The following is a 68,513-nucleotide window of genomic DNA, read 5'->3' as shown; positions in this document are numbered from 1 at the left end:
GCTTATTGTGAATATTTGTACAAAAGAGAAACACTCTAGGATTTCTTGACCAGATGTCAGCAATTGCATGAGAGAACTGAGGGCTCTCCNACAAAAGAGAAACACTCTAGGATTTCTTGACCAGATGTCAGCAATTGCATGAGAGAACTGAGGGCTCTCCTTCACTAATCATCAGCTTACAGGGCCTACAGTAGTTAGAGTGTTATGGAATTACATCACCCCATCGTGTGAGGGAACTTGGATCCCTTCTACGCCTCACATTTGTGTTTTCGTCTGCGTCTGTGTTGTCGTTGGGGACACAAGACGCAGAGTTGTTGGACGGGACTAGTGTATCTACCGACGTGAGTGGGATCAGGTTCCGAGGGCCACATGATGCCTATGGCCTCCAACACCCTTTAGACTGGCGTTTCTAAAAGAAAGTTCCTCACAATGCTATTGTTCCGCGTCGTTAACAGCGTTACAGCATTTCTCCTTGCCTACGACAAATAGTCGGAAAGCCGATTGCTGTCAGCGCGAGCACGTTCCGGGTTGCTGTGTTGCTCTTGACAGAGCTCCCAAATTTTCGCAGGACCCTGAAAAAACCTGCAAATATCTGAGACAAACGTGATGCAGAGGCTGGAAAATTGCGTTTGTGGAACGCTCGAAAAGCTACAGGCTATTGTGTCGAAGTCACTTTGGCCGAACGCTGGATTAATTCGGATGCGCAAAAGTCTCTGAGACAAGCCCCCCGCGGCATGTTTACTGCTGGAACGGCAATTCGATTCAGGAATATATATGACAGTGATGTGGAAGATGAGCAGCGCGGTTGTTTGCAGCATTTACACTGCATCGAGAATTAGGAGTCGGCAAACTAAGTCTGGAAACACTCGGGAACCTTCCGTCGCAGTGAACTCCGGTAGATGTATTGCAGCGTTACTAGCCTTGCTCAAGCATACATTTTTTAGGGTCAATATCGCCTTGCAGTAGAGCAAGATGTTGTCAGTCTGAACACATGCAACAAGCAACCTCGGGCACGGGTACATCGAAATTATGTAGCTGGAAATAATTTAGGATCCCCCTGGTGGATATTCAAACATATGAATGGTCGTATTATTCAGGGATGTCAATATCCTTTTCGTCGCTTTATACAGGTAACCCTGGAATTGAGCCTAGTAGTACAGACTACGGAATTAGCTGAAAAAACTGTGAGCCAAACTGCTAGTGCACAAAAAGGAGCAACAACCTCACATATTGGCATTGCTAATGCAGATTATATTTTGATTCCATTCTCCTCATCGGACACACATACCGATAATCGCCGGCTGTTGCTCGCTCTTGGAAGTGGCTCATCACTGAAAGTATATCGAGGGATGTAAGGGTTTAGGGTTTAAGGTTTAGTTTTTGGGATTGGCGCTTTCATAGACTCTTGTGCAATCGGGAGATCGGGGCCTGTCGCTGGGTGTTGGCAGCCGGCTATTCGCTAAAATGCTTAATTGTTTTCACTTCCGAAAGCTGCCAGCGCTTTTGTCGACCTGACAGTGCAAAACTGAAACACGAGACATTTACCTAGCTTTTGATCTTCTTGTGCCCACAATTCCAGACCCGATTTGTGGACTGGGAAGAGCAGCATAGATTTGCTTCTCCCAAGAGGGCTAGCAAAACCCAACAATATGCCGGGATTTGCTGGCACTGTTGGATCAGCTTTCCAGAACTTTGCGACGTGCAATCAGATGCTCGGCATCATCGGTCGCAGCTAATCCAAAACCAAACTGCAGATATTTTGAATTTCCTCCGGCGGGGTAGAGGGAAGGATATGGCTCCGAGGAAACTATGCATTGTCTGCAAGTGATTGGCTCCAAAACACTTCGACTGAGTCCTAGTCTAGAGGCTATCTGCATATTATAGATTGCTTTTGCTACCTTCTGGGATGCAGAAACTAGCTGTTTGTACTGCAGCTGTGTTAACCTGCATATCACCACGCCTGCACCTGAATATGAGGGCAATTCACGATGAATTTTCAAACGTGTGCAACATGTATATGCATAGCTTGCAGAACATTCCTCGTGTTAATTGGATTTGAATGTATTTTTTCACACTGCATTATGCTACGTCCGTAGAGATTATCGACCTCACCCGTCACTACAACGATTTGCCTCAAAGGTGTCTACTACTATACAGATGGACGCTATATTATGATAGGTCCATAAATAGAAAAGATGGCTCATGGGATATCCGGCTGCTTAGCTGTTGGTAGACATCTAGTTTTTTTTACCTGTGTATTATAATATATCCATGACATTATTTCTCCTTTTACAATCAGATCTTGCGTCTCCGCTGAGCTTTCTTGACCTGCTGAATAGCTTTGGTTGTGCATAGCTTTTTCCAGAACATGGAATTTGTGTCTCTCCGGGGAGTAGAGCAATTCAAAATTCCACCATAGCGACGCACAAGATATAGCAATTTTCAGCGGAACTGGAATCAACAATCCGTCTGTTTTCCTGGAATAAGCAGGGGTGTCTTGTTTTGGTCTCGCCTGGCACACCATCTAAGGACTACAGGATCTCAAAACCCAACCGCGTGATCAAACAATCGCAAACGTTGACTATGTTTTGTACAAGCATTCCAAGCGCCCAGGAGTTGAATGCGATGAACTTCAGCAGAATGTTTCGATGTTCGAATTGCAAAGTCGCCTGGGGTTGGCTTCCACATAGCTGCATCGAAAAAAGCAAATCGTCCACGCTTCTGTTTTGATTTCGCACATCAAACCAATGCCCAGCCCAAGCGGGGAGTCTCGAGCTATGACGTTTTTGCCATTCTTTCTTGGCTTTTCTATTCAGCCTCCCTAACCAAACGCTACTGGCTCCTCGGCTCAATGGGCTGCTGCGTCTATAAAGCTGCTACGGGATCCTGCTTCTGTCCAATGAGACACTTAACCCACGTATTTTTGATATAGTCTTTCCCTTCCAAAAGCATTAAAGCTTCATGCCGGCCGCGTCGCGCATCTGCATAGGATCAAGATATCATCATACAACAGAAACTGATGGTAAAGCCATTTTGCTTCGAAAGCCAAGTTTAGCATATCCTATAGTTCAGCACTATCAAAAGAAGCAAAACCAGAACACTTCAGGGGTTCACACACTGGAAGGACTTTCTGCCAGGCAACGCGAAAATCTCGCTATACCCGGCTCTAAAACTGGTATACTGAAAATGCCTCCGCCCGCCTGTGTGAAGTCTGGGCCAGACACCAACGCAGATGGAGCCTCAGCAAAAATTTTTGAGTTAAAAGCGGGGAAGCCATGCGCATTTTCGCACACACGAAATACCCCATAGGTTGATAATTTTCATGCGAAGAATCCTGGACCAGCATATTTCTCCACTTCCTGTTGTTATTAACCACCCTTCGTTTTCAGCCCCGAAATGACGCACCAAACTAGTATTATACTGAAAACCAAGCACCCGTGAACGCCATTACATCTTGCTGTTAAATGGTCAGCCCTGCAGCGAAAGCGAATGATGGAAACGTCTGTCTGGTGAACCGACCAGGTCTGATGAATACTTGCGGAACGGACTCCTGATCACATGCTCCAGTTCATCGACCTTTGCTACATACTGTCCCACCTAATCAATCTAAGGCAATCCCATATCGCCATGCAGCGGGCATATAAATGTTCAGTTTTTATTAAAAAAATTTAAATACCCGGACGAATCGATGACGATTTTTGCTGCCACACTCCGTAGATCTGTACTGCTCTTCACAGTGCGAAGTTGTCCCAGTCCCACTTGGCGTCAGGGAGGATGCCATTGCAAATTTTAGCAAATTGCACAGCGGCGGCATTTTATATAATAAGACTTCGCGTAACTTCCAGGCCTTGACGCGCCCAATATGCCTACAGTGTTGGACCCCCTACTAACTGACACGACATGCGCAACCACCACATTGCAAATTTTAACGAGCCGCCTGCGAGACATTGGAACTAGCTAATGAACAACAATGATTATCCCTCATGACCTGGGCAGTTATTTGCGCCAACTTGATTCGTTAATAGCTAAACTCAAGCATGCAACTTCCAGCAATCAGTAGTCGTTGCTATTGACAGGCAACAGTCTTGGCCGGCTGAAAGGGATCTACCGATGCTTACCATCTGCGCTCCTGGTAACGGGGGGAGCGTGGGTATATACTGTGAAGAAGCCGTGGAATGTAGGCATGTCGAAGCAGCTGTAGGTGGCGCTATTCAAATGTATACCTTGAATTTCCCGCTGTTCTGGTCCGTCCGCTTCAGCACTTCTTGCGAGATAAAACCGTCCGCTTTTCCTGTGCTGGCTGTTCACCTCATTAACATGCTAGTTTTGCATGCCGTTCTACCCATGCTGCTTTGATATTCCTTGCAGAATAGTGTACCACGCTTATGTGTGTTTGACTGTACAGCACACCTCTCAACGAGCCATGTCAGTTGACCCGAGTGCATCACTCCAGATAGCTTGGCCAACGAATCTGGTGAATGTCCCGATAGATTGGGCTGGTTGCTTTACCGGTGTGTATTGCTTTCGAGTGCTTTCGCACTCGCATCCGTCCACCTCTAGCAATTCCCGTCTTGTTGATGCTGAACATTGGGATCCTCACCTTACTCTCGAACATCTAGTACTTCCGGCCTGATAAGCGGATTGCCTGAAATGCCTGAGTGCCGGTTCGCTGCAGACCACCCGCGTCGAGTGGCTTGTAGCTTCGCTCGGTAGCACAGGTGCTCACTTCATGGTTCTATATTCATTTCCAAGAAGAGTTGCCCATCCGGTACTGGGCTACGCCAATACTGGGCAGTGCGATGCTCATGCGATTGCGGTGGAAGGGTACACCGGGTATTCTTCTGCGCAGCTAAGCGCTTTGGCCCTCCATCAGGATTAGCCTGCGGTGTAGAATCCTCCAGATGTTGTGCGGCGCATCTGTACGGATCCTCGGTCCCAGAACATAGTTCTCCACCACGCTGTCTCTGTCCGACCCAGCTGAAACCAACGTATCCGAAGTGCTGCGAATTATCTGGCCTGTTGCGCCTCACCTATATCTAGAATGATCAAAGGCCTAAAGACAATTCACAGGGTAGGATGCTGCAGAACACTGCCACCCGTCGGAAAAACGTTATCCGCACTACATCCCTTTGCGGAGAGCAATACACGTGTTTAGGGCTGCCACACGTAGTGGCAGTGAAACGTTACGACACAAATTTTCTCCTCCGACTCCGCCGGCAGCCCTGTGTTCTGGAAGGACTTATCTGCGCTGAGCGGAACGCAGATGCAACAGTCCTACGTCACGCTCCCGTCTCCAACTCCGCAGTTAGCCGGATGGAAGCATCTTCACGGAGTCCCAACCGGACAAAGAATGGACCATGCGGCTGCTTGCAACACTTCGAGAAATAGCATTCTGCCCTTCTTCTATGCTCTTGTGCAGAAACACCAGACCTTCCAGCACCTCTAGCTGGGTTCCCGGGGGGCAATCGCGGGAAGGGCATCTACGTGGGTTACCAGGCAAGCCCTCGTCTGGCACCCGCACCATGGCCAGCCGGCGAGACAGCTGCCAGTCCAGCATCGTTATTCTCATCTACTAACCGCTCAGATTGAATCTTCTCCGGTACTTTTGACTAGAGCAGCACCATTGCTGAGAGTGGGTTTTCCAGCAGACGACATATATATCTCTCATCAAACGGAGTGATGCCCCTTCAAGTCTACAAGATGCCTACACGAAATAGATTTACGTCTTTCTGCGTCTTTTACCCGGGCAGCCTAGTAGGTCAATCGAGTCACCCCCGCGCGTCAACGGGTAGGGCCGCACGAGCACTGCTGGCAGTCTGTCCGTTCGCTCCGTTTCTTAACAACGAGCTCAGGCAGCTCGTCGTTAGTGCATTCTTATTGTTTTCTGCAATACACGTACCATCTGCTGTTTCTATTCGCGTTGTAGGCCACAAGACTACAGTAGTACCTGATTGGTCTCTAACCGCTAGATGTGTGAAGGGCATCTACGTGCTTGGCAAAACACTCTAGCCTGCCTCACTTGTCTGCAGGCTAAATGGATGTAGTGCCTCAGTCCCTTGGCTTGAACGGCAGGAATTCGCATGACATGAGTTGCAGAACACGTAGCTGCAGCTAGTTATGCCATATAGCCACACGTGCAGAGATAATCGCATGCCTAATCCCTGCAAAAACCTACGAGGCGAAGGACTGCCTACACTTCTTCGCACCAAGCGATGGTGTGAGGTTTGGCCAACCGCCGCGCCGCCCCCCCAGCGGACGCCTACCGCTTCTTGTTCTTTACATAAGCCTGTAACTTCTAGAATAAGTTACCATTCCGGGCAAAAATTGATATTTACTATTGTGTCAGCACGTTTTCAGCTTTAAAACTCATTTGGAACGTTAGGACGGGCTGGCTAGGACTAAAAAATGCCTGAAGGGGTCTTTTTTGTGGTTGATTTGTTGAATCAGGTGAGATGGGTGGGTTTCTGTAGCAGCTCACGTTATGGCGTCAGTCAACTTATGGCCGACGGCCCGTCATACTCAGCTGTGGCGTCCTAAGGATGAATCGCGCAGTAGTCTATGACAGTAAGGCCCTACTAAGATGCGTTCCAGATTTACAGCACCCCATCGTGCGAGGGAACTTGGATCCCTGCTAGGTCCCACAGTTGCGTTCTTCGTGTGCCTTTGGGTCTTATTTCAGGGCACAAGACGCAGATCTGCGGGCGCTGGCTGCTCTATCCAGTCATAAGAGTGGGATCAGGTTGCCCCGGCCTTATCATGCCTAATGCCCAAAGCTCCCCCTAGCTGGACAGGCTAGGGGGAGCTTTGGGCAAGATTGCCAAACGAGCATTGGTACGTACAGCAGCGGTACTGGCACGAGGGCTCCAGGAGGAACAGGGTAGCGCCAGGGCGAGTGAAACGCAAATGAAAGACGGGGGCAAGAACGAGGGGCTGCAACAGGTGGTTAGCCGCATCGCGACTCACGGCTCCTTAGTCCAGGATTGACTCTAGCTGGAGTCAATCCTGGACTGATCCGTGAGCTTCCCGTGCTTATCGGCCGCCGGCAATTAAGCCATAGGCGCTCTTGCCTGACCAGATGAGGATACCGGGGTGCGGTCAGGTACCACTTGGGATACGCGAGAAACACAGTGGCAGGCACACCTCGGGAAAAAGCGCATGCAGTAGGTCAGCATGCGCACCGAGTCACTTACATGAAAAGGCCAGCCAAAGAGGGCTCCCAAGTTGAAACAGCAATTATGAACAGATACTTGCTGCGGCGCCAAAATGTGTGGACTGAAGCCAAATCGTCATCGCGTAGAATGCATTTGCATAACTTTTCCGACCTGAGCTCGACGGAGGAATAGTTGCTGGTGTTCTCGGCCAATTTGAGCGCTGGACGGAACCACCTAGAAGCGTGTAGTGCGGACTGACTACATGTGCAAAACGGCAACTGGAGGGTGGAGTTTACATCTTCCGATTGCCCAACGCTTTGTGGATAATAGGCTGTGAGCAGTGATCGCTGAATATGCAATCACGTACGCAGTTGGTCCAACATGTCTGATTGGGAGCTCAGGTCGGAGTTGTGACAACGGTCTCTGCGCAACAATCGTACCGAACTGCACGGTGCGCTCGCAGCCCAATGGTTATTGTCGCTGACCCCCTCAACAAGATGGGGCATTTCACCATCACCACAATTCCGCTCTCCACAGCAGACACCGCTGAGCTGCTAGCGGACCGTCGAGCGCGTGCCGAGGAGAAGCAGCACACAACGAGATGGAGCATCTCACCATCACCACAATTGCGCTCTCCACAGCAGACACCGCTGAGCTGCTAGCGGCCCGTCGACTGCGTGGCGACGAGAAGCAGCACCACACGTTGTGCTACGTCCTGTTGCCTACTGGGCGTCCCGCGGTAAGGTGTGAGGGTGCGCATCTAGAACACGCGTGAGTCACTCCGGGAAGTTTGGCGCTTATATCTTTCGCGAGCGGTTAACCTGCTGAGAGCGCGCTGTCTACGAGACGGAAAAGATTTAGGGAAAGCGGCCCTTTGTCTTGACACTCGTTTTGCAGGGCCTTTGCGATAAACCATGGAGGTGGGTGATTAAGGCAGGTTGGCGATAGCCTGACGAGGCGTGGGTGACGACGAGGGAACCGGCGAGTTGGTGTCGCGGGTCCCAAAGGCCTAGAAGGTGACGACTCGATGGCGGATGGTTTGTGGCAACAGCCGGAGAATAATACAAGGCACGGGGGGGAGGCTGAACAGGGTGATTAATCGCGCCAAAAATTGCATTCACCTGGTATATTGGAAACCTTTAGTCGTTGGAAGCCTGCTTGCGCGGAAGTCCAGACAACGGATGGCGCGTCCGTGGGGAGGCTTCCGGGGCCTTTGCCACCCCAAGGGGGCGATAAAAAGGTACATAACAGGACGAGGCGCTGTTAGCCCTAGATCGACTGCCTCTCCTGCACCGCCGAGACGGCCTGACTGAGGGATCAGGTTCATTTTCCATCATCCACCACCACGGCCGTGAGCTGCACTAACGGCCTTGCAAGGACTGATAGGACGGGAGCCATTCGGATGCAGCAATAATTAACGTTGCGGAGAAACGCTCAATATGGGTGGCGTTAGAGAGTGCTTCCGACCAGACCCTGACGGCTTGAAGCTCATCTCCTGCAGGCTTAATGCCGACGATACCGATTGTATAACCGAGGTACCTGACTACAAGTTGCGTAGGAAAACATCCAGATGCAGGGCTAGAGCAGGGTAGAATTGCCTACCTGGATCTGCTCGCCCGAACGGCAGTCCTATCTCTCCCTACTGCGTCAAGCTCTCGAAAAGCGTTGGTGCTACTCTGGAAGGTTCCCAGGACCCGCTTAAAGCCGACGATCCTACCTTCGAATAGTCCCAATATAAAGCAGATGCAGCTTCCACCCGTCCTTCGGTGCCATCTCTATCCGGTGAACGCCCAGGGTAGCTGGGGCTCGCTGGGGAAGAGGATTAGGCGGTGCTCGTAGGAGCGCTTAAGTAGAATTCTTGCAGCTAACACAGGCGGTAACAGCGAAGAGCACTCGCCTAATACGTAGAGGAGTGGGGTCTCTGTTCCATGTGAAATCATCGAGTTGCCGAAGATAGGGTATTCAAGCTTCGCCGTCATCCACCGTCAAGGCTCTTCATCAGATATCAGACCATCTCAACTGGTCGCCGGAACAGGCAGCACGAGGACGGTTGATATATCGCAGTATTGCAATCGATTGCCGCAGCAAGTGGTTTGAGGGCGGCTGGGAAATTCGCTATCCTTCTTGATGCTTCTTCCTGGACGTCACAATCCACGCGAGGTACAGTCACTCGCAGCCCCCATCGAGTGATTCTGCTTGCGTCGAGGGTGTGCAATAGGCTGTGCAACTGCGTCACATCCGACTGTGCTTGTCGTACGATCTCCTTGATCTAGTCACTCCACTGAAGCTGCTTCGCAGTTTCGCAACATCTCGTTGAAAGACCTTTAAGAGCCAGCACCTGCGCATTCCTCACGGCAGCCTGCTCGACGGATGCTTTCTAGGCGAGCTCCGGGGGGGACGGCAGTTTGGCGGGAAGGACGTAATAGCTTAGCAAGGAACAGTCGCGGTTGCCAGTAACTGCAAACTGGTACAAAGGGCGTCCCAGGCGGATATCCATACTGTTGGCCTGTACCCGCCAGTGGACCTTGTGTTGATGTGGGCAGTTCATGCAGAAGATGAGCTGGTGAGGAACGCAGCCCATCTGCAGAGTGCGTGTGAAACGCGCACCGCCGCAAAACCACATTACCCGTTTCACAGTTCTCTCAATGGTAACCGCCGGTGAGGGAATATCCGGAAGGGACTGCAAGCCGCACTACCGGCAAGCCAAGGCAAACACCCGCGAACGGTCTAAAGTAATAAAACGGCGAATCGCGTCAGACATGCGCAAAGCGCAGCAGGATTTGGCATCAGCATGGGAGGACACGGCCGCCGTGGAGGATCATCACATAGTGCTGCTTGTCCTCCCACTCAATCTACGGCCGCCGTGCAGGATCATCACATTGTGCTCCTTAAGCTGAGTGAACGTTGAGAGTGGGGCTGGGCATCCAACTGCTATTCCGGAGAAATGTAATCGATGCAATTATCGCCAACAGGTGGAGACAGGCCTTGTATTGGGGCCTAGTTCGCATGCACTCAGTAGATTCCACCGGTGCGTGTACACCCATACGGCACGTGCCTTCCGCAGCGCCTACGGGCGGGAGTTCGGATAGTCGGTGAGGGCAGTGTTTGCGTGATGAAGACCACTTGCGGGTCGCGTTGTGCCGTTCCCTCACAGAGGGGCAGTAAACTACTGTCGCTTGCTTCTCTCGTGACGTCAACACGGGGTAGAAGCACCCTCCGCCGAAACTCACGAAGAAATCATGCAGCAGAAGAAACAAATAGGTATATTGTAACAAAGTAATACATAAAAACCGGGGAATCCACCACGCGATGGGGTTTTGAGAATCCATACCCATGGAGCTACTAACCAACCAATAAGGTGGTGATGCGTGGGATCAGCCCTCAGACTCTCACATGCTTTCCCGATATTCGTTCAGGTTTAGGGTTTAGGAGGGTTGCTTCTCTCGTTCTTATCTGTCAAAATTGTTCTGTTATCCTATCCGCTAGACCCCGCACTGGGGCCTGAGAGATTGTGGGAGGAGACTTGATGGCATGATGCCACCCCCTTTGCACCAAGTCTCATGCCAGCCTCTCCTATAGCCATAACAATACACATCATTGTGGACAGTATCTAATACTCAACAAACATCAATATGCACTCGTACACATTCGCAGCGTTGAATCAACACTGACTCTAGCAGAACGAGCGCGGCAACTGTAGGGAACAGAGCACTCGCCTGTTACTGCGTGTTTACCGTATGAAAACCCTACTGGATTCATACTTGAAATCTATGCACTAAGCACAGGCTATCTATACTGTAAGGACTCGAATATGCTTTCAAGGTGCTAATTTGAATATTTGAGTCCTTACAGAATATGCTTTCAAGGTGCCAATTTGAATATTTGACTGCATTAATCTAAAAAAGGAAATCGCAGGATAATAAGTCTTATCTCTGAATCTGCCTTCAGTCAGAGTCTCAACCGCAGCGTCAGTTTTGTAGGCAGCCAGCTCGAAGCTGGTACGGGTGCAAAGCAGTCTTGATTTGGTTATCCTAACAGTCTATCTAGAATAATACAACTTGTCTCTATATGTATTTGATTCGTTCTAACTAACTAGGTCTATGAAGGTTCCCTTTGAGCTCCGTTGTGATGCCCGTACACCACAGCCATGTTGCCGTGATTGTAGTAACCCTAATACTTTCTCTTAGCTCGACAGCAATGTAGTGGCCTGCAGTACAGCCAGCGCAGTGCAACGCAACACAGTGGGGTGGCCGTACGAGTTGTCGTAGCGATACAAAGACAGTACTTGTTGGTAACAGTAAGGTAAGCGTTGTTTTGCTTCATACGACGCGACCCGCGGGCAGTCCCTTAACGCAGGTAGCCGAACACGTGTAGCGCAGCTCGGCGGGGTATCGGCGCGACCACAGGAAGTATCCGCGCTCGCAAGACGGTTGAGTACCCCTGCGACGTGTGTCCAGAACAGGAGTGGAGGCGGGTATCCGAGACCATATGCACATGGCTTCTGTATTTTCTGGAATGCTTATAGGGTTTATGCTGAAGCGTTGCCGTTGGCGCATCTACCTTAGGATACTAGAAGAATTCGAGCCGTGGGAGATGCTCTTGGCAGGACGGCGACCCGTCTGTAGTGGCGGAGACCGTCTTTGCCGGTCTCGTATAGTATTTCGAGATACAAAGCGCGAAACGAGAATGTTTCGCGCTTTGCTATGCAAAGCGCAGAACATTCTCGTTTCGCGCTTTGCTATGCGATGATACCCCTCAGAAAGGAGTACATATCTACGGCTATATTAAATGCTCCAGCTAAGCCGGGGCCCCCTTACAAACCGCAGAGGAAGCACAAAAACTTGCTGTGACTCCTTTTTTGTCTTTGCAGGGACATTTGATATCGCTGAGGAGAATAAGATCAGTGTAACGACTGCTCCATCTCGCCGGTCCGAATATATCGAGGCGAGTGCCAACGAAACGTGGGAATAGGGGAAAGAAATAACGAACTGGAGAGTTCCTGGTGCTTCAGACGTTGTAAGAAAATTTCCTCTCTCGCAACGCTCTTCGTTCGTCCTTGCCCCCGTATCGATGACCGCGATATACGGAAAGTTCCCCCATCCGGGAAACGGTGGCACAGCCGGCTGTTCGCTTTTCTGTTCGCTGCTTGTTATCAACTAGCACTCACTTAAGGTCCATGTGTGGGCGATTACCTGACCTCGCACATGCATTCAACAGCTTAAGCTCTGTTTGAGGGCTGACTATCCGACCTAACACTTGTATTCAACGGGTTAAGGCTCAGTTAAGGGCTGAGTATCTGATCTAGCACTTGGATTCAACTAAGCACTTCAGAGCAGATACCGGTCTTCGTAGTCTGCCACCGCCATATAGCCGCCCTAAGCTGCCTGTTTCTAATGCAAAACAAGGACGTCAGAAATTCAATGCTTCTGAATGAAAAAAACTGAGTTTCACTGGCGTGCTCTGCAGGAAATTGCGACATCAGGCGGCTGTAGCACACAAGGCTAGTTCCGTTAGTTTACCATGCAGGTAATCGTAATAACGATAGGGAAAGTGATACCTCGGCGTTTGCATTCAATTAATGCACGACGATGCATGTGGCAAAGTGAACAGTATGTATTTGAGCGTCTTCGAAGCGTATTTTGAGGTAATGCTCCATCGATATGGGTCAACTCGGTCGCAGCAAAGGGGAGACGTTCGGGAAACGTTAGACAAGCGGGAAAGTCTACAGGAATCTCTGAACCAATGTATGCCGTTCGTTGAAGCCTAGAATCCATGTAGACAGAATCCACGCTCTAATCGTCGCAACTAGGCGGAGCACCTTACATTCCAGAAAAAAGGTCTCGCAAGTAGGTGGAGCACCTTTTATTCCAGCAAGAAGATGTGTAGATGGAATCCACGCTCTAATTGTCGCAACTAGGTGGAGCCCCTTACATTCCAGCAAAAAGGTCTGCGACGTGAAATTATATGTAAACTCGCGTGCCAACACATAACCACTGTATGCGCCCCTCATCACGGTAACACCATGAAGAATGCATGCTTTAAGCCATCTACAACCGTTGATTCAGCAGTTCATCGCTTTGCCTTCAATTACTGCTGAGGCAGAGCTAAACACAGCCTAAACACATTTGCATCACGTGCATCCATACGTTATTCTCATATGCAGAGGAACTATTGCATCAACCTTCAAGCAATGCCCACTCGTAATTTTTTTCCACACCTCCCAGCCGCAGTCGCCCTAGGAATGAGGCCATACTAACTTGAATGCACGGTGCACACTATAAAATAGGTGACTGAGTCGAAACACGCTGAAATACTCAGAGGCAGTGGTTCCAAGTTAAACAAGGGCAAAATCAGGTATCGCAAGCTGTGAAGGAGTACCTGAACCTAAACGTCTGCTGATCAACTGCGTTGTCAGTTGCAAACTTCTGCACATGGGAACCGCCGTGCATGGAGGCGATCTCGTGACTAGACGCAGTGGGGGTACGAGGGCAAGCAAGCACACGAGTATTTAATTATCCCAAGCAAGCCACTACATTACCGTTTCAACTAAAAACTATGTTTGCTTGTTTCATTGTAGAAGGCCTACTGTCAGATGCCAAACCGATTCAGCAAATCTGAGTCATCATATGAACTGCCTTGGCTGTCGCCCCACAGCCTTACGTAGGTCCGGCCCGGTACTACTTGACAAGGAAGCGAGCCTGGAGTATGTAGGGGCCTTCGTTGAATGTGGCCAGGAGAGAAGAATGCACGATAGGTTGGAAGGTCGGGAAAGTACAGCGGAAGGACGTTGATCGTGGATTCGACAGTACCCGTCCCTATGTGCTAGGAGAAATCCCTGCAAACCAGCTACGCAGAAATCTGACACTCTGAGCTTTTTGCTCTTCAAAGTGAAAAACAACTGTGCAACTATCAGCTTTTGCAGAAGTTAAGCGCAGACGACGCCCAGACATTCGGTAACTTTGGTGTCACCTGGCAAACGAGAAACGGTGGTGACCCACTTTTATCTAATGGGCAGATTGCCGCACGATATAGTGACAGCTGCTGCACCGTAGGAGCAGAAGACTCTAATTAAGAAAGGAAAATTTTTCTTGGATTGATGATTAAACTCTGTACCTTTTCAAGTCTCGCTGAGACAGCTCTTGGCTTGTGATTTCAGACTCGAGCGAGTGACCCGCTAGGTCATCCTGCGGCAAATGAAATGTTACTGGGACGAATAAGCCAAACAAACCCTGCCTTTCTGCCATAATAAAGTAATTAGGCGTATCGTGGCTCCTCTGGAACCCTGGTAAATTGTAGTAGCCGTCTGGAGCATGTGAGGTGAACGCTCGCCGCCTCGTCTATTGCATGTATGGCTGTGCTCGACAGCCAGCATCTTCGGTATCCAGATACTCTCACCTGGCACGCTTACCTTTTCTATTGCCTCTAAAAGAGGCCGTTGCCTGGCTGCCGCCCACAGTAGCTGGATTATTTCCCCTGTAAGGATTCCCTATGCCTCGCCTGCGCCTTCCCGCGGAGATGGATTGCTGAGGCGGCTGATACTTTTCCAGTTTTCAGGTCACTTGTTGTTTGTATCAATTGTCTCCATCACATTGTTGAAAATGCTTGATCGTGGGGGTGTCAAGTGACTTCCTGATCATCTCCACCTGTTAGTTCTGCCGGGTAAGACTGCTGGTGATTGGCGCCTGTTTCCGCGGCCAGCAGTCATCATATGATCCAAGTGGACTAAGAGGAACTGTCAAACAGCATGCACTGACCTCCTGCCATTATACACAGAAAAAACAGGAGGGGTAAGGTCAACTCTGCGTGAAGATACTTGATAATCATGTGCAAAAATGGCGGCGACGAAGCCGATGAGCTCCGACGTTCATCGGATTGCATCTGTCATGGACGAGCTAACACAAAAACTTACACTTCTTACCTTTGTTAGCCCCCAAGTAAGAAAGCGGGCCTCCTTTGCAACCATCACCGGCAAAGAAAATTTGGGGCATCCCCCGCTCAGTTTTCCTGGTCTCGCACATTGCTGTCCGACAAAATGCATGAGCAAGCCCGAATGAAGAGCACCAACAATCACATAGAACATCTCATGCAATTAAGCTGTCTGAATCTTCACTGAAATCGAAAGGTGGACTCTGTTTTGATGACCTTCAGGTATTAGAAGCAATCCAAGAGAATGATTCTGGGCATGTTGCAGAGATGCTCGGCCCTGATGTACTGAAACGCATGGGCGAGCAAACTAGACTTGAGGAGCTATATCATGGGAGCGCTGCAGCCAGCGAGGAAGCTGGCGTAGCATCACTAGATGTTGATGATTTACAGGAAATCGCCGAACAGCTAGAAAAGAACACAAGGGACTTGTGTAGGAAGATGAGAGAAGTGCCTAACATAGTTCAAGAACTCCGTGCTCTACAGGAAGCAAAACCTGTCAACTCTGTGAAATTCGTACATGCCTTGGCAGAAATGCAGGTACGCTCAGGCTGGCAAATCGTGCGCGTTAGCGTTTGCGCAAATGTGTTGCTGCTCACTCTCGGTAGAGTCATGCACTGTATACGGCGACGAGAAGATGCTTGCTATCAATGTCCATGCATTGCACGCTAAGCCTTCGGCTCAACAAGTGAAATGTGGGCCTTCGGCCTATTACAGGAAGTGATGCTGAAACGCCTGACGACTGCTGTGGAAGATGAAAAAGCTAATGAAGACCTGCTGCAGATGTATCTTCAGCAGGAGAGGTCTGCAGAAGAGCGCCGTTCCGAGCTGGAGGCACAGTTGGCACAGCTACGATCTGAAAGGCAAAAACATGCAGCTAGATCATCAGAAGCGATTGCTAAGCTTAAATCGGATCTGCATGATATCCAAAATAGCACGGAACAACGGCTTTGGCAGATGAACGAGGAATTCGCTAAGCGTGACGCACAACAGACACGTGCATTTCAGAGGAAAAGTGGAGACGCGGCTGCGCTCAAGGCCCAGTTAGAAAAGCGCGGGGCAAGTCAGGCAGCAGCAGCAAGGGAGGAAATAGACGCTAGGATCCGCAACCAAAAAATAGCGAAAAGAGATCTGGAAAACGCTGTAAAGGCTCTTGACAGGGACATTTCCCAGAAAGAGAGAGGTGAAAAGTGTAACTTAGATTGAAGACACCAGTGACGCTTTATATTGGCTAGATGACAATGCGTGCGCTGCCGTTGCATCCTGCTGCAGCTTAAAGATTTATATGCACTAGCACTAACGGCCATGCGTTAGATATTTTTGTAAATTCCGAGTGCGTGGCTTTGCAGAGATTCAAGCAATGAGGCTGAAGAATAAAGCTGATGAGGAGTCTTTGGCTTCTCTTACCAAAGCTCTAGAAGCAATTGACGAAGAGAACGAGAGAAAGGCGAATGCGATATGCATTTCAAAGGCAGTTTTTGCAAGAGCGGAAGCAGAGCGGGCCAATAAGGCAGCGGCAGCCTGTATTCTCCAATCATACTGGCGTGGAATCATGCAGCGCGAAGAGTACATCGCGCTGAAGAAGGCCGCAGCACGGAAGGCTAAGGGGAAAAAGAAGCCTAAGAGCTGAGCATACTCACATCCTGATGAGCCCCTTTTTCTGCCTTCTTTTGGGGGGAATGACAACGGATCTCGCTGATTGGATATATATGAGTTAGTATGAAGGCGCTAAAAAGGGCATTATGCACACTTTTAGCTCAGTAGCACATATCAGGCACGCGACAGTTCTCAACTTTGTTGCGGGTAGGCTATAGTAATTCCCGTGAGCATAGAGTCTGGCTCGGTCCTGAAGCCCACTACCCGAACTTATTTGGCCGGTATATTGCACAAACGCATTCTTGCATAACGCAAGAATGCGCTTGTGCTGCTGGAGGACAAACTTATGTTTCCGTCAGTTTAAATTGGGACAGCATGCAAACATATCTGGATAAGGAACGCCAACTGAGTTTCGCATATTTAGATGATTTGGGTTCCCACCGCAGAAGAAATAAAAAAATATTCGTTGCATTCATGCAAAACGTGACGACTCTGATAAAGACGGAGACTCTGGAAGAACCCTGCATTCGATGCCAAATAGCGTTGTTTGATCTGCCAGTTGCTCCCCACCGCATATCTGATTGTCACAATTTTGGCGACCAGACGCGGCATTTCGCTCTGCATGTTTAACTTTAGCTAAACTGTCGCTCTGCATCGTTTGGTCTTCTGGCGTTAGCTTCTCGCTCCTTGGCATTGGGCCAGTTGCCTTGACTACTTTTGCCTGTTTCGTTTCAGTGGCGCATGGTAGAGCTAAGGCGTCTTTCTTCTGCTCCATATCGGTCGCGGGAGGTTGGTGCTGGGTGGCTTTTCCGCGTCGTAGATGTTTAGTGGAGTTTCCTGGAACTTCCTGGCTTCGCGCCTCCGGCGTATGCCTACCTGTTACACTTTTTCCTGCGTAGGAGTCGTGCATACGGTTCTTACTCTTTTGTTTTTTTTCTTCCACCGCTCCAGAGACAGGTGAGACCGTGCTCTTTAAATCGTCCATCATACTCGGTGGTTTGATGTCATCTGTATTGTCTTGCTTCTGACGCCCCCCACGTTGGCGCTTTGAATTTCTATCATCTGTGGAGCAACCCGCCTTTTCAACCAACTTAGTTTCGTTTGGCGGATCCTTCCGGTGTTTCTGCTTTAAAGAGCGTCCTTCCCTCGTAACCCGGCGGACCCTTTTTTCTTGTTCCGTGTCAGCACTTCTGAGTTTTCCAGGCATATCTGAGGATACGGCAAAAGAATACGCACACCTTGATTGTGAAAGGATTGTAGCGGCGAACAGACCTTGGGCAGGCACTGCTTTGACGCTCACCCACATCGCCCATCTCGCATAGCACGTCTGAGCCCATCTCACTTTCTCGTTGCAGAGTGGCTTGGCTGTGAGGCAAAACTGCCTCAGGCGAAGAATCTTCCTCCACGTCGGTTTCTTTTCTCTCCTTGGGTTTCCCCTTTGATTGCTCTCTGTGTTCCACTTTCCGGCGTTCCCTGTCCTTGCTGCCCCGTACGCTTGTGCATCCAGGTACCTGTGCACCGTTTTCGTCTGACCGCGTTTGTTCACCACCTGTGTTTCTCTTTGAATTAATATTTGTGTCCGCATCGTTTATATGAGCTCTTGCACTTGCAAGATGTGGCATATCAGCTCGATTTTTTTTTCTGGTATCTGACTCTCCTCGTATGGCATGCATTTCCTCAGTCTCATCGGTTACATAGGCTCGCGATCCGGCTATGGGCCGTCTGCTGTTCCTTTCCAATTTCGGTTGCGGCCGTTCCTCGATTCTTTCGCCATCTATTTCGTACGAAGCTCGAGGGACTGCCTTGCTTTCAGGTCTTCTCGCAGTGCGCGCTGCCACGGAACTTCCCGTCTCGTCAGCTTCTTCTCGTCCTTGTGATTGTCGTTTGCTCCAGTTACCTACTTCCTTATGCATTTCGCATTTCCCTCGAGAACGTTCAATATCTTCAGCTTTCTGGCGAAAGGCACGTCCCGGGTCGTTGCTAGCAGCCAGAGGTCGGTTTTTGGCCTTAGGGGACGTGTGGCTCTTCCGTCGGATTTTATTTTGATGCTGCTTTGACACGTCGTATGCATTTCTGTGTAAGGAACGATCGTCGTGCTGTACAGGGTTCGTAGCTGTTCTGTTACTGCCTTTCTTCCTCTTGCTGCTGTTGGGTTTAAGACGTCTCTTCCTGCCGTAAAGCTTGCGTGGGTGACAGTTTGCTCCTGTGTAGTCCTGGTTAGAGCATTTCTGGGTCCTCATGCGGCGCTGACGGAAACCCTTTACCTTATTAAAGGCAACACTGCTCTTAAAATGTCCGTTACGACACTTGGTGCAGAGCCTGGTGTACCTTTTCCGCGTCGTCGCGTGTGAGCGGCGCCCCAGGGCGCCACAGCACTTTGGACATTTCCTTCCACAGCGCTTGCATAAATTCTTGGTGCTTCTAGCAAATTTCGTGCACGCCTTTTGAGAATGCTTCTTGAAAATTCTGCAGGTTCTGGCAGAGCTTCTGCGACACTTTCTGCAGGCCTTAGCTCCACACTTCCCACAAGACTTCCCAGCTTTTGCCCCCGCCTTGGCTGCCGCATTGCACAACCTTCGCAAAACCTTTTGTGTTAACTTTAAGGGAAATGCCACCACCTTGACGAAGACACGAGCGATACAGGACATGACCCTGCATGTTTGTGGGATTTAAATTCTATCTTGGGCGAAGTGGAGGACGCATTGAGATAGCAGGTGAAAACAATTGTTATAAGGCTTTCAATTGGCGCTCTCTTTCAAATATACACACCCTTCGTCAAAGATGTACTGGATAATTTCAAACTGCGTTCCGCCTTTGCGTTACCTGACGTACTATTACATGGTTAGATGCACCAGCCTCAGGCAGAGGGCGGGCATGCTTATGCGCAAAATCTAGACACTTAGAAGGTAGCAGGACTGCACATTTATCCTCTTGAGCTTGAAGACAGTATGGAGAGCCTGTCACTTATGGCGTGAGTGTCGCCTATTGAAGTGGCAATGTCTCTCCGTGTAAGTACTCAAAATTGTCCACTACCGTACGGGTACCCCGGTGGTCCACCGCTAAGCTGCTTATCAAGAAGGTGCATCTCCAGCGGAGCCAGCAGGTTTAGCAGCAGAACCGGGGAATCCACGCTGGTTCTGTGGCTAGAGCTTCCTTAAGCGCACTTTCCTATTGGCTACGGCCTGCTGCACAGGGCCGGTGTCAGGCAGTACTAAAATATCTCTTTGACCATGGCGTTTGCCTGTTTAGCATCCCGATACAGTAAACGCTAGCTGAAATGCCTAGGATAAGGTGAATGTATCCGGTTGTAGAAAGGTAAGGTCGACTGCTACCTAATGGTTACTTAATCGCCTGAAACCCACCGAAGCACATGCGTCCCGCAGTGACACACGAAATGCTGTTGCGCAGACGACAAAAAACAGTGAGGACTACCTACAAAAGACCTTGATTCGATAAAAGATTGAAATGAGTGTCACGAAGTTGAAAACAAAGCAAGTTGCACACGTTGCTGCACTGTGAACTTGCCTTGACCACTAACCAGGAGAGGGGAACATATAGGTCAAGTTTTACGGAGAACGAGTGGAAATCCGAAACGAAGATTTAACATGAGTTTGTTCATTCTTTCTTAAATTTCGACGGGAGCTTAACATGCTCGTCACTGCATTACGCGCCAAACCAGTCAGTGCCCCAGGTGCACACTGTCGCCTAAAGGTGTAAAAAGCATAGGCAGAATTTGACTCTTCGAAGCAACAAAGTTCGCTCCTCCGAGTATGGGATTTGCTGACAGAGGCCAGGAGTTGTAGAAGAAGGCTGAAAGAGCAGGAATTTTGGAGGATGCGGCGGGGGGCGCCCGGCGTGTCAGGGGGAGTGGAAGTGACCCCTTCGCAGGTTTCGGAACAGTGATTGCCACAACGCTTACTTACACCACTGTCGTTAGGCGCAGTGCTGAAGCCATTACGTGAGGGCTACTTTTACTGAATGAGCTGGAATGGAAGGGCTGCACCAAACCTCGGGATGATCCGTAACCCATCATCTCGTGCTCCGATCAATTTATACGAAAGATACGAGATGATGGGTCGTGCTTTCCTCCTTACCAATAGATATCTTGATTTTGATGGCATACAGCCCGTATCCATATAAAAAGTGTTCAGCTGCTGTCTGCTGTCTTGCTTCACCTTGGATTTGCAGGCTTTCCTTAAATGTTGGGCGCTGCAGCTGTTGGTGACCTTGTGTCCTAGCCTTTTTAGCGCTTGGAGATGAAATGTGGGAAAACATGAGGGTATTCATTCGAGAATAGCCAGAACCATAGCCAGCGTGCAATTCTGGTCGAAGACTGGGCCGACGGAAATCGTTACGTGCGCACACCACGAGGCGTGAGGGAACGCTCTTTGCAGTCGGGCACCTTCAACTGTCGCTGTGTTCTTAGGAACCGTTTCGCTACGTTTTACGTCACTGCCTCAGTATTATTGTGTTGTTGATGCTGCTCTTGCGTGCGACGCGCCTTACGCACAGTTGCCCCTGGCTTCCTCATGACAGACATGATAAACCAAGAAATATCGTTCTGCCCTGACAAACCCAGGCGCAACAGTGCATGTAAGCTTCCAGCATATACTGTTCTTGTTGCAGAACGATTTTTTTTGGTTTATCAAGTCCGCCATGAGAAAGCCAGGCGCAACTGTGCGTAAGGCACGTCGCACGCAAGAGCACGAGCTGGCACTCAGTCTGAACCTTTGTTCACCTTTGGACAGCCATCCTGGGCCGAATTCAAGGCGCGAAAGAATGCTGGCTACGTGCTTAATTCACCTCCACAGATGAATAGTCCAGCAACCCAGCCGCACCTGGATTACATGTAAAGGCCAGCCTGCAACTGGCGCACACGCATGCTTCTGTAAACCAGTAATCCTAGAAGTATGCATACATATGTACTGGTTTGGAGTCTCTTCCGGCTATTCACTCTGCAGTTTTGTGGCCCCTGCTTTAGCTACAAAATTTGTGCTGAAGATCACTCTGGCAAACTCTCATCGCAGGGACAATGCGATTCGTTTGTATTCAACAGCCATCGGAAGGTTCTATTGTTAGCTCGGCACTCCATTATCACTGGACGTTTTGCCGCAGCAAGTTTCTAAAGTTTCTTTGGTAACATAACCTTGGTGCCCCTTGGGCATGAAATGAAATTATGCGTCTCGCTGCCTGCTAAGGATACTAAGCTTGGTCGAGAAAGAAGTTTGCTGGATGTTTCAGCGGAGGGCGGTCTAGATAAGGCGGGTACCGTGTTCAGAAAGCTGTTAATTGGGTTTGTCAGCAAGGTGAACCTTTGGTGACAGCCTCTATAGATGCAACTAGCAAATCGTACGGGGCGAAAGACAAAAAGACAAAAATTTTCAGCTTGGGCGTGACGGGATCTCTGGCGTAAATCTGTAAGTCGTCAATGGGAGGAGATAGCTCGCAGACCGTAAGTAAACCCACCCAGCACTGATGCTCAGCTTAGCCCACTTGTAGTTCCAGGCTTTCCTGAGGAAAATATTGAAGCAGCCGATACTCAGTAAGCCTTATCACAGGTGCTGTGAATCGTACAGCAGGATCGGAGGCAAATGCGTGTTGTTTTGAGCTCCCAAACAAAAAATGAAACTATACAGCGCGAATGACGAATAATTAGCTGTTTAGGAGTTTTCGTCGGCAGCGCTTTGAGCTTTCTAACAGCAACATCTACGTGGGGAACGAAATGTGACTAGAGAAGCCAGCGTAAGCGAATCGTTCAGAGTTAACCCGCAAGGAGGTCCCATCTTTATTGAGTGTTTGTATGGAAAAGCGAAAATTCTTCAGAAACGCATCAATCTCCTAACAAGCGTCACTGTAAAACCGTGGCTACACCTGCCTCCAACTCGAAAATATGCACTTTGTCGTGATGATATCTGATATTTGGTGCACACTTTGTGCCAAATTACTGTCCACTAATGATGCAAGAGCGGCACTGCTGTGAGGAACCTACAAATCAGCGCCAGCTGCGGGGCTTTGGCAGACCCAAGTCTGCCTCACCATTTACATAATCTGCGTAGCAAACACACTTATTTTTAATCGGGAAGTTTGGTGGGATTTCTGTACTTATTGATGGGATATCTACTAAGGGCGTCTTTAAAAACTTGGCCGCGGGAGCGAGAGCGGTGACCCCACCGCGCCCTGGCAGAGCCTGTGCAGTAGCCATGCGCGCCCGTCTCCTCAAGATCCCCATAAATAAACACCAAGGAAATAACTAGTCAAAATGGAGGACCTGGAGGGGGTGGGCCCAGCCACACATGTTACTGCCCCGCCAGATCTTGACCGCAGCGCCGGGAACATGCCGACGCAAAAGCAAGCTGTGGTGAAAAGCCAAGACGAAAGAGTGGCAGCGAATACATCTGAAAAAAAGTGTCTCTCTGCATGTTGGAGTAAATTAGCTGCGAAATTCGCCCGTGTTGACCGCCGGATTTGCTACATGTTCTGTATGTTCTTAAGCACACTGCATCCGGTTATAGCGTTATATATGGTCACTTACAAGGACTGCCCCTTGGATGACCTTGGCCAACCAATACCAGACTATCAGCCTCCTCCCCCTTGTGCGCTTGACGCTAGTGGTGAGAAAGTAGATCCGAACTGCATTGACCCACCCCTTGCCTACGCTAGGGTTGAAAACATATGCTACATGTACTTAGTCAATGAATTCGCGCTGCATGTAACTTATGTGCTATACGTGAAAGTCTGGACGCTTGGCGGTCGAAATGTAGGCTTTTGGAGGGAAATGTCCGGATACGCCGGTTACTTCGTTATTGAGTTTCTGTCTAATGCTGCCGTTTATCACGTTCAAACCTTTCCAAAAGTCCGCGCACTCTTACCATTCTTCAACCACTTCACTTGGCCTTTGTACGCTGCCTTCATCTTCGGCTCGATACTGCTGATTCCTCTGGGTCTGTACCTCGCGAAAACGAGGGACCAGTATAGGCGTGCATTGATTTTCCATCTGCCTGGAATCGTATTCTTCGGGGTGGACGTATTCAACCGAACTGTATTTCTGCCATTCTTCGAAACAATGCAGCATAAATTTGCTCAGCTGCAGCTTGCTGCAATAATCTCTTTCATTGGAGAATTAGCCCTTGCAAATTTCTACGGTTCCATCTTCTTGCCCGCAACGCACAAGGCCACGAATGTCCTGGTAGAATTTGGCTACAACGTCTCGTACCAAACAGGCCAGGAATTACCCTCTGGAGAGGAAGATGAGAGTGAAGAGTTATTGCAACAAGACAGCGAAGAGGGCGTTCGAGTCCTTCTAGAGCTAGAGGGGCTTTCAAACAGTGACATTGTAAAGCAGAATTCAGAAGACCTTGCAGTTGGACTAGGACTCGGGAAGGCTGGAAATCAAAAACCTCCTAGCAATGTGCAGCGGCAGTCTGAAAGCCAACGTAAGTGCACGTCTATGGAGGACAACCTCAGTGGCGGAGGAGAAACGGTTCAGCGCAACCACAAAGAGAGAAACGGAAGTGCAATCCCGCGACGAGGGGGCCGCACTTTTGAGCAAAGAAGCCGAGGTTCGCGACTAGGATCAAAAAATTCGACATTTAGTACTGCAGCTCGCCAGAGCAGGATCCTTGCCCCCATTGTGGCCTCAGTTGACTACATTCCCCCCAGCCAGCCGCATGTCCCAATACGCCCGGATGGACCTGACCCACTTGAGTTCGACAAAATTCTTTGCTGCTTCGCAATTGTCTGGGACGCGTGGAGATACTTGCTTATCCGGACGGTCCTGATGAAGGCATCTAGTATATATCTTTATCTGCTGATGGTTTTTAAGGATTTTGCGTTCTCGTACTTTCACTTTGGATACGCTTATACGGAGAGAAGAGTGTTATTGGTCATTGAAGGCGCTACCACTGAAGAGCCCACTGCCTGGAACCGAACAAAACATTTCCTTTTCAAGTTTTTCGAGCTCTTTATTGTCAGACCTTTCTTCATGACTACATTTTTGGCAACAACTGTCTGGCGGACAGAGATAATGTTTGGAATGAACGAGAGGAGACAAAACTACAGCCACTCTGTTTATGAGGAACCTTCTTCGGTGTCTCGTGAAGAGAACGTATCGCTTCGTAAGACAATCAGACTAGTTAACGCACGTAAACCCACAGCTTCCGATTGGGCGAGTGCAATTTCGACAGTCGCTGTACAAAAGGGAAAAAATACAAAGGGCTTTGTGGGGAGTCTCTTTAGCGACATGTGGACCCATTTGGTTCTAAATTTGCGTCGTGACTGGCGACACTGGAAAGCAAAGGACTTTAGCCGGTATACGCACCCAGTGGAGCACTGGAAGAAGAAAATGACTGTTTCAAAGAACGAGGAACAGAACAGGCAGAAAGAAAACGCAAAATTTGATGGGCTTGAGGTACGGTATCGCTTCGCGAACGAGTGTTGTATAATTCGCCATGTGCCACCGAAACCAAAGACCCCCAGAATTCGAAGCGGTTCCCAGATGATGACAGGGGCTGAAGAACCTCACCGGCCTTCAGGCGAGTCGGTGTTTCGCCGCATCAATGCAGTGTGGCTTTCAAAAGTCGTCCGGGAAATCCAGTCCCTCGTCTTCAACCGCTGTTGGCCAAGAATCCTTCAAAAACTCGTGTCTTCAACAGTCTTCGTTATAACTGAACTCTTTACTGAAAACTCGACTGTTGGTCTCCTACCCTCGTACCAAGAGGTCAGAACCTATCAAATCAGAATGGCCACAAGTTCTGTTGGTGCACCCACCCGGATGGCAGTACCGTTCTATGTTACCCGTGAAACACTAACTCAAGCGTAACTTTTGTAGCACTCCGTGAAGAACCGCAGGAACTACGCCAAATATGCTACTCGCCCCCCAATAATATGCGAACACAGACACGGTTTCCGCACTTGCGTATGCGTTTGCAGCACGGCCTCTTCCGGGACACCATGGGCCGCTTCAGGGTGTTGTTCATGTTCTCAATGGACATTGTTGAGGTAACGTCAATTTGGATTACGCAAGCTCAGTCGCGCTTCTACGGCAGCATAAAAAAGGGCTACAACCTCTTTCATGACTTGGCGATGGTTTTCCTCTGCACGTTCAACTGTGCTGCTCAAATGATGAACTTCGCCATGCTACGCTATATCCGGTTCGCCCCCATCTGCGGAGACAAACGCGTCCTCCCCGATAACGTGCAGCAGGATATGTTAAAGCACCTGAATCTTGTTAAATACTGGGACCAACCAGACTTGTGAGTTGCGGGCGCAAAGCGAAGCACTCCCTGAGCGGTGTTAGAGCGCGCACCCAAGTATATGATCCAAGTCCTAGATCATATCGCCACTTTAAACTGATTCCAAAAGGAATCGAGCTCAACATGGCTCTGGTAGGAAATAATGCAACGGCCCCTATGTAGTGGTAGCGACTGCACCGGTGTCTACGAGCAGCCACTAAATGCATCCAAAGAAATGCACATCTTTTAGTAGGGTTTCATCACAAGATTGCACTCGGGTGGCCGTCGTTGTGTCTCCGAAGCAAGCACGCGACTGATTTTCTCCCCTCGAATGTTCACTGCCCTTTCTGTGGGAAACTGACACAGAATAAGGCAATTCTTGTATAGGCGCGTTTCACGCCTTTAGACGATTCGTTTTTCAGTTTTGGCCTTCTCCGGTGGAACCCAACACGTTGCTTGCCCTCAAAGGTAGCTTGCTCGGTTTGATCTTTACTGATTCAACGGGGACAATCCGAACTTGCCTACACGTGAGGGGTTTTTCTTCTTTCAGAATGTTGGGAGCCCTTCTTTAATCAAAGCCTATATATATATATATATATATATATATATATATATATATATATATATATATATATATTACATCCTGCGGCTCGCCGAAATGCATGCTACTTGCATGAACTACCACCACTACGTTAGCGCAGCTGGACGTTGTGAACCAAGTTATGCCATCCAGGCGCTCCTATGGTACTGAGGAGAGCATCGAGTTCAAGATGTTCGTCCCGGAGCAGTTAGGAGGAGTACTACTTTCTGCTTTTGAGGAACGTGTACGCTGGCTGTCAGAACAGTGCCAACGCACCCAATACCTTCCGGCCAGGATGTTTTCTACCATGACAAGAGAATGAAAACATGTAACTGAAAGACCCCAAGGCCCAGCGCGCTACCCAACGGCTATTCAAGAGAGGCTGGTCCCGTTAGCCGTTAGCAGTTACGGGGTAGCGCCAACGATTCACAGTCAATCCCCTGATTCACAGCACGATAAGGGGTTTGTACGATTCCAGCCGGACTCAGTGAGCGGCATTGGGCGGTTGATCTGTTACAGTTACCCTCAGCCTGTGTGCTGATGCTAGATGCGAAGAAGTTGTACTATACACACAGCGAGCAGTAATTAGTATGCTTTAAGGCCTTTTGTGCACTTCAACCAACCCGGAGGCGTCCTGCGCACTTTCTCCGAACCAATCACTAGTGAGCTAGTATTGATATTCTGTGCAACGTCTCTGTCGCTCGCCATTGTGTCAGAAATATTTGTCCGTATCAAGCATTGCTCCTAGACCAACTCGGATCCAGTACCTCGAAAACAAGAGTATTAGTAATAATTGATTCGTTGGAGCTCTGCAGTAGTGCTGCAGGCCCCTCTGAGGCTGACACGGAGGGCTTCACAGCGATTGAATAAGTGATGCGAGCCTCGAGAGCCGAAAAAAGAGATCAGTAAGCCTTTCTGTTTGGAAAAGAACTGCTACTAGTATACATCACATTCCCACCACAGAGGTGTTCTGCGCCATATCGTTGGTGTTAGTTAGGCAAAAACCACTGGCCTTTGGAGGAAATTGTCGCAAAATGGAGGAACTCCAAGAGTTTCATTTAGAATGGGACTACGTCCAGCTAGGTTTTGCTGGCAGCGGCTTTGTTCTGTTAGGAAAACTGTCCCCCCTAGGAGATGTATCCATAATGTGCCAACAATAAAGCACATCATGCGGTATGGTCTCCCGGATCTGGATGAATAATCGTGTCGTTTGGATCGGTTGAAGGTTGCACATGATCATCTGTTCCCTCTGACGGGTATTTTCCTTCTGGAAAGTTCGGCAGGACCTCCAGAATGGTGCCATCAGGGTGCCTTCGACCATATCAAGCATCAGGCATTGAGTGCGCATTAATAGACTAATGCTTCCTATTGTAGGAGTAGGCTGCAAAATCTTGTGACCTCTATATTTCAGAGGAAAATAAGAGCTGACTTACATCAAAAACCGCCTGTACAATGTCTGTGTACCGGCCCTCGAATTCACGGTATATATCGCCAGCTGAGTCACTTGAAAGTCCGCTCGACGCCGGCTTCCCAATCGACAACACCGTTTCCGTGCATTAAATCCCTTTGAGTCTTGATCCGGCTCCGTAACTGACACGATAAAATCAAAAGACTTCAGAAAGACGTGATGGAGTATTGTTTGCCTTGCAGAACTTCGGAGAGCCAAGCGGGGGGCTCGAAGGAAACTGTGAAAGTTTACTATTTGTAAAGGTGCGTGAGTTCAACGGACTTGGATGCTCTGTTGCATGGATCTTTCTAACTTCGCCTTCAGGCCCTCTGTACTGCCTGGCACTTTCTAAGCACCCCATCAAGTACCTTTCCGAGACCTCAGTATCCAGTGGCAAGTGAAACAGTGATGCATTCCCTGTAAGTCTCCTGTGTGTGTCCTTCACCTGCCCGTGGCGATGAACCGCAATTGCATAGCTGTAGTAGACCTGCACATGGAGGAAACCACAAGGCGGTGGCTCTTGAGAGAGCCTGCCAGCCACGAGAATGGCCATGGCCCCTGTCAGTAATTGGATTGCTTAGAGCCTGGGAGTCAGAGAGTACGTACTAATATACTACACCCGATGAACGCCAGGTCAATGAGGAGGGCAATGATGACTCCAAGTGTGGCATTGTTAACATCCCTGATGTAGTGGTTAAAAAGCATAAAGGAGACGCCAGTCATATTTGAGCTTATTCCTTCAATAGCGGCCATCAGGACAGGATTAAGAGCAGTTGCGGCGCCCAGAGCACTGCAAAACTGATAAACTGCAGCAAAGAAGAAGCCACAGCCAGCAGTACAGTGCTGTCCTATATATGAACACATTGTTTTAAGGTTCCATGAGTAATCTGTCACCGAAAGCTCTCAACAGTACCTGGAGTTGGCTGTCTCCCCAGCATGATATTGGCAGCATGCACCGTCACCGAGGCGAGAACAAAGGCAACAAGGCACGCTAGGGGTCCCGCCACTGTGGCACCGATAGTCTGACCTAGAGAGAGTAATTCCTGCGCAGCAACATAAAAAAAAACAAAAAGAGGCTCCAAGGGGGTCACGAATGGCACTTTGTTTGTGACGGAGTTCCCCATGTGGGCACGCACCTGCACGAAATCCAGTTGGACGTAGAAGGCACTGAACTCAACATTATGCACTGGAACTTTAGCAGAACGCAGGTACAGCCACACTCCTAGCATGAAGATAAGACTGCAGCACCAAACTGCAAGAATGGCGCAAATTATGGCGCTTGCTGCCTTGCCTGGGGAAAAGAGATGCACATAAATGCCAAGGCCTGGTAAAATGAGTTCTCAGGTCCTCCTGGCACCTCCACTGGTGAATGTATTTAAATACACAACAGTATAGAGACAGCATGCTTATGTGGCCGTATAACTGACGGCGGAGAGGGGAACTAACTTTCGCAGCCACTACGGCCTCGTTCCGTTCAAGATCGCTAAATGCTCGTTTCTGCAGGGAACGTGGAGTGACCAACACGCGTTTTTCAATGCAACAGTACATTACCCATTTCTGTCTTGTTGAAAGATAGCCGAAAGTCGTCCAACAGCGAGCTCTTCAAGTACTTCAGCTTTCGAGAGGCCTCACTTGGGTGGGACAAGGTGGTGCCGCAGTAGACTTCACGCGTACAGCACAACATAACGTGAAGTGAAGCTCGGGACGAAGGAGGCAAGGTTTTGTCCAGTAAGCACAGTAGCGAACCCAGTTGTCTAGTGTGAAGATGCGTCTCGAATCAGTGTAAATGGAGCTATGCAATTCGACGCTAGGAAGACGGAAGACCTGAGTAGCCGTAGTCTTGAAGAGCGTTTACATCCGGAGTGGAATGCAAATCTGAAGGCTCCTCTTTATGCCGCCAAGCGCGCACACCGTCCTTAGATACAATTGTTGAAGAATCTGTAGAACTCATTTGCATGGAAATGCAATGAAAAATTAGCTAGGCATGTGAAACATGTGTGGAGATGATCACTGTTGTTTGTTGAAGGCTGAAGTGCTGTCTTTGTTTCTGATGCCTGAATACACTGGCCTGCACAGATTACTTACGTCCAGCCATTTCTTCGCAAGCCTGAAGTGCGCTGACAAGTTGTCGAACGAGATCCTCCGCTGAGCAGCCGGCAAATGCAAATTACGTGCTCACTCTGTGGCAAAGCACTTCGAATTGGGCAGACCTTGTGATATTCAGGAATTCTGAAGAATGCACTTTTGCTTATGCCTGACGATTCATGCGTCAGATGTAAATGCGATGCAGACCCTTGGCGCGCTCGAGAGATGCTTCCCAAAGACGATGGTGTTGTTGCGACTTCGTGCTTGCAGTTTCTTTCCTCCTCCCTCCAAGTAAAGCTGCTGCATGCTCCAGCTGTAGCTCGAATTCAACCTGGCCCCTCGTGTACTGGGGGAGTCGCTCGCAGCGGAAATACAGGTTGCATAGCCACGAATCGAGGTTATTACTGATGAGGTTTTCGAGGTCTAGATAGCGACGAATCGACGGGTCAACCGATCCACGCAATAGTGGAACCTGAAGGGAATCAGCCGTATGTATTGCCTCCTAGATCTAAAAACCAGACGTCCTGCAACCCTAGCAGTGTTCGTATAGAGGAGGCATAGGACTTAACGTTGTAATGTTCTGCGCGCTGAACATGACAACGTCAAGTTGTATGCCTTTGGGGATCGTGGTTTATTAACGTGCCCACGTCTCAACCGGAATGTGATCAGGCATTCACTACGATGTGGGGCTGCAGCGAGTGAACAATTGCGTTCCATTTGAGCTTCCCCTTAGGCTGTGCTAGGGATCAACGAAATGGGGATGCTTAATTTGTACCTTGAAGCTTCCCTCGATCAACCGAAAATCAGAGTCTACCAGTGGAAATGCTCCCCAACCCACAACCTGCGACGCGAGCCGTGCACTCAACTAGCACACCTTGCAGTTAGGCGACTTTCTGGTTTAGGATGTGGACTCGCATAGTCAGCACACTGGATAACTGGAAGCATCAGTTCGGGGCATTTGGCATTAGTCGTTTTGCCTTATCAATTGGAGATTGCTGGCCTCGAAGCAGAAACAGCTCGAATACTAAGCACATATCAGGCTCCACGTCTGTCTCCGAGGGGCAGGCCAGCTCAAGAGTCTGATCGAATCTGAAGTACAGGCCAGGCTTGGTAAGCAAATTCTGAGTGTGAAAGTAATAATACATCTTAAATAGAGCATCTTTGAAAGCTCTACAGAGCAGCAGATGGTGGAGAAAACCTTGTTGAACCTAGGGGTGGAAGCAAGGTTCTCTCCAAGTACGCGTTTTTGGTTGATTATCAGGAGGCATGTCCCCTACCTCAGGCATTCGCTTCTGAAGCTTGCTCTGAACTCCACAGGCTGCGTGACGGCTGCTCCCGCAAAGCCTTCATTTTCTGCATATTCTTTGTCAGGAACGGATACCGCTGTGAGGGACACTTTACTTTGTTTCCTCGAGGCCGCGTCCTGCAAAAGCTTTTCTTCGATAGATGGTAACCCGTTCCACCGGAGACGCGTGCCTCCTATTCATGGAAAAAGTTCGCAAACCCCATGCGTGGAAGGCTAAAAAACGACCCTCTACGTACGGCTCCCACTGTCAGTGCTAGAAGACTTTAATCGAGCCCACCGATGCGCGTCCATATGGAGACAGAAATGACGTATCTTCCATCTGGAACTTTGTCCTTGAGGGCACGGCAGAGATCTATCTGCATCTTCAGGGGTTGAGGAGCCCGCAGCCACTCGACACGGTACGATTTTCCTGAAGATCGAGTACACTGGGATTGACGGGTTCAGGCGCAGCTAAAAAATACTTTAAATTGCCTGTATTTGACGGAGACGACTTGGCAACTCTTAAGGATCCAAATTCCCAACCGAACATTACCCCTCCAAAAAAGTGTAATATTGGACCACGGTTTAGCAGACGGGGAAACGCATGAAATATTAGACTACACCGCAACCTATGCTCTGGAGTGTGTTCTATGCACGACTGATGTAAAGGGAACATAGCGGAATATGCTTAGGCCTCATCTTCTGTGCGTCCTATCTGCCTTTCATTTAGACCGAATTGCCTGCACCATTGAAGCGTACCCATAGGAATAAAGTTGTTTCTTTCGTTGGACTTGACGTCTTCCGTTTTCCTCGAAACGGCGGTGTACTCCCCTTCTTTTTTCAAGAGACCGTAAACAGAAGACAAGCGAGCTTTACGACGCCCCATTAAAGCTTCCATTCGGCATTCACACTCCCGCACCAACTTGACAAGATGGTCCTGGGCAGGGAAGCACGCTGCCACAGGTTCGAAAGACTGTATATCGAAACGCGTGCTCAGTGAAGTGCCTGCTGTGCTGAGGTGGAACTACAGCTTATGAGAAGCATGGGGTATAGGGATACGGCCGTCTATTAATATGACTGCATCTGGCATATGCGCATTGCAGATATCGATACTGAGAGCGCATCTAATTCCTTCACAAGGAGAAGAGGATATCTTAATTTCCGTTCCCCCCTGCTTTCAGGAAATGCCAGGATACGGCACCTGTCTTTTGAGGTCCTGCTTCTCTGCCTGACGTTTAAGCACTTTGAGTTTTGCCTCCCTCCGCTCCAGCTCATCTAAAATCCTCTTGCGGACGACTTGCTCATACAGCAACAGTCGCTGTTGTTGCTGCTGTAGCTCCTTCTGTTGAGCCACACAAGATTCTATGTTTTCCTGGGCTTCTTTTTGCTCAACTGCAATAACTTTGTCCTCGTCTGCTGTCCCAACAATGAAGGCTTTGTCTTGAGTTAGTTTCTGAAACCAAACAGCCACCATACGTCTGGCCTTTTCATCGTTTTAGGCCATTCAACCGACTTGCTCCTTAACACTGTGAATGATTGGCTACCCAAATCGCGTAGAGCTGCTCAGTGGGCATCCTATGCCTCATCCGCGTGCTTGAACAGTCAATCCGCTGTCTAGCTCTTGAAGGGCGATGTGAGGTAGTCGTTGGATGGCGCCTGATTCTAGCCATGGGCGTCTACCTACTGTGAGCTCATCGAAGTAGCCGTCAAGGGCATTTGATGCAGTTTCGGAGATCGCGTTCTTCAGCTCCGCTACTCGCTGTTCGGAAACTTTTGCCTTGGCTGCTCGAGAAAAATGCAAATTTAATTGTCTTAGGCAGGAGCCATATAGTTTGTGCACGGCCGGAGGAGTCAATGTAGAGAACTAACTTCTGTGTTGTGCTGGCTTTACCTAGGATTTGGTCAAGTTCCTCGTCTTCGATATCTTCAAGCCATTGAACCTCATCGGTCTCCTCTTGTCCCTCAGACTTGGTTGAGGCCCCTCGCTGCAGTGGAGAACCAATAACAGCTGGAGTATAGGGGACAACGGTGAAGCAAATTCCGTACGGCGAGGTAGTCACTGGCTGGACAGGCATAGAATATGCACTGCTTTGCCTGCAGTCGATCTGCCTGATGTTCTGTGAGAGGGCCGCCCGGAAGGCGTAACTCGTACTATCTCTTTTCCAGTTCAAGGAACTTCTGCGCACTGCTTAGGCATATAATAATAAGAGACTTGTACCTTAACTAAAGTAGGCGACAGCTTTAGAACAGAATCTCTATCATCTGCTTATACGATAGATGGGTGCAATCCATGCGCTTTTCTCCCGCACATCCACCAATGATAATTGGTTCGTTTCTTTGTGAAAGCTCCTCACCTGAATTGCCAAAAGATTACCCAAGGCAACTGCAGCTGCGTTGTCACACATGAGAAGAGTGGATTTGCGAGTCGTGCTGCTGGCGGCAGTTTGCGACTGGTCTGCTGGGTCTTCGTTGTTTTCTGCATTTTCTGTGGCAACAACTACAGCTTTCTTTTTCTTTTTTTTCCTTTCTGAAGTTTCGATTTGCGGATGGTTTTCGGATTTGGAAGGATTGGAGCCTTGCTCCCCGTTTTCCGCCTGCTTTGCACTTTTTTTCGACCGTTTCGTATGGTCAGTAGCTGGAGACCCTTCGGCTCTCGTCTGTTTGCTCTTTTTTGAGTGATGCTTCTTACGCTCCTTGTCATTTGGCGGATCAACACCTCCTTCCACGGGTTCCTGACCTGCCTGCACAACTCAGCCGGCAGAAGCGGAGACCCAATTAACGACGCCTCCTCGGCCCCAAACTACGGTGCAGAATTGCGGGTACGTAAAGATAATCATTACGACGAGGGTGGGCCGACTCCTAGGGGGACAAATATGGGGAGAGCGCCAAGGGGGTCTTTTAGACTTTAAGAAGGTTGAAATACTGTGATGATCTACTTCCTCTGCTCTCAACTTGGCCTCACGCACCTCCGCAGGCGCCTCCCCCGTGTCGGACATTGCGGTGGAGCAAGTAATGCAACTCGAGGGGTATGTTTCTGCCCCCTACCGGCACATATAAATGTAGTCTTGCAACCCGATGCTCCGCGGCCGCAGTACCACCCGTGATGTTCTGTTTTTCGCGGTTCTTTAAGTATCGTTGTGTCCTACACACACTCCCCCACTCGTATTTGCGCCCGTTCTGTGGATCTAGAATATCACTATTGTTTTTAGCTATAGAACGGCCGGTTGGAAGAATGGTGCCCGGTGTGTTGGTGCAGATCGAACCCCAATTCCCGTCTAGAGGACGGATGTTCAGTGCAGACACCGTAGAACTCCAGTGGTCTACTTAGCTGCCCCAAAACAAACAGAACATAACTAATTGCACTGTAATCCTCTATGAAACGTTCCATATGTTGGTCCTAAACCGCCAGCCCCTCTAACCTACCTCTCAGTATGGCCACGCACAAGTAGTTGTGGTTAGCTGCTCCCTCGCTGGAATCTCCAGTCAACACCATTCACTGCAGAAGAGCTATCTAATGGCCTTAGGCTTTCCTTCATAATGGCAGCAGATCCTGCAGAAGACTCCTCAGACTGTGAGTATTGAGCTCCGTCGTTGCCCCCTCGGCCGCCAGGTGTGAGACAGGGGCCCTCAGGGGCCCTCCATCGTCCCTAATTGTCCTTGTTCTTAGCCGTTAAGAACTGGAACCTTTTGAATTAAGCCCTCAATTTTGAATTTCGAGCGATCAACCGCAGCTGTAGACGACACTACAACTTGGGTAAGTTTCGTTCAAGCGGACTTCTGCTTGTTGCTCACGGCGGGAGCCTGTATACCCGTCATATACCCGCTCCCTAGGTGTGGTTTCCCCCTTTCCTTATTTTCTACGAGTTTGTACCAAATGCCTCAAAAGTCTAAGAGCGAAACAGGGTGCAGGGAGCTGTGCAGCTGGGTCAGCTGGGTCTAGAGCTGCAAAAGAGCAGCATGACGAGCTGCAAAACGTAACGGCTTCGAAGGACACATGTTCTGTCCTCTGCTCCACCTTGTGGAAGACTTGGCTACATTTTCGCCGCGGTGGTTGCTGCTGCTTCTCTGGGAGAGGCAAACCAGAGGGAGGGCACGCAACTCAAGAAGTGTAGTATGCCCTGCGCAGAATGTTGGGCTGCTACTGGGGGTTTTTACCCTCAGGAAACAGATCAGGCCCAGGTGCAAGATCTAGCACCATCCTATGTAAGAAGGGCGCTGAAACAGCTGCAGCATTCAGGTGAACTGAAATTCCTACGATGGGGGAGTGATCAGCCGGAGAAGCAGAAGCTGCAGCAGCAGCAACATCGGAAGCAGCAGCCTGATCACAGTGAGGAGCAGCATGAACAGTGGAAGAGGACGCAGCATCACCTTAACGACACCCAGAGAAGGCGCTTGCGTACGCAACTGTGCGGCCGCGAAGGTGTGTGCGGCCGCAAGGGTGACTACGGGGAGATATGCGACTGCGGTATCAGGCGTAGTCGTTACACCTCTAACTATACAAATGGCGTGAATAGAGACAACTGCAAATGCCACAACAGCGCTGGCGAGTGCAGCGGGAACTGCAAGGTGAACGGGAGAAAGAATGGGGAAGAACCAGTGGGGCAGGTGCATGATGCGTCCAGGGACGCTGTAGTGGGAGTACCAGCATCGGAGGCGCAAGCAGCCGAAGCAGCTGTGGAAGCCCAGAGAGCTGCAGCATCAGTCCCCCCAGCAGCTGCGTTGCAGGTCAGAGCAATGCAATTGCTGAAAAAGCTTTCCCCATTCCCTGAAGGCAGCGGATTTGTGCCGTCTGCGCTGCCTCAGCTGCACTACAAGCAACGAAACCTACCAGAAGAGGCGGGATCTCCATCTGCTGCGAATGCTACTATTTATACTGCTGATGGTTCTGCTGTGAGTGGGCGCGATGATGACAAGAACGAACTAACGGCCACAAGGATCGTGCAGGGTGAAGGAATAGAAGAGGAGAAGGCGCAGCAGAAGCAGCGGGAGATACTCGAACTTGAGCTGTTGGAGCGGCAGGCCTTTGCTAATGTCACTACTGCCGCTGCACCACTGCACGAAGATAACGAAGTGCTGCTGCCCAAGATGTTCGAGAATTTGCTACTGCAGGGGCCTTGGATAAGGCAGCAACAGCCCGCGCCTGCAGAACAGCAGCAAACAGTGCACGTGCTGCAGCGAGGCCATCAATATGCAGCACAAGCCCAGCAGAGTCAGCAACAAATTGGCTACTTGAGGCAGAATGACGAGCTTTTGCATCCTTCAAAATGCATACAAGGCAACAGCAGGAGCAGCAACAGCAATAGCTGCAGGAACAGCAATAACAGCAGCAACACTGGCGGATGCTTTCATGCGCATGCAGTCGTTCCAGTTTGCAGCGTGCATAGCAACTGTGACAGCAGAAGCAGAAGCAAGAGGAGACCAGGTAATATCATCGATTGGCAGCAAACCGCGGCGCTCCTGCATTCTTTGATCGCCGCGGAGGACTTGCCTGAGCAGCTGCAACATCATCATTCAGCGGTTCCTGATGCAACGCATGCTTTAAAAGGAGCAACATGTCAATGGGAAGGTACTGCCAATGAAGCAGTATCAACAAACTCTCTCGCTGCACATTCATCAGAAACCGCAGGGAAGGTGCTCCCCGGTAGCGTTGGTTCGGCGTTTGCTGCTTCTGGAGCTACTGCTGCTCCTATCCTGCTGCAGCAGCAAAACGCAGAGCCGCACTTGCATCAGTCACTACCAGCCGAGGTAGCGCAGCAAATCCTGCGGCGCATAATTTCTGCCACGGTTGAGCTGCACAGACACCACAAAGGGGATCACGCTCCACACCAGCATAATCAGCAGCAAAACGATCACCTGCAGCAGGAGCGGAAGGACCTGGAGCAGGCTCTGCAACACGAACAGCAGGAAGAGCACCAGGTGCAGGGGAGATACAGTGGCCCAGCCGCGACTTGCTGCTGCAGTGTCAGCAGCTGCCGAAGCTTTTGCGCATTTCTTTTACATCTGCTAAGGGACTTCCGAGCGCAACAGAAACAGCATGAGCGGCTGTACTTGCTGCTGCTGCAGTTGCTGCTGCAGTTGCTGCAGCAGCAGCTGGCGTGCGCCACTTGCCGTTGCGACAGCGGGTTCCTGAGACAGTACCTGGCTTTTGTGGTGGAACAGATGGAGCAATTGCAGCAGCAGCAAGAAGAGGGCAAAGGACTAACTCCAGACTTGCTGCTGGTGGACTTTGATTCCCTGCACCATCAGAAGCGATTGGTGTTGTTGCTGCAGCTGGCCCTATTGCTACGAGCCTGGCGAGCTAGTGGCGGCACAAGCCGGCGCAAAGTTGTGGTTAAGGTAGCTTATCTGTCCCTTATTCATTTGGGCGCCTGCGTTGAGCTGCGAGAAGCAGCAGCAGACATCCTTGCTGCTGCAGCACTAGACGAGCTCTCGACGGCTGTACAAGAAGCTGCGGTAGAAGCAACTAGCACACAAGCCGCGTGGTTTACGTATGCTGAGGCAGCTGCAACAGCTGACAGCGCAACAACAGCAGCAAGGGCAGCAGCAGTAGGGATGGAAGCAAGCAAAGAGGCAGGCGCTGCTGCTCTGTGCTCTTCTATTACGAAGGCTGCAGTAGAGGGAAGCAGCGCAGCAGCTGCGGCAGCAGCAGAATTAGCTTCTTCAGTAGCTTGCTGCTTTCTGCTGATACTACAGCAGGACACGCAGCACTCGGTAACTGCTGGAAGCTCACCCACCGCCGGGTTAACAGTGGGGCCTCGCATCCGGGAATTTTCAGCCGAGACTGCAGCAGCAGCTTTTCCGATGCTGCTGCTATTGCTGCTGCCTGGTCTGGAGCACCAGTTGTTGAAGGGCGAGACCTTGCGAGGCACAGCAGCAACACCCTTCTCTCTTTCGCTGCATGCAGCGGAAGCGCTTCATATCCTGCGCATAGCCATTCTTCGAGCGCAGCAGCACCCAGCGTGGCAGCCGCAGCACGAGCTGCAAATTGTGCACCAGTTCCGACAACGGTGTATGAAGATGGTATTGACCCTGCAGCAGCAGCAGCTGCTGCGTCTTCTTGAGCAGCAGCTCATGCGGCTCCTGAGTGTTTCCATTCGAACTTGCATAGAGCAGTTTGATCTTTCGCTGCCTTTGTTACAAAGGGAATTGCCAGGAAGGAGCAAGACCAGTAGGAGCAGCAGGAGCAGCGGCACTGGCTGGAGCATCGTGGAGGCAGCTGTATCTGCAATAGAAGCGCCGCTGTGCTGTGTCTGCGTGCTGGTGCAGCTGCCCAGACTTGGGCTAGCAGCACCAGCAGACTGTGCTGGCCAGGCCGAAACACTAGAAGAAGTTGTTGCTACGTTGGTTAACTTGCTGCTGAGGCTTATGGATCCGTGCGGGTGCTTTACCCGTGCACGGGCGCCGGCAGCAGGAGAAGCAGCAGAGACGGCAGAGCGGCGAGCACCAGCTACAGCACCCGCTTTAGCTCTCACAGCGGCAACATTCGGATGTTTTAGCAAGCTCCTTGTTGCCCTAACGGAGGCAGCGAGGAGCACGTGCATGCAGATACAACAGTTGTCAGCGACAGCAACAACACCTAATATATCGGAGGAAACTGCTGTCGCTGCGGGGGAGCTGCAGCAATGTTTTGCACGCGGTGCCGCAGCAGTTGTGAGGCTCTGTCTAGATTCAGCAGCAGCAGGACAGGCGCTGCAACAGCAGGAGCAATTATCCGATTTTATTGCTGCAGTAGCAGATGCAGACGTTGCCCTGTCGCGCTTCTTTGCAGTGCATAGGGAACATCAGCAGCTTCAACGACCCGTCGCTTTGCAACTGCTGGAGCAAATCTTACAGGCGCCCATCAGTGATAGAAGGCAGGGTAGCAACAGCTGTAAGGGGACTCGGTAGTGGCCGCACTAAATGCAGAAGCAGGGGCAATAATGTCCTTGCAGCATGTGTATGTCTTTCCCTCGCTATGTTTCTGCTTGTCTTGACGCAGGTGGTGTGCAAAACTCCGAGACAACATTTAGCGGCAGAAAGAAGGGGCCGATTGCTGCTGCCACTGGAGCAAGGCGCGGTGCAGATGCAATGCTTTTGACCTACGTCTCTGTAGAAGCCAGCGCTACTGCTGCTCTAAAGGTTCTAGCACGCTTCCTTGAAAACCGTAAGGCAGCTTCAGCCTTACCCACAACTGCGACTTCTGCTGCTTCTGCTGCTGTCTCCAGTGATACTGCTGCTTCCAATGACGCTACAGATACAGCGGCAGCTTCTTCTGGAGCTGCCGTGCGACTTTTGCGTATTGCATGGACACGACTTGTCGGCCCAGCCCTGCGGGAAACTTGTTTTCCGCACTCGGCCCCAGAAGCTGTGACACCAGCAGTGGCTACAGCAACGAAAGCGGAAAGATCACCAACAGCAGCAGCTGCAACAGTAGCTGCAACAGCAGCATGCGTGCAGGCTGGACAGCAACATGCCTTAGCCATCATAGAGACGCGTGGAAGCCTGATAAGCGCGTTTGCATCAGCTATGGCAGCAGCAGCACCAACGGAAACGGCTACAGCTGTTGAGCCAAAGGTGCAACAACCCGTGCGACACGAGTTGCAACAGTTGCACGACTTGCAACAGGACTTCACCATGGTGCTGCAGAATGCGACGCTTGCTGCGGCACGCTTCGTCGTTTCGCATGAACACCTAGGCAGAATCAGTTGTTGCTGCCGAAGTGGCAGCTTGCAGAGAAGCTGCGCTAACAATTACTGGACTGCAGCGCAGTATCAGGACCCAGTAGGGGTGCTGCAGCAGTTACTGCGAGCGTTGCTTGCTCACTATGCCACGAGGCCGACCGCCGTTCATTTCTGCAGCAGCAGCTGCAGCACCTGCAGCGTATGCAACAGGGGTATCTGCCTGTGGCCAGTGATGCTACAGGTAGCCGTTGCAGTTTCCTCTCTTCGTCCACTCGCGCTGGAGTTGTTTTTATGGCCCCTCCGCTACCTGGTCGCACAACAGCAAAAAGAGCCGCAGCAGCAGCGCAAGCATCAGCCACAACGGCAGCTCGTTCAAATATGGCGTACGCTGTATAGTTGCTTCTGCGCTGAGGATGAAGCACCGGCGGCAGGTGCTACATCCAGGAGAAGCAGTAGCAACGGATGCTGCTGTTGTCGCCTAGTGACGCTGGATGACTTTCTGCAACAGGATGATTGGGTGCATGTCAGTGACTTGCTCCTGGAGTTGCTACAGCTGCTACAGAAGACATCCCCCAGCGCCTCTACTGGGTCGAGTGGTGAACGCTCCTGTCTGGCAGCGGCAGCAGCAGTCGTGGAGCGGGCAGCTGCATCGGAAAGAGCCTACCAAAGACCCCCACAAACTCAGTGAGCCCTGGAATCTCGGTGAATTCGAAGTGGTGCTTGTGGACCGAGACGCACTTGAAGATATCCTTGAGGGGAGGCGAGTGTTGTGACGTACGTACACTGGCCGTTGTGCAATGCGTGCAGAGGGGACTGTCAATTCATTTTCTTCCCGTCAAAAGGCCTTGGACCCTGCAGCAGTACCGAACACCCGGAGTGCATTCAAGAATAAACTCTGGAACTGCTGCTGTTTTATTCCTCGTTGCGGCAGGAGGTAACGGGGAGCGGGAGCAGCACGATCACTCTCAACCGACAGATGGCCTTATCTGAGAGGTTTTGGTCTTGAAGGCCTACATAAATAGAATGGGGCATGAGGCAGGAAAGCAGGACGAGCCGAGCAACACCACGCGCGGGGGGAGTTGCAGAAGTAGCAGCAACACGAGTTACAGCAAAAGTTATAGGAGGGAGAGCACAACCTACAACAGCGGCTGCAGCATGTGCTGTGGCTACAGGGCTGGTGGCATTTTCTGGACCACCAGCGTGAGTAGCATAACCTCGATTTTAAGCTGTAGCGCGAGCTGCAATAGCCTCCTTTGCCCCCACGGGATCGCTACAGTGACAGCAGAGAGAGCGGTGCAGTGGCGAATTACGCAGTAGTTATGTGGGACCGTGTCTTTCACCTTTTTAAGATATTTCGAGGAGAGCTATAACTCTGGTTATCTGTCTTAGTTGTAGCTGTTGCGACCGATATCGCTTGTGCTACTACTGCAGCACGGGACCAGGTGCTGCTACAGCTACAGCGGATGCAAGGGAGCTCTGGCATGGGACTTAGGGAGTCAAACTAGGGCTAACACTTTTTTGTAGAATTCAATTTTCTCAAAATTTGGATTTTTATATATTTGCTTAACCGACGCATAAAACACAAACAAACAGATACGGTATGGCAACGCCGTCGATTCTGCGCAGGACGCGCTGGCGGCCCCGTACTGCGGTGTCTTTCAAGTTTTCGACTCATATCTTTATGTTAAAATCCTGTTGGACAATTCCATACACACAGGAGGTATTTTTTAAAATGGTAAAAACGGAGAAAAAGCGCAAAGAAACTCGCACAGGGGACCCGTGCTGGGGGGTGGAGTGACGCAACGGCCGACATCACCGGCGGCGATGGTGTCTGCGTGCGCCGAAAATGAGTAATATTGGCCTATCAGGTTTCACTCTGATGATATGGAGAGGGTTGGGCAATTTAGGCCTTGATTTATTGCTCATGGTTTGACACAAGCAGCGCTGCAGCCGTGCAGCGCTCGGGAGGGAACCACCCCCAACCCCGGCTGGTGTGCAGCCCCTTGCAGTGGCTCTTTCGGGTCCACTTGCCCCGCTTTCTTTTGGGTTATTTTAAAAATTAATGAATATGTCTGCATTTATTTGATTGAGGTCTTTATAGCGGCCAATGAGCGGCACCCTAGGCCCTTTTCAGCTACCCCCCCCCTGCACGGGTCAGACGGGCGCCTGTCTCGCGGACAAGCTGCCTGCCTGAAGAGTCGCTGAATCCCTCAAATGCCGCTCAGACTCCCATTAATAACAAATATAAATTCAGTAATCAGCCAGAGAAGGTCAGACAGCACACACTTTTGCGGCCGGCTGGCTACCCACCCGATCCCCAATCCCCCCGATCCCCAGCGGCAGGTGTGTCTGCCGCCGTTGCATTTTTTTCGTGTATAGACTCCAGCTGACTTTTCCTTACCATTTGAGTCATCTGTTGGCTTATATGCGGCAAATGCCGGTGTCTTGCTGCCGCTGCAGATGGCCAGTGACCTCGGTCCTCACTATCACGCACACCCGCCATCGCCGGCTCCCCCTCCGCAGCTGCAGCAGCAACACCGGTAGCAGCATTAGCAGAGAGTTTGGCTCGAAATACATTGGCAGAAAATATTGATGACAGCGAATAAAAGGTCGGGAAAAGACACCCAACATACTTTGCAGTTCCAAAGCTACGCACACCAGTCAAGCCTGACACCACCAAGGGGGGAGGCCAGCTGCAACAATAAAGGGAACCCCAGGGGTAAGGCAATTGTATCCATGCACTCCAAGGGGGGAAGCATCGCCCTGAGCACTGTGGGGGCCAGTGGGCCTCTAGGAGGGAGGAAGCTGGGTGTGCTGCAGCAGCAGGGGGGAACTGCGACGGCTTCGGAGCTGCTCACGCTGCCCGCCATCGGTGTGACCTGCTGCAGCAGCAGTTGCAGTAGCAGCAGCAGCCCATCTGGGGCAGATGAGCCTGCAGAGAACTGGGCCTCCACAGGCGGACTCATAGAGAGCCCCGCCTCCGCACGGCATCGTGCTTGCTACTGTTGTCTGGACCCCTGCGCAAACCGGTATGAGGCGAGCGCAAACAACCGCTGTAACAGCAGCTGTAACACGTGCTGTAGCCCCATTTGTAGTTGCAGGGGAGACTTCAAATGGTGGGGAGTTGAACAAGGCGGCAGCAGTAGCTGCTGCTGTTGCAACTTAGCCAAGGACATGGACTGCAGCACAGTCTGCAGTACCTCTAGCAGGCCAGAAGAACGGCAGCCTTCTCTTGCCTACACTTCCACCGAGGCGGTTAAGAGCAGTAACAACAGCAACAACGGCGACAACTGCAAGAGCAACTGCACCAACAGTTGTAAAGGAAGCAGCCCCAGCCGCGGGGAGTACAAGTGGCGCGGTCGTATGAATCTTTTCCTCAGAAGGGCTGTTCTGGGAGACTTCACCAAGAGCTCAAACGGCAGCAACAACGGCCGTTGCTGTAGTGCTGCCGACCCACATACGCCTGAATCCACTTCCCAGGAGCAGCGCCAAGACCGGACACCGAGATGTCTGCTTGTGGGGGCCGCAGACCCGAACCCCAGGACCCAGGAGGCAGAGCCTAAAGGGGCCCCCTTGAGCGGGGCACCTCTGGGGGCCCTCGGCCGCAGCTGGCAGGATGCGCGAGGGCCAAAGGGGTTGCGTGCTGAAACCAGATTTGACAGTCCACAAGAGGCACCGGATTCTGAGATTGGAAAGGCTGCTGCAACCAATTCTCAGCAGCAGCCGCTGCTTCTGCTGGCGTCGGTAAAAGAGGTCCGTAGCAGCACTCCGATGACATACAACACCAACAGCCACGGCGACTGCTCGGGCATCGATCAACTCGTCAGGCAGCCCCTTCAGCAACTCCCCGTGGCCTACAGCAGCAGCAACAGTCCAGCCGCAGCAGAGCCGGCTTCATCAGAAGCTACATCGGCAGTTGCAGAACCGTTGTCGCCAGCAGCTGCAGCGACACCAACAGCTGCAGTAACAACGCCGACAGCAGCGCCCACGACACCTGCAGCAGCAGCAACACCAACCACAGCAGCAACAACGCCAACGGCAGCAGCTGCAACACCAACGGCAGCACCGGTGACCCATACAGAAGGGGCAACAGAAACAACTGCAACGTCAATAGCAGGAGCAACACCAATAGCAGCAAACGCAGCGTCCCCCGCAGCAGCAACAACACCAACAACAGCAGCAACCCCGACAAACGCAACAGCAAAAATACTAGCAACACCATCAGCACACACCCCAACAGAAGTAGCAGCAACTCGTCCTAGTGAGGCATCGTTTTCGAGCCCAAGCGGGGGCTCCTCTTCTGCAGTGTGCGAACAAAGTGCCCCGTCGTGTGAGCCTCGCTTTTGTTATTGTCTCGAGCATCTTCTGGCAGGTCTCTGTTGGGGGCCTCCCTGCCTGTGTGGGGCCCTTCAGGACTCTGTCCGCTGGGGCTTTGGGGGCACCTGCACGGTTGACAACCACCTCGTGAACCCGCAGCAGGAGCTCGAGCTGCTGTTGCAGCGAGCAGCGGCCACGGCGCCTTCGGGAGGGGAGGGCCCGACACAAGTGGCCCCGCAGAAGAAGATTGCCGGCGTAAGCAAAGAAATGCAAGCGCTTTTACAACAAAGGCCCAACAAGCTTGAGGGCTGAATCCCGTTCAGCTATAGGATGTTGCAGTTGTCTCCTGTATTTCTTGGGGATAGGGGCGAAGGGGCCTCCAGTTCTGCTAGCTGAGAGCTTTCGCAGTCGTTTCGTCTTGCCCTTGATTACTTGGGGGTGTTTCGGTATCTTTGCTGTATTGTCTCCTTCAGGACCGCTACGGGGCCCTTCGTGCTGCTCAGAGATCGGGAGAGGCGGGCCTCTGGTCTCCTACTGGAGACTCCTTGCTGCCAATGCCAACCATCCTGTCATCCGCTGGAGGGGACAGTTCCGCATGTACCTCATTGGGCCGATTGGTACCTGGAAACGGCTCTGCCTTGTCCTCTGGTGATGCCGTCTGCGCGCCTCCCCTCCCTGAGTCGTGCTCTCCAATAAGTGATTGGGGGAGTCCCGCACAGCAGTGGGCGGTCCCCCAGAGGACCGAATGCGACGGCACGGATACTAGCAGCTGCAGCAGCGAAGTGAGGCCATGGAATCCCACACTGGTGAAGAAGCGCGGGTACGGAATGGGGAACTTTTCCAGCGAGGAGAAGGAAGAAGGCCGATCATGCCTTGGGCTGTTTGCACCTCTGTTAGGGTTTGAGGGGCCCCCAAAGGGGTCCTCTCAAAACGTGAGTCGCTACCCACGGACGGCTTTGTGTGCGGACGCGTTTGTATGCTCTGGGGTACAGTGGCTTGCGTCCTCTGAAGATGAGGCGGGGGAGAGCGGAGCGGAGGGTGGCGGTGGGAGGCCGCTCCTTCCTTTGCCAAGCTGCAGCGCTCGTTTCTGCGGTGGCAAGGCACTGGAGACCGGAAAGCCGTACACTCGGGATGGGAGACGTAAACGAGACGGAGGAGTACGGGACAGAAACAAATTGGCAGAAGGATTCCGAAGCGCCAGAGACTGCGGGAACAGCTTGCTCTATTCTTCCAGTAAAAGGACCACTGGAACCCCCTTTTGCCTAAGGCCCAACGCACACCAACCCCTCTCCTCGACCGCAGGCGGACCTGTAACAGGGCAAGGAGCCACCTGGGCAGATATCCGAGAAGCAGACCGGACTGGGAAGTTCACTGGGGGCCCTGAGGGCACGCCGGGCTGCGCCGGCAGTCGCTGGAGAGACGGAGGGAGAGAAGAAACAAGAGATGCGGTTTGCAGCAGCGGAAACGGTGGTCATCAGACAGTGATGGAAATCGCTGCTGTACCCGTGAGGACCAGAAAAGGATTTAGGAAGCCCCTTCCTCTGCCACCTGAGATGCTGGCAGCCATTGCTGCCGCGGGGCCTCGTCGACCCGTGGAACCCGTGCTGCAATACGATGGAGAAAGCAGAGAATGGAGGTACATGCATGTCCCAGACTCAAGAGACAGCCTAACGCCTATGCTTTAAACTCCACAACTAGCCTTAGCACTCGGGCATATTCACAGACTATGTTTCTGGCGTTTCTTGGAGTAACAGCGTTAGTTAAGCGCAGTAGGAGCGCACTTGTGAAATAGGCCAAACGACGCACTCAAGGCCGCCGGCTCCTCACTAGGCTGGCCCTCGTCAGCACCTGTGTTTATCTTTGTTTGGCTTTGTGCTGCAGTCAGATGCATCGCTACTCAGGCTTGTATGCGTGTGTGTGGGCGCTCCTCAGAGTCTTCTGGATGGAAGAGCCACAAGCGAGATATAAGGTGTTCCAGTCCAAAAAGTTCGGGAAAGAGAGGGCCCAGCAACTTGCCCTGGAGTGGCTGCACCGGGCTAAGGCAGGGGCCATTCACGGGTCCGGGAGGGGCCCCCGGGTTGGGGGCCCATCAGCATATAGGTTCAAGCGAGGGAGACACGAAGGGCCCCCTCTAGCCACTGAATACAAGCACAGCAGCCCCGAGACCCTCCAACTCTCAACCCCCCACTCCGCACTAGAGCTGTCCCCTGAGGCGTCTCCTGCGCTCACACCCTTCCCTACAGCCATCCCCGCGATCTAAGGGGGGCAGGAGCTCGGGGCTGCATGCGCCTGAAGGGCACCTTTATACAGCGTTAGACACCAGCAAGGTCGACGCTTCCAGACACCTGTTTTTCCTGTGATAATATGTATGGAGCGCGAGCAGTCCCGAAGATAAACATGTAGACGAGACGGTCCTACCGGCTGGAGGGCATGAACCACACACCGAAACCGCCTTAGCCATAAGCATGCATTCAAACATAAATGGTTACATATGTTCTGATTAGAAGAGCGTTTTCCTTCAGATTGGCCTCAGGTGTGTCGGACGGCCGGTTAGAGAACCTAATTGCAGGGCAAAGCAAACTTATACATCAATATGAATGTGAGCGTCTCACATCCTACTCAGAGTACGCGCAGAAAGGTGTGTGATTCTAATAATTCCCATTCAGATGCCCTTAGAAGACTAGGCGCACAAACTAGAGGGGGCCCTCAGGGCACTTTGCCTTGCAGTAACTTCATGCAATGCACCCTACTTTCATTAGCTCCCACCCCTGTTCTCCACGGTGTACAGGGTCACCATAGAGTATGGGACGGGTATGTTATCATATTGACTAAGTTGCAATATGTTTTCTTAAGGCATGTATGCCACGTGACGTGCCTAACGCTCGGATTGCTGCGCTTGGGCGTCTGCTGTGGTACTGGCTGAGATTGCATGCAACTCGGGGCTCGACGAGAGCCGATACTGAAGCCCAAGGCTCACAAAATTTACTGGCTCGCGGTTTAACACAAAGTCGAATTGCAATTTCTTTCTTTTTTTGTTGACTGAAGCGCCGGTCAACTCGGAGGGGTCTGCGCGCATGCGCGACTACCGGATGCAACGACCGCCTCACAAGGGATTAGGGTTTTAGGTTCTACTTCACATTTTCCATGGATTGTCACGATCTTGGTGCTTCTTTAGCATTGCATATTAGCTGTTTCCCGATATTTCGTCCCAGGGCAGCGACCAAGACCTTGGTGCTAGGGGTCCACGGTTGACAAAGGCTAAGTTTGGGTTGAGGGCAGGAGGTGGGGACTGGGGTTCACGATTTAGGGTCTGAAGCTTAGGAATGTCAGGTTCTGGTGCAGGGGTCGGCGGATCTTCGCCGGCCCCCGATCCCTCCATAGCCGAATCCATCCAGCGGGCCCAGGCCATCGCCGCCTCTCTCGCGCGTTCAAAAGGTGGCCTCTCCACACCTTCGGTGCCGCCGGCGCCCATGGGGCCTCCGCCGTCCACCTCTAGCACAGGATCAGGATTTTCCCACAGACCCCCATCTGCCTCTGCCTCCAGGGGCAGCCACATCTCGCCCAGGGGTCCTTCCAACTTTGACTACGGGGGGCCCCACGAGTCAGGCTTCTCCCAGGGGCCTCCACCTGGAAACAGAGGGGGGCTTCACCATGTCTCCCCCAGGGGTGCCTCTTCCTACGATCAGGGAGGTGCTCACGGAGCAGCAGACAAACAACCACCACATATCCTGCCGGTCCCAGGAAGAAGCGAAGGGTCATGGAATTCGGTTGACGCTGCAGCAGCCATTGCAGCGCAGCAGAAACAGGTACAGGGCGACCACATCAGCAGGAACAGCAGCTGTAGAAATAGTAGTGGCGCGCACTGTTTATAGGGCCTACTGTTACCCCGCAGCTGGTTTTTTGCTGTGGGTGTATCTACAGCTGATGCAGCAGCGAGCCCGCAAGGCAGCAGTGCGGGCGATGGCCACCGTCTGCGCGGCTATTCCCAAACCAGATCTGAGGGATCCCGACCTGCTGGGAGCAGATATCAAAAAGACGGCAGTAGGACAGACCTGCCCTTACCTGATGCTTGAAGGACCTCACGCCCACACATCGTTGCTGTCTTGCAGCAGCCATCGAGCCATTGGGGAGTGCGCGGTTTTCTGCCATTGCTGCTGCTGATGCACGCGCCCGTGGTTTGCCGGTGCTGCTGCTGTGTTGCAGAGACAGCTGGAAAATGGAGTTTGGATCTTGGACCTGCCGTTGCAGGCTGGGGTTTGTGGGGTTACTGCAGCGAGCCCAGACGCGTGGCAGCAGCTGCAGCACATAGAAGTCATCGCGTCTTTGAGGCGCCGCACAGGGGCAGGCTTTGTCCTCCGTGGTTCCGCGCTGCAGCAGCAGCAACCGCAGCAACAGCAGCAGACGCCTCAAGGGGTGTATGTTAGAGTCGTGGGGGAAGATCAGGAGACCGTGTTCAGAGGAGCTGTTGCTGCATGTGAGGTTCATGTTCATTTTCGAGTGGCATCGAACCATAACCTGCCAAGCGTTAGGCCCGCCTTAGCCCTAAACCCTAGACCACGTGCCCCATGTTTTGTTGCATCTTATCTCAGGGAGCTGCTTGGGACCCCCTCAGTACCTCCCAGCCCCCGCAGACGCAGCAGATGACGAGACGTTCGACTGCGCGACAGCCATGGCAGGAGAAAATGTAAGGCAAGCACGAAGGAGCCAAGTATGAGACTCCTGTGGCTCTTCTGATTAACTTGCACTTTTTGATAAAAGCACAGCGCTGGGGGAGGGGAAGCCGGCGTATAGGCGTATCCCGGCACCACTTGCGCCCCAAATTGCGCTTGAGTTTGTCTCTCTTCTCGTGTTGCCGGGGTATGAAGGGGTCGCTTTGTTGGCTGGAAGGCGATGATGTCCGCTGGTTGGCTTGAGGGTCCGTGCGGATCTCCAAGTGTTTGCTGACGGCGCTTTGGGGGATGCTTTGGGGGATATATAGGGCTCCCTAGGGTTTCCAAGCCGCTTCCCAGGAAGTGGGTGCTACTGAGTAGCTTCGGTTTAGGCATACGGGTTTGCAGCTGGAAAATTTAGGTGGTCTATTATGCTTGCAGGACGAATTCCTGAAGGACGTTTGCCAGCGGACGGGAGCCCTGATAGATATTGAGCCCGACCAGCCTCAAGGTGAGATAGCGGACCACCTAAACCGTAAACCCTACCTACGCTACAAAACAACCCAAAGGAGATCTAGGTGTTGCATAGCGAGCCGACAAAGCAACTAACGCGTTCAGCCATGATGTTGCCCCTGCCTGCGTTGAGGCAATTTGGGCTGTGGGGGATTTAGTGCTTTTCTTTGGTGTAGCGCAACCTCCCGGCGGGGGGTGGCCAATACTTAATTGCTGAGTCGAGGGCTTGGCTGCACGAGTGGCATCTTAAGAACCCGGAGTGGAATGCTTGTGGTTTGAAATGCGTGTGGCGAAGGCTATGCCCATGGGGGGGCAGAGAGGACGGGGCTGCGCTATGTCGCCAGGGCCTGCACCCAAGGGGCTACAGAGAAGGCTTTAAGGCTGCTGCGGTGGAGACTCGTCTGCATTGAGGAGGCCTGGAGGCAGCACAACGCTCATGGTTTCACACGGGACACCTGTAAACCCTCATCTCTAACCCCTAAAGCCATGGCCACGCCGGCCTACACGCGCGGTCACTGCATGGCATCGATTATGCGCGGATCATTCTACAGCTTCGCTCGCGTTTAGTGTTTAGTGTTGAATGCATTCGTGAATGTACAGCCTACAGTACCATGGTTGCCTATCGGCCGGACTTCTGTACGAAGCGCTATGGCTTAAGCTTTATGTTTGGGCTAACCCTGCAGATATGGCAGCGCATGCGAAGGGCGAGGGGACCTGGCACTTGCGAGCCTCAGCGCTTGCGTTTTGAGGCACTTGCATGTAAGATCCTTGCTTTTCAGGTTGCTGATGTTTGCGTTGTTCGCAGCACCCACAGGCCACAGAGGAGGATGGCGAGAGGTGAGTTACGCACCTGAGGCTCCTACCGTAACCGCTAAGTGCTGAACAGCTGTGTGGATACCTTGTGAATATTTGACCACTGCAGTGATTTCAAACCCTTGTTGTGACTTGCGCTGCGTGTGTTGCAGTCGCCCTACGGGTTAGTCATTACCGCGCTGCAACACGAATACCTAGTGTTGCTGCAGCCTCTGTTGACGCTGTTTTTCATTTTGCCTCTGGTGTCGGTTTCGCCCGGTAGAGTACAGGAAGGAAGCAGCTGAGTTTAGCTCTCAAGTTGTATTTCGTGATTTGCGTCTTGGGACGCTAGTGGTGATTTGAAATGCAGCGCATGCAATGCGCAGTTTGCATTTCTAGACGAATGCGGAGAGCGGTTAGTATGTTTGCATGTGTGCAATATGTGGATATGGCCTACCGAGTCTATGAGTGTGTATATTGTAATCTCTGCTTCTCAGCCCTTCCCCCGGCCAAGACATCAGGGGAGCAGCAGCCGCCTCTTTCTGGCAGTCTGCAATGCCAGACGAGGCGGAGATGATGCGACGACGCAAGGAGGCGGAAGAGAGACGGAAGAAAAGGGGACAGAGATCACGGTGAGTCCCAGGTCTCCGCACGCCGCCCCACCTAACGTGCTGTTCTTGATTATTGTTGTGAAAACCATGGGAATTTCTTTGCGGTAGAAGCACGTTATAAATGACCCTATTGCCATTGGGGCGCTGCATTGCTGCTTTATTCCGCTGTGCAGCCGTGTGAGAGCGGTTAGGTGCATGCATTGGATGAGAAGTTATGGAAAGCGCACTTGCTTTTCTTGTATTTGTACTATAAAGCGACTCGTTAGTGGGCGTTGCTGTTGCAGCTCGGCTTCTCCGGAGCGGCGGGGCCCCAACCGCCTCTCGTTCGCGCCTCCGCCTGATGAACTCCTCACGGGTCCCTACGCCCCTCTGGACAAGTAGAGCTTGAGTCCCTTCCGCGAGAATGCAATTTGTTGTAGGGGTTTACCAATGTTTTGCTGCTACGAGCCACCTGGGCACTAGCAAGGACCTGCTGCTGCACGCTCAGGCTGCACTGCGGGGCCATTGGGGAATGAGCGGCAATACGTGTTGGGGACGACTGCCCAAGTCCAACACTAAACGCTGCTACTGCAGAAGAGGCACGTGCAAGGTCAGCAGTTGCTTCATTTGCCTTTTTCCGTGGTACTGCTGCCTTTTTGGACCCTGGCTGCTAGCGGTTATGGGGTTAGGGCATCGAAGCAAGGCCACTGTAAGCTCACGCCACAGCATCGTTGCATGGCTTTTTAGCTTTACTTTACTCCGGATTTACCATAGATCTGACGATACTCAGAATGTTCACGAGCGGCGATGCGAGTAGGGCCGCAAAACTATAGTGATGCCTGAGAGGCCTGCGGGTGTCTTTTAAGGTTCGGAAAGGCCAAATGTGATGGACACAAAACGATTCAGCAGGCGGCTCTGGAAGCACGCCTACGGGAACTTTGAACCTCCCAACCAAAAGGGAAGTTGCAACGTAGCGAGGCCACGGCAGTCACATGTGTGTTACTCTCACGATGCATTTATATCCAAACACAGATGGAAAGGTCTTGGACATGCATAAGTCATGTATGACGCAATTAGGTGACAGCGAATACCATCTGTGCTCCTACTGCTGCCGGATGGGCCATGGATTCATTTGGCAGCTCCCCCGAGATCGCCTCCGACAGCTATCTGCGGGGAAGGGCAGTGGGGTGGGTTCATGGCTGCGTGTTGCTGCGGCTGCTGCGCATGAGGCATGCTGGGCCCTTTCTGGCCTGCATGCTGCTGGAGGTGCAGCTGCAACTGCTGTGCATGACCATTACCAGGATTCACGGCTGTGTAAGCGTTGCATTCTGCTGTCTGTACGTTCTGCTGGCGTTGTGGCGGTCCCCCAGGTGTCAGGGGTTGCCAGTAGCATGGGGCCCCCGCGCATGTCCCACTATAAGGGGCCCCTGCGGCTGCTGCCTGCGGAGGCATCATGTGTTGCATGTAGCCAGCACCGCTGGAAAAGGCACAGGGACCACCAATGATCCCCCCTGAAACTCCCCCGGGCAGGGTGGTGTGCAGCGCTGCAGCAGCTCCAGGGGTCCGCGGTAGGCAGTAGCTGCCCCCCACAGGTGGTAAGAAGTAAGGCTGGGGCCCTTCCCCACACTGGACGAGGGATCCAGTTAGGCCTGCAGACAAGAACACATGCCCTTCGCGAAGAATTCTACAGGACACTGGGCAAAATCGTGCCTCTGAATGCTAGCAAGAAAGGGCGTCTTCTTCATTGCACAAGGGAGCCAAGTGTGTATCCTCGAGGCAGCAGGTCGTATCAGGATGCTGGCCTCCATAAGAGTTTAGTGCTGCTGCGAACTATGCGTAACAATCTGGGTGAAACTAGTTCGGAGTAGTGCTGATGCCAATGGACTGGGAAGGCGTGCGACCGAGGGCTGCTGCGCGCATCGTTTCTGACGTACTCAGCTGTTGTAGCTGCTTCAGTTGCTGCTGTTGCAGCTGCAGCAGCTGCTGCCGCTGCAGGTGTTGCAGGGGTGAGTCGCTAACGGACGCAGCAGTGGAGGCCTCCGTAGCAACGCAAGGCACCATACGCTCCTTTGGTCGCCCGGAAACATCTGGGCTTTCCTCGTCAGGTGCAGTTGCCGCTGCTGTTCCTGGTGTTGCTTCTGCTGCTGTTTCCTGACTGTCGTTTGAGAGCAACGCCTCCTGTATAAGAGGCAGGTTCAGCAGAGACACGTAGAGGGCGTGCAGGTGAGGTGTTTCGTTGAAGTAGTGCATTTCCACCTCTGAAGTTTCAGAGTCTCCGTGCCGTTGCTGTTGCTGTTGCTGCTTTTGCTCTCCACTGGAGCATCCCTCGCTGCCGCTGCTGATAAGACACTCGGCTATCCTCTGATCGTCGTCAATGAGCGAGAAGAGAAAATAGTCTGCCAGGGAGTCTTCTTCCCCAAGAAAGAAAGGATGCAGTCGTGTAACCATCGGTCCTCTTATGGAGGCGTCAAGCGTGACGCTGGGGGCCCTCAGCGAGCCATCAAGCCCCTGCTGCGTTGCGGACGCGTATTTGTTGTTGAAAAACGATAAGAGCTTCTCGGCTTCCAGGTAGAAATGACGCCGGCTCTGCGACAGACAGTGCCGCAGCCTGCAGCACTCTTCTGCCGTTACTGGTGCTGTTTCTGGTGCTGCTACTACTGCAATAGGAGTACAAGCTCGTTTCTCACTGTTGACCTACCTTAAGGTAGTCGCTGACGGCATCCTTAGCCACCGAATCTGGAGAGAGAATGGACTGAACTGCGGCTTGCTGAACATTGAACCAAGTATTGAGGTCCATCAGCTGCGGCGCACAAACGAAAAGTGCATGGAGAAAAGAGCAACGTGGGGCACTAGGGGCTTCATGGGCGGAGCTACTCATAGAAGATCGCCAGGAGCAACCAGTACTGTTGGGTCCTTAGCTGCAGCGGCGTAGGCACAAACAGAAGGAGCAGTGGAAGAAGCAAGGGCGCCCACCAGCCTGTCTTGCAGTGCGTCCTTGAGATGATCGCTGCCGTACTGCCCGAGCTTTTTGGCCAAATATCGAAGGCATACCTCAGGGCCTCCGCAGACCACACGGCCCTGCGATGAACCAGTTGCACTCAGGAAGCACAGCAGGGGCGGGGATGGATATGTGTGGTGGAACCCCTAGATCTTAAAACCTAACATCCAAAGCCAATTCATCTGTACTGCAGCTCTAAGGCAGCCCCCGACATCTGGCAACGTTAGAATGGCGAGGGAATTTTTCATGGAGGTGTTCAAACTTTAATATTTTAATATTTGAAGGTCTAAGGTTTAGCCTCTACGCAGCTGTTTGCGTCAGGGTTTAGAGTTGGGGTAAGGTGCAGGGAGGTACACACGTCGTGTATGAGCAGGGGCATCGTGCTATCTGCGGGAACCTCCCTGGCCTCAATGAGGGTCAGAACGTCTCGGGTGCACTCCTCCGCCTCGTCTGTAGCCACAGAGTGCTTTACCTGCTTGCCCAGAAGGTACATGTGCACGCTTCTGGAGAGAGCAGACGCAAGTACAGACGGAAGAAGGGAGATGGGGCTATGTGCCGGCAGAAGGGGAACGGGACTTTAAATGGAAAATAGACAGCAAAGCCCTAACCGTGAAACCGTAACCAATGAGAAGCATCAAGCAATGAGAGACCTACCCGCCTTCTCCCAAAAAGGGTTCGCGGTGGGGGACGTACAGCCGGAGGTCTCCTAGCAGCCGCATAGGAAGCAGCTGGGTCGGACGCAGCTGAACAGACACCACAATACAGGGAATGCTGAACCATATTCAGAAACTCTATGCACTGGAGACCGTTGACTCACGTCAGGCGCGTACCATCGCACTGGTTGGCTTCATAGGCTCGGCGCACCCAGGGGCTCCATAGAGGGGCCTTATTTGCTGTTGCATCTGCATCAGCTGCTGTTGGTGCCACTGCTGCTGCAGCCACTGCTGCTGCTGCTGCCACTGCTGCTGCTGCTGCCACTGCTGCTGTTGCTGCTGCTGCCACTGGTGCTGGAGCGTTGATGATGCCGCGCCTGACAATGGGAAGGAGGGGTATACAGGGGGGTTCGAGTAGCAAGGGGAGGGGCCTCGGAATACATCAAAGCGGGAGGCCCCTGCTGCTGGGCCAGTTAGAAGTGGGGCCTCGATAATTTCCCCCTTCTGAGACTCTGCCATTTGCTGCCTGTATTGTTCAGCGAACGGAAGTTGCTGCTGCGTCTGTGTGGGTCTCATTGCAAGGCCGTTGCCACCGAGCTGCTGGTGAAGCATTTGCTGTCTCTGCTGCTGATGCATTTGCTGGTTCTGCTGTTGCTGGATGTGGTTGGGAATGCTTTGAGCTGGAACACGAGGGGATGCCTGCCTGGTGGAGGGTGGTAGACTCGCTGCTCGGTGGGAGAGGACAGAGGCTTCTTTCTGTATCACTATGCGTTGGCGTTGTTCTTCTTGCTGATGTTGCTGAGGGTGTTGTTGATGCGGCGGCATATGGTGCAGTTGCTGCCTTTGAGGGTGGTTGGGTTGCTGTTGTTGCTGCTGGCGCGGGTACTGGTTTTGTTGCTGCTGGTGAGGCTGCAGCAGATGCTGCTGTTGAGTTGGTTGCCTATCCATTTGGATCCCAAGCGTGTGTGTATGCCCCGCTTCCAGCTTCCCTGCAGCTCGACCGGAGAGAGAGGGTGCAGTGACCAGCTGCAGTTGGTCGCGCGAAGGCCCTGCCCTAATTGAGAAGTCTTAGGCCTTAATCGCCATGCATTTATTTAGCGAACGTATTCTGCGTGAAGGGGACGGCAAGTCGCAAGACAGAGGATGGTTGTGACCCTCCGCTTCCCAGTCGGGAGGTCGGTCAGTCGGGAAGGATGCGTCAAATCGGAGACTCCACAGCTTGAACCCAAAGCGCTGCGGCTTATTTTCCGATCGGTATTTTTTTCAAAAGTCAATTGAACAAAAATGTAGATGGACATTCACTGCAGGCCCTTACCGGAGGGAAGTTTCGCGCCGGCGCAGCCGACGGTGGACTGGCAGGAGGGGGCTGTGGCAAGACTTAAACGCTCCAGTGAACCCCAACTTTCTAGCCCCAAAACATTCAGTTGGCCTCTTCTAACCGTGTGAGACGTGTTTCAATGAAATACACAGCACGGAAGATGGACTCTTGCGTCGGCCGCTGTTGGGCCCGTCGGCCCGTCGCTACGTGCAGCGACTCATGACGGCTCCCCCAGTTTCTTGCTCTAGTTAAGATGGCAACAAGTATCGTCTTAAGCCGCAAAAGCCACCAGAAGGAGGTCCCGGCGGGCTAGCAATGGCTGCAGGTTGGCCATACATCAAAACTGCACTCGTAACCCAGTGGTCCCCTGCGTCTTACGCAGAATTTGCTTTAGAATGGCGAACATGAAGTTAGAATAAGAGTCCAATTGCCCGACAACGCCTCCACATTTCTTTTGTATGTCCTTGAAGCACTGCAACTCAGTCTTTTGGGCTGAGTAGGTGAATCCGCTTTCTCCGTGGCGCCATAAGCTTGACTTCCTCCACAGAAGCCTCATATATATATATCTATGAATACATAAGCCACTCTCTTATAAGTTATGCTGTCACTCATCCGGCATCGGGCGATGCCCCCACAAGCATTGTGCATTGTGCTTGTACGTGGGGAGTCGGGCGGGGGGGGGAAGGGAGGGGCCGTGGCGTGGCGTGTCTAATAATGCAATTTATTGAATTTTCGTGCATTCAGGGTTCGCTGCGCCGCACCAGAAAACAATGCAGCTCCCGGGCTGCGGCAGCAGGGGCCAGCGGCAGAAAGAACCAGGCCAACTCCATGCGTTCGAAATTCTAGGGGAAACGAAGGCGTCCTTGCTTTTGCAAACTTCCTGCAGCTCGCAACAGTAGCAGGTTCAGTGTTTTCATCCGGTGTTAACAGAGAATAATCCCTTAGATTCTGGAGGCACACGCCCACCTCAGTCGTTCCAAGCAACAGGCACTCCTCATACTTTCAGACGAAACGTAGCAGAGCCACGAGCTCCATCTACATCCCCTGATGTGCTGAAGAGTGCACACCAGCGCAAAAGTGAGCGGTGTAACGGCAACTAACGGCAGTGTTTTCGATGGAAATTTATTTCGAGGCAGGGGAAACGCAAACCACAGGCAAAACAAAAAACCTGATTCCTGCACCACGCAAATTTATGAGCATGGCGATGAACGCGTCGGTATTGCTGAGCCGTCCGCACGTGGCCACCGGTGGTTTGTTTTGGCTTCTTATAGTTAATTGGTACACACAGTGCACTTGAGCTCATCACGCGGATAAATCTACATATCGAAGAGTCCCCCAGTGAGCATATGTGCTGCCCTTGGAGGAAAAGAAACTCCAGCCACGGGCTCCATGGCAGCGAAGAAGCGATATCGTCGAGTCTGTTAAAGTAAAAAATTTTTAAACCTCCACTTACGGATATCCTGTTCTTGTGAGTAAGTCCTCATTAGTGTTCTGACATCAGCGCAAAAGGTGCAAATGCCATGGCGTCTGGCCGAACTACTAATTACAAGGAAGAGGGAAGTTGCGCGGTCGTCTGTATCTACTTCCGGCAAAAGTACTAACTATGCCTTGCGGCCTAAGCCATTGCCCGTCATGTGACGCCGGAGGTCCATGCACATAGTCAATAAGTGGGAGAGGGGGGAATGCGTAATTACACCAGGTGATGAAGAAACAGTCCTGCGCTTCAGCAGTTGGAAAACTCTTTAGAGTAAGGTAAAGGGTGATTGGCTGGCAAGCGCATAGCCATCTCTGTGACTCTAATGGCGTACGAGTTCCTGCGGCTTGCAGAAAATAGCGCATGGCGCCGAGATCATTCCCGCACAAGGTGGGGGTAAATAGGGATGGTAAAGGACTTCAGGACTGGCAGAGGGACCCGTCGGCAGGAATGACTACAATTATGCAAGTAATAAATGAACAATCTTGGGATCCTAGTGACCTCCTGAAGCATGGGCCCCACTCGATGCTTCCTTGCGCATCTGCATGCACACAAAGACGGAGGGTTACACACATGTACACAAATGGATACACCTGAATGCATGCACACATCCCATAATAAACCCACGCAGCCTGATAGCCCTCAGTCTGCTGCACGCCTAACACCCTCGGACATTCTTCCGCCGAAGCGCTGGAAGCTATCCGGTGAAGCAGAAATGACGACTGTGCGCTCTCCAACAATACGGGTATGACTGAAGGCAATGGCTGTCTCTGAATCGACGAATGTGTGGGAAGAGCTGCCGCCCGCCATTCTGGAGGAGGAACTGCGAGGCATGGGTATCGTGCACATGTAGGAAGTCACGGACAAACGCCAAAGATGCCGAACAGACACTCCCCAACCGCTCTCTGCAGTTTTTGGCTATGGAGAGAGTGCCTGCGCCGGGCCGAGCGATGGTGGAAGAGAGGTGATGTGCAGTTCCCTATGGGTTCTGCCTCACTTTGGCGAGCTTGGTGGTGACCTGGGCATAGATGGGCTTGCCCGCCAGCTCCATAGTTACATAAAGCGAGATGAAGCCGCAAACGCCAATCATCGCGCGCCGAAATATCGGCATCACCACGGTGCCGGAGCCGTACGTCATATTCGCGACACAAACGGCCAAGACCGAAACAGCTGCTGCGAATTCGTAGTAAACAGCAGATAGTCAGTAAGAGTGGCAAAAACACGAAGAGAATTTTACTCGCCTCTAGAGGAAATCGTTTGCAGGCTTGACTTGCAGCCTGCCAAAGCCCCAAACACCGCTGCAGCCACTGGCTGCTGTCGCATGCTCCCAACTGCTGCTCAGCAGCAGAGTTGAGGAGATGTCACAACCCTGACTTCCAAGCTAACAGTAGAACAGGGATAAAAGCTAACGAAATATGGTAACAGGTTAGGGCGCTGCTAGGGCAGCCCCCAGCTGGGTGACAGCGAGCTTCCCAAACCTTCAAGGAGTAGAAAAGGGGGTGCCTCGTCAAGGCTATGTGGCGTTAAATTCGATTTTTACTTGATATCAGTCTTCTCCATTGCTCTGTTTTGGCTCTGCTGTCTGCATGCGCTGTGTGGCGTGGGCAAACGGAACTGATCGTGGCGTGTGTCTGGAAGGAAATACAAATGTTCAATAAGTGTCTACAGAGGCAACAAAGAAAGTTTGGTCGTGCCGACGCGTGCGGCTGACTTGCATCATCAGTTGCAGTGAGGTGCAACTCACGTCAGGATGCTTCCTCCTACACCGCCCTCAGGACCTAAACCGCTGCGCGCAGGATACCTGGAGACTAGGGAGGGACACCAACTCCTTTTATCACACTCGTACCTTAGATCTTTTGGCGTCGTTGCAGCTCCCCACGGTTCTCGAATAAGGCCGATGACTTTCGTTGTTCTGGGTGGCACGGCAGCTGCTGAAACATTGCCTGAGTTAGTTTGTATGCGGGACATTAAGTGTTCAGCAGTTCTCTATACTACTAGTGCATGCAACTAAATGGGATTTGTCGGGTTTGCATGCGGTGTTGCTTTGCGGCCCGAGTTGCAGCGGGGTTCGTTGCAACTCGTGTCAGGCCGCCTAGGCCCTTGGGCCGTTCGTGTTAGGCTGCCGTTTATCTGCCTCTGGAAACTCTCAAGTATTTTTATTCCTTTGCAGCGCGTTAGAGCCCGTTGATTAGATAGAGAGCTCTCGCTACAGTTTGTGGCACCTCATCGTTCATCGGGAGAGGCGAGGGAAATGTACCTGACCTACACAGCAGGGCGGCCTGGTGCACAGCAGTAATTAGTGGAATGAGAACTCAGAAGAAAGCCTAACCATATTTTTCAAATATTTGTCGCAGACATACCCTTTTCTCCTCTGTCACAGTATCTGCCCTGCTGTAGGGAAGTGACGGAAGGCTGGGGAGGCTCTCTATAACAGTTGCTCTCTGGCCTTTATGTAGGACAGAGGCGAGCTGCCGTGTAGGTAAAGACCTAAAGCAGGAGTTTCTCATAAGCAGCTGACCTCCTTCCCCTGTCCTTAGGCGTCTTGGGCGTTGAGCTCACGGCCTGGGTGTTGCGGAGAGGAGGCAGCCAGATATGGGGTTGCAGCGCGCCTCGCCGTGGATAGTAATACAAGTTAGCCCCACGCGTGCGCGCAAGGGAGTTTCAGCCAAGCTTCCTTTGCTGCAGGCTCTACCTCTGAATGTACTTGTAGAACGTTTGCACGCGTTTAGACGCAACATAAACCAAGTGAAGGCTCCTGAACTAACTCATGCTGCACTGTCCCACTCAAAAACGTGCGGTATCTGCATCTCTCCTGGCCGGAAGTGCGCTTTCACGAAAAGCAATTCATGAAGAATGCCTCCACCTGAAACGGTATGCGCTGCTAGCACAACTTGCCATTTTCCCCTTCTTATTTTTGGGTCCTAAGCCCTAACCCCCTTTTGCGCCCCCCTGCTCCGCCCCAAAACGAAGGCACGAGAGGGCAGCGCAGCCTTCATGTGCCTTGGTTTTGTACAAAGGCACATAAAGGCATTCGCTGCCTGAGCGACAAGTCCAGGGGGCTATATTCAACGTGATCTATCTGGTACTGTACGAATATTGCTACTTGAGTGTACGTTAGCTTCGGAGTACCGAGTGAATGCATAACGCTTGCACACATTATTAGTGAGGGCATCAAAAGGCGGGCTTGCGTACACCTGCATGAGGGGCTGCCTTGCAACACGAGTTGCAGCAGCGTGGTCTGCAAGGCATGACAAGCGGCATCCCCTCCTCATCAACCCCAGGGAAGTGTGCCGCTGTGAATAAAACGACCAGGGAATGGAAGAAATGTCAACTGGTTTTGTTGAACGTTCATCTAGGGCTTTCGACTTGGTTGCAACTCACCGCAGCTCTCTGCCAAGATCAAAGACTCTCATCACGGCAATAGCCGTGATGAGAGTCTTTGATCTTAAGTGCTGGTGCTGTACAGCTCACAACGATCCTAGGCTAGGAACAAGGACCCTCGATACGTTCAGCAGCACCACCTGCTTCTACGGACATGGCTTGCTGCGAGACTCGTGCCATGTGCGTCTGTAATGGCTCAGAGTAATATCTATTCGTACGGGAAATTAGCTGTATATTGACAGCAACATCTAATGGTCAACTAGAATTTATGTTCGAGTTGCCAGCAGGACACCAAATATTTCGAGCTCCAAAACTGATAAGCATGACTGGCCGCTTTGATAGAAAGAGTTGTCACAGTAGGAAATTTCAAGGATGCCCTCAGGATGTCCCTCGTCGCCACCCCTTGTGTGCGAACCGAAGCCAGCCCATGCTACACCGCCATAGTTCTGTGCAACTCCCCCCGCCCCCACGTACGTAGCACCGAACTCTTGTGCTCCTAATCCCCGAACCATTGCTTGCCAAACACTCTCGGCCGACAAATTCAATGAAGCAAGCTTTTCGTGCAGTTTACTTGTGTGAACTCTTCACTCCGTCTGCTCGTCGGGCCTCTGTGGAGACCCTTGCAGGCACTCCGACAATATTGGCATTATAAAGATACTAAAGTTAATCATTGTTTATGAACAGTTTACTAGGGTCGTGTGTCTGGCATTTTCCTCATTCGCCAGCGATCGGGTATAACGGAAGGCTGGATGAAGCCTAGTGGTATGGAGCAGCAAGTTAAGCCTGTTCTGGAGTGTATTTACTAATCATCAATATGTTACCATGTTTAAAATAGTCGCGCATCTCAGGGGTTGTTCAACGCCACCCCGTAAACGTCCCGATTTACTGCTACGCCCGCTGTTCCTGAATTGGAGGCGCGGATGGGCTTCAAAGGAAGTCATTAATCCACTGTGAAGCAGTTGGATTGAGCTTACTTATTTCCTCATATTTACTGTCGTGAGCTTGACACAGAGACGAGCTTGAGCTATACCAAAGAGCATTTAGGCGTACTTGGGATTCACAGGCCCCCGGCCAACGTGGGGCTGCATCCAATATTGAAAACAGTGTTGAGGCTGTCATGTGTTTCCCACTGGCGTGGTTTAAGGAGCAATTTACCGGTTTCTGGCTCCTATTTGAGCAAGTAAGCTCACAAGAGCTGGAACTCCGAATGTTGGGGCGATTTGGTGGATCTGGCGTAGCATCTGGTCGCATTGACAGCTAAAAGCAGCGTTTGCGAACCAGCTGCAATCCAGGCGCCTCCTCATTCTAAGCTCCAAACGCCTTCTCATTCTACTTTTGCTTCTCAAAAGTGTTCTGCAAAGCAAACTACTTCGCAGACGTAGTTTGCCGAGCAAACGTAGAATGTGAGGCATTTGGAACTCCTGCGCAATCTTCCAGCTTAGAATCCGCCATTCCCTAGAGCTGTGAAAATGGGTTTTGAGAAGAGGAGGACGTTCATTTTGTGTCTTGCACTAGTCTTTGGCGTGGGATTGCAAACATTGTGGTCTGCTGCCGGGCTGGAAGCTTTCTCGTCCGCACCGGCACCTTTTGGAGTGAGGAATCCCTTTTTCGATGTTTCTGAGAACATTATAGAGGAACAGGATACACAAAAAACACCCCGGGAAGTGCAAGGCGCCCACAAAGGCAGAGTCTGGCGGAAACTGGCGGTACTTGTGGCCCTGGGTATATCAGTTGCAGTGGCATTTCAGTTCCACCGACGGGCCTTAGGCTCCCTTTTTAAACCCCGGGAGGGATCGGCTTCTACTCCCAAGGATGATTCACGAAGCGATGAACGACTGGAGAAGGTCAGAGGCTTGGTTGCGACTGCCTCAATGATAGCTGAGGCAATAGATAGTCCAGAGGCCACCGAACAGATGGACAGATTGCAGGAAGATTTAGCCAAAGCTGATATGTTGCAGCGCGAAGGGGGGAATGCAGAGGAGGTGGAAGCGTATCTTATCGATGCGATTGATTGCGTACAAGCGCTGCACGGACAGGTAATAGAAGGCGCTGATGAGATCGTAGAGCAGAGCAAAGTTGTTTCGCTCTCTCCACTCTTGGACGCGAAGGAGCCGAATCCGATTGCGGAAATGCAGTCTTTGGAGAGCTTCCACGAAACCGCAGTGAGACCATATTTGAAATCATTGTCTTCAGTGTACAAGATTTCAGAAGCTCTCTCTTCAAGTGCAAAAGCAGTTCATGGGGAGCTGACGAAAACCGATGCGGCTGCACAGGACGACGATCTCCGGCAGCTACAGTCTACAGCCGCTAGGATTAGTTCTTTGTTTTCCACTGTGGAAGTGCAGAAGCACGTGGAACAGCTTGCGAAGGGTTTGGTGAGCGGCTCCGCTAACGGCTTAAAGGTGACGATGCTTGCGGAGAGAGAGGCCAAACGTTTCCGTTTTCAGGTGGGCATCGATATAGCACGCCTTCATCTGAATCAAAGCAGAATTGCACTAGAGAATACTCCAGATTCTGCGAAGGAAGACGCTTCCTGGAAGGAGAAGGCGGCGATTCTGAGTAGTGTTGAGGAGGAGCTGCAGGACATCTCCGGCAAGGTTTCCGAGCTGTTGGAGCCTGCCAAAAGATTGCGAACATCTCATTCACTGCGGGATATGCTTGCTGTTTGCTCCGAGAGTCAAGATACCGAGGATGAGGTTTCTGCAGATCTTGACAGGATAGTGGGGATGCTCAGTGAATTCGAACCAAAGACTGAGGAGCTAGGCGAGGAGAGCAAGCAGGCCATGAATGAAGCGGTTGAAAAATACCGCCAATTTGTTGCTGGTAAACATGAAGTCACGAAGAATGCCTGTGAGGATGTCGAAAGGAGAGTTGAAGGTGTCATAATTAAGGGCAAACTACCTTCTGCGACAGCAATGCAAAGGCAGCATGCTCGCGTTGCCGAACACGTCCGCAGTAAAATGAACCAAGCAATGGAGTTGTCTGACGAAGAAATGCGTTACGCCGAATCTGCACTCCTCGAATTGCAAACGGTGGATAAGCTGTCGACTGCTGCACAGGCGCTGGAGGGACTCAAGGTTATCGGGAATTCTATAATCCACCAGAAGGAAGAGTCTCTCCTGGAGTTGCTGAACGTACATCTCATAAGTATTTTACAGCAGGACATTGTTTATATTGCAAAGGAGGAGGATGCCATAGTATCAGACCCTAGATACCTGGATGTTAACCAGGAAAAGATGCAGGCGTTGCACAGCAACTTCAGAGCAGCCCTGGAAGAAGCTGAGTCGTCAGGGACAATTCAGGAGATGGCAGAGGCAGCTGCAGCGATGCGCGCCTACTACACTCAAATAAAAGGGTTGTTTTGTTGAAGAGCGGCAGAAAAGTTGACACATTGCAGCCCCTTCCCAAGGTCGTCTTCGTCGCCTTTTGAAATATAGCAACGCATCTTGTTTCTATGAAGCGCGCAGGAGGGAGCGAGCGGGGGCCAGTACGCGGAAGGGTCACGAACATGGGGTTGTCCTACAGTTCAACGACGAGTGTGCTTTTCGCAGTAGCGCGCTGTGGGGCGTTTTTAGTTATAGGTTGTTTCATTTTCTGGTGTTAGTCTGTTATAGGCCCTACTGCTTATTTTTCGGGGCATATTACCATGCCCTGACACACAACAAGCACAATTGTATTTTGCTTGATGGAAATGCCCGCCTCGTACTTCTTGCAGCCGTCGACTGTACACAAGGACGGCGGCATGATTCATGAGGTCCGCTGTTCCTTCGATTTCGCTTTTTCAAGAGTTAGATGCTTTTCTCTGATCACATAGTATTTTGAGGCAGGATTTTACAGGTAGCATGCAAATAAGCATCGCATCTGCATGCGCCAAACTTCGCATGTTGCTCAATCACCAGGCTTTCATTGCTGTGATGCCTTGAAGTGACAAATGACACGGCTATTTTCAACTCCATTATTTCAGTGGAACGCAGATCCCCAGTAAGTGTCTTCCTGAAGATGCGGGAACTGTGGATTTGCGCGGCTGTCTCGCTTAATTCATAGGCAGTGTGTAGACAGTGTATATCATGCGTAGCTGAAACCGATTAATTTTGGAACACAGGACAGCTTGACGCATTTCCTCTCGAATATGGCCGTGCAGGCTACGACATAATGGACCATACGTAGGTCAGAGTTAGCTACAGCGGGTTACTGTCCTCCTCCGATTATGTGTANTACACATAATCGGAGGAGGACAGTAACCCGCTGTAGCTAACTCTGACCTACGTATGGTCCATTATGTCGTTGAATGCCACCAGAAGCATCTAAATCGATACAACGAAGGGCTTCTCATTCACGGTGAACGCCAACTGTTTTACAAGCGCCACAGGGATTGTGGCGAAGGTGGTTAGGCACCCCGAACAAAGGCCAGATGAGGGCCTCCGCAGCTGCTGCAAATAATATAAGCTGCTGCTGCTGCCGAGTGCATGATGCTGCAGCCGGTCAGCCGAAGCTCTCGAGGTGCGTCTCAGTTGGGAGCCGCCCTTCAATTCGTGCATCCCAACCTAAACAAAATTGTAAAAGCCGGCAGGTGCACGCTGTCGAACCGCTCGCAATGTAGATGGGAGTCTAGATGCACGGCTAGCTTGGTGTGCCTCCAATGTACTAACCGTAAAGAGGGGCGAAGATCACCGCAACGACCCGCGACACGGCGACTGTCAACAGATGTTGCAGATTTTGTATGTTGCCCGGTACATACATACATAATATATTTGCATACATAGGTAGGGCTTTCATTCCGCTCCATCAAGCACAGCACGTAGCTGTTCTTGCGGAATGGCTTTGAGCAAGCGATCGTGAATAACTCAATTGGGTAGTCGCTCACTTCTGCAACTAACGTAGTGCCCTTGTTTTCTATGGTCTCTCCAAGTAGCTACACATGTCTCCAGGAACCCAGCGTCCTTTTGTTGGTCCTTCGCAAGCGAGGTTGGTGTCACGTTTTCGCAGGAGCTGGACGAAATGCGGGTGGTTCGTGACGAACATTTTCAGGTGCTCGCCCTCTGTAGGCCAACATACTTTTGTTACCAAGAACCTTTCGCATTAACTGGCTGCCTAATACTCCTGCCCTCTCATCAGCATTTCCAGTGCTGTTGTAAACTCTGCATGGCAGTCTGTTGGAGAAAGAACATATTCGGCTTTTCACCTTCCTGAAGGCCTAGGAAAGCGTGAGGATTAACGAAGGCCAACGCACCTTTGTTACCGAGCACATTTTAGGCTTTCCTCTTGCCTGATGGCCATGTGCTTCCTACAGTATTTCCAGTGCTGCCTTACGCTGTGCCTTGAAGTTTGTCCTTGGGCCTGTATGGGGGTTGCCCCTGTCTAGGCCAAACGGTGGGTGAAGCAGTAGAACTTCGGTGTAAACCAGCGAGGCCAAGGAGAAAGGGGTCGACGAGCGCGCAGTTCTAGTATAAAACTACTTCAAAAAAGGGGATAAATAGCATTGCTTCGATAAAATCTGCAGCATATACCAAGAAACACTCTAAAATTCGGACGCCTGAGGAGTCATCCGATCCCTAAACAGATTTGGACAGATAACTCGATGCAGTACATATTGCGATTAACATCAGTCAGGCTCCGACGCAGCTTACGTCGCTATGCGGACTCCAGGCAAATATGCCCATTTCATTCCCCGCGCGAGTTCATTTACAGCAGAAAGAACAATTTAGTCATTCCATGCAGGCCCCATGAACCCTCCGAAGCATTACGAAGCATTACAGGACTGAGGGCTTCTAAGCATTTCTAGCGCGATTTCCCGCCACAGCAGCATCCCAGTCTTAGTATACCACTGCCATACACTTGGAACCGTTCGGTCTTACTACAGGTTGGCGCAATGCTGCTGCTGTATACCATGCAGGCTTTATTAAATTGACTTGATTAAATTCCTTGTGTAGAATGGGTCTATGGTGCAGGATTGCATTCGTCAGCCTGATGTTCCACATAGCAGAATGACATCTTAAAGGATTGCTGGAAGATGCCACAAATCGAGAACGTTACGCCAAGCAACCAGACGACCGCAAACCGAGTGAGTTTCTGAAGATTGTTTGAACGCATTCAGAGGAACTTTTGTGAGGAGCCCTCTGTGCCATGACGCCTGTCGCAAGCTTGGCTTTCAGTAGCGCAGCAGAATACCACGCTAATTACAACGTACTTCCTCGCACCACATTATGTACCCGTACAACGTCTGTATAACAACGGTTGTCTCGGGCATCATTTTCTTATATCTATCTGGAGTTGTGACCTAATGAATTTTCTGTTGGGATTAGCATACATCCCTCCGCATCTTATCACCTTGGTCTTGCAACAGATGGCGCCTTCATTTAGTAGGCGGTGTGGCGCTCTGCTCTCACTTGGGGCTAGGATAACCTCCGAAGGTGGAAAAAAGCGACGGAACAGAACACTGTGTTACTTTGGCTTCTACTTATGGATGTATATATATGTCATCAGGAAGGTGAGTCTCGCAGCAATTAAATGAATTAGAAGTCTTGGCTGTTGAGTGGCTATAGCTATCACTTGGATCCAACCTAACTACGCGTGGTCAGATGTCTTAAAAATTGTGAGTTTCTGTGACAATATTTCCACTTCCTTGTCCCTATTCGTTGCATTTTTGCCGTCCTCTGGAGTGAAGGACGCTTGCTCGGTTCCTGCATCCTCCCATTTCGGATGACGCTCGGCGCACGATGCCCAGCGTGCTTCCGGTAGTGATGGGAGCGCACGTGCAACAGGGTCTGCCCGAAGTAAGTGTATACACACATGTTTGCTTGTATCTTAAGGATCATAGGGCCCTCGGAACTTGATCCGACTCTCGTCAATGTCGCACCAAGCAATGCTCGCAGCTCTGCGTCTTGTGCCTCGAAGGACAACACAAATGCAGACAAAAACCCCAACTGCGAGAGCTAGTAGGGATCCGAGTTGCCTCACATGATAGGATGTTGTGAATCCCTAAGAATTGAGGTACTACGGGCCAAGGAAGCGGCTGATGCGTGGGCTGAGCCCTCAGTCCCTCACACGCTATGCGGAGATTTGTTCACGTTAATAAAGAATATTACTCTTTATTGCAATGTGTTCAATAAACATGAGATGTTCGTAGGTTGTTCCTCTGAAAGACTACTGTGGGGCGCATCCTTAGAACCCCACATCTGCGTAAAACAGCCCGGCAGGCATAAGTTGAGTGAAGCCGTCAAGTAAACTGCTACTGTCTCTCAGGCATCTCATCTGATTCAGCAAAATAACNGAAGCCGTCAAGTAAACTGCTACTGTCTCTCAGGCATCTCATCTGATTCAGCAAAATAACAAAGCTAACAGAGCTTAAGGGAGGTTTTCCTCTTGTTTTAATCTCCAAATTGTTCTGTTCTGCAACCCCACTAGAGCCGGAACGGCGGCCTACGGCGCTGGGAGAGGAGAGTGCTTGGCATGTTGCAATACCTTTTGCACGAAGGCTCACCCCAGTCTCTCCTATAGTCATATCAATACGCCTCTTCGTAAACAGTATTTAATACATTCACCAATTATTTACTCAATAAACATCAACAAATGCTCACATACATTTCCACTGTTCAATCAACCCTGACTCGTGCAGAACGAGCACGGCAGTGTTGCCGTGATTGTAGTGAGTATTCACTACAAAAGGACTAGAGCGCGCATCAATGATGCAAAAAAAAGTGTGGTAAGAGTTCCTTATAGATGCCGCTGAACTGCTTCACGTGTCCAAGAGCATACTAGGTGTTGAGCTCAGGGCCTGGGGGTCGTTGCGAGGAAGCAGCCTTAGTGGAGCACCTAGCCTTAGCGCACCTCACTGCGGCGCGCGATGCAAGCCAGCTCCACGTCTGCGCATA

The 68,513-nt window shown here is 51.4% G+C and overlaps 11 protein-coding genes across 11 annotated transcripts; 6 read left to right on the top strand and 5 right to left on the bottom strand.

Annotated features, from left to right (window-relative positions):
* Nucleotides 1-14,983: 14,983 nt before the first annotated feature.
* On the top strand, nt 14,984-16,704 carry EMH_0067460 (uncharacterized protein; the record flags this gene model as incomplete). Its single annotated transcript, XM_038022684.1, has 4 exons — nt 14,984-15,085; nt 15,300-15,614; nt 15,792-16,257; nt 16,424-16,704. 4 exons carry the CDS (start codon nt 14,984-14,986, stop codon nt 16,702-16,704), a joined length of 1,164 nt encoding a protein of 387 aa, XP_037878538.1.
* Nucleotides 16,705-17,851: 1,147 nt separating this feature from the next.
* Nucleotides 17,852-18,910, bottom strand: EMH_0066340 (uncharacterized protein; the record flags this gene model as incomplete). Its single annotated transcript, XM_038022683.1, has 1 exon — nt 17,852-18,910. One exon carries the CDS (start codon nt 18,908-18,910, stop codon nt 17,852-17,854), a length of 1,059 nt encoding a protein of 352 aa, XP_037878537.1.
* A 4,019-nt stretch (nt 18,911-22,929) lies between these two features.
* On the top strand, nt 22,930-25,925 carry EMH_0065230 (uncharacterized protein; the record flags this gene model as incomplete). Its single annotated transcript, XM_038022682.1, has 2 exons — nt 22,930-25,386; nt 25,599-25,925. 2 exons carry the CDS (start codon nt 22,930-22,932, stop codon nt 25,923-25,925), a joined length of 2,784 nt encoding a protein of 927 aa, XP_037878536.1.
* Nucleotides 25,926-27,646: 1,721 nt separating this feature from the next.
* Nucleotides 27,647-29,611, bottom strand: EMH_0064120 (uncharacterized protein; the record flags this gene model as incomplete). Its single annotated transcript, XM_038022681.1, has 7 exons — nt 27,647-27,791; nt 27,914-28,070; nt 28,210-28,414; nt 28,534-28,733; nt 28,841-28,970; nt 29,064-29,218; nt 29,479-29,611. The coding sequence occupies 7 exons, from the start codon at nt 29,609-29,611 to the stop codon at nt 27,647-27,649; spliced, it is 1,125 nt and encodes a 374-aa protein (XP_037878535.1).
* A 1,345-nt stretch (nt 29,612-30,956) lies between these two features.
* EMH_0063010 (uncharacterized protein) lies at nt 30,957-34,293 on the bottom strand (the record flags this gene model as incomplete). Its single annotated transcript, XM_038022680.1, has 9 exons — nt 30,957-31,101; nt 31,290-31,491; nt 31,596-31,727; nt 32,057-32,234; nt 32,499-32,750; nt 32,982-33,079; nt 33,189-33,360; nt 33,652-34,038; nt 34,264-34,293. 9 exons carry the CDS (start codon nt 34,291-34,293, stop codon nt 30,957-30,959), a joined length of 1,596 nt encoding a protein of 531 aa, XP_037878534.1.
* Nucleotides 34,294-35,171: 878 nt separating this feature from the next.
* Nucleotides 35,172-40,849, top strand: EMH_0061900 (uncharacterized protein; the record flags this gene model as incomplete). The annotated part of the gene is made up of 5 exons (XM_038022679.1): nt 35,172-35,222; nt 35,459-39,167; nt 39,276-39,913; nt 40,199-40,641; nt 40,765-40,849. 5 exons carry the CDS (start codon nt 35,172-35,174, stop codon nt 40,847-40,849), a joined length of 4,926 nt encoding a protein of 1,641 aa, XP_037878533.1.
* A 1,844-nt stretch (nt 40,850-42,693) lies between these two features.
* On the top strand, nt 42,694-46,534 carry EMH_0060790 (uncharacterized protein; the record flags this gene model as incomplete). The annotated part of the gene is made up of 3 exons (XM_038022678.1): nt 42,694-44,529; nt 44,748-45,910; nt 46,207-46,534. 3 exons carry the CDS (start codon nt 42,694-42,696, stop codon nt 46,532-46,534), a joined length of 3,327 nt encoding a protein of 1,108 aa, XP_037878532.1.
* Nucleotides 46,535-47,458: 924 nt separating this feature from the next.
* On the bottom strand, nt 47,459-47,830 carry EMH_0059680 (uncharacterized protein; the record flags this gene model as incomplete). The annotated part of the gene is made up of 1 exon (XM_038022677.1): nt 47,459-47,830. The coding sequence occupies one exon, from the start codon at nt 47,828-47,830 to the stop codon at nt 47,459-47,461; it is 372 nt and encodes a 123-aa protein (XP_037878531.1).
* Nucleotides 47,831-47,925: 95 nt separating this feature from the next.
* Nucleotides 47,926-51,220, top strand: EMH_0058570 (uncharacterized protein; the record flags this gene model as incomplete). Its single annotated transcript, XM_038022676.1, has 8 exons — nt 47,926-48,315; nt 48,478-48,748; nt 48,864-48,958; nt 49,365-49,434; nt 49,732-49,835; nt 50,242-50,273; nt 50,726-50,860; nt 51,124-51,220. The coding sequence occupies 8 exons, from the start codon at nt 47,926-47,928 to the stop codon at nt 51,218-51,220; spliced, it is 1,194 nt and encodes a 397-aa protein (XP_037878530.1).
* Nucleotides 51,221-51,946: 726 nt separating this feature from the next.
* Nucleotides 51,947-55,417, bottom strand: EMH_0057460 (uncharacterized protein; the record flags this gene model as incomplete). Its single annotated transcript, XM_038022675.1, has 7 exons — nt 51,947-52,467; nt 52,753-53,404; nt 53,517-53,618; nt 53,792-53,896; nt 54,175-54,319; nt 54,471-54,559; nt 54,647-55,417. 7 exons carry the CDS (start codon nt 55,415-55,417, stop codon nt 51,947-51,949), a joined length of 2,385 nt encoding a protein of 794 aa, XP_037878529.1.
* Nucleotides 55,418-62,111: 6,694 nt separating this feature from the next.
* EMH_0056350 (uncharacterized protein) lies at nt 62,112-64,010 on the top strand (the record flags this gene model as incomplete). The annotated part of the gene is made up of 1 exon (XM_038022674.1): nt 62,112-64,010. The coding sequence occupies one exon, from the start codon at nt 62,112-62,114 to the stop codon at nt 64,008-64,010; it is 1,899 nt and encodes a 632-aa protein (XP_037878528.1).
* Between the last annotated feature and the right edge of the window lie 4,503 nt (nt 64,011-68,513).

The sequence above is a fragment of the Eimeria mitis genome, genomic scaffold, assembly GCF_000499745.2.
Source record: "Eimeria mitis Houghton genomic scaffold, Emh_scaff4, whole genome shotgun sequence".
Classification (NCBI taxonomy): Eukaryota; Apicomplexa; class Conoidasida; order Eucoccidiorida; family Eimeriidae; genus Eimeria; species Eimeria mitis.
Note: the sequence above shows the minus strand (reverse complement) of the source record. Positions and strands in the feature narration are given on the sequence as shown.